Consider the following 52,501-nt stretch of genomic DNA (forward strand, 5'->3'; position numbering starts at 1 on the left):
ACAACCTACAAACACTGTATGGGTAAGCACGGAATAGGAGTACGAAACTAGAACGGAGAACTTCTATTAGAAACGTGTAGCAGACATGGTCTCATAGTAGGTGGTACTTGTTTCAAGCACAAACGTAGTCACAAAACGACATGGATATCTCCAGATAGGAGAACTGAAAACCAGATTGACCATTTTTGCATTAGCCGCAAATGGAAACATAATCTTTGTGATGTACGGGTAAAACGTAGTGCTGACATTGGCTCTGACCACCACCTACTTCTCGCGATAGTGCAAATGAAAGTAAGCGCCATCAAAAATATACATAAAAAATTTACGTCATCGAAGTTTGACATAGAAAAATTAAAATACCCTCGTTATCAGGAAGCCGTTGAAAACGATTTAAATATGATGTTAGAACAGGAGAATGTCCCAAACGAAGGCATAGAAGAACGCTGGGAAAACATTAAAAATAATCTTTTACAAACGTGCGAAAATGTACTTGGACACTATGCCCCCGGAAAAAAGGAATGGATGAGCCCATCAACTTGGAGCTTAATAGAAGAAAGAAGAAATCTGAAAATATCAAAGAACAATGAAAAATCGTCGCATAAAAAAAATTAATTGGAAAAGTTATAGACAACAAAAAACAAGGAAGTAAGAACTGCTTGTAGAAGAGACAAAAGAGCATACACTGATGAACTTGCGATGCAAGCAAACGAAGCCGCAAATAGGAACGACAATAAAGCGGTCTATGATATAACAAAACGGCTAGCAGGGAGACATAAACCACATTGATTGAAATTTGATGAACAAATTTCTCGCTGGCGCACGCACTTTATGGAAACATTAGATAATATTCCGAACTCTCCTTCAAACTTTAATACCATGTCCGACATACCCATACCTACGTCTAATCAACTCAGCACCGAACCACCATCCCTCATTGAAATAGAGAATGCTATTAAAAGGTTCAAAAACAACAAAGCTTCAGGATACGACCGTATTCCCCCAGAAATAATAAAATGCTGTCCTACAAAAATATCACGACTTTTTTACCCACTATTTCAAGATATTTGGAGAGAAGAAAAACTACCCAACGACTGGTTACAAGGCATTCTACTAAAACTGCCGAAAAAGGGAGACCTTTCCCAATGTAAAAACTATAGAGGGATTTATCTTCTTTCCATACCTTCCAAAATACTCACAAGAATTCTTCTTAATAGAATCAACTACACGGTAGAAACAAATCTTTGGAAAGAACAAGCTGGGTTCCGCGCAAATATGTCACGTGTAGACCATATAAATACGCTCCGAATAATCGCTGAGCAAACAATAGGAATGCAAACTTGCAAACAACTGCTTTTGACAGCGTAATCCGGTCCAAAATATGGGAGCTACTACAAACAACAGGTATCCCATCGAAGCTCATAAACCTTATTAAAGCTCAGTATGACGGATTCTATTGCCGGGTCCTACACAATGGCCGTTTATCGGAACCATTTCGTCCAAAATCCGGTGTGAGGCAGGGCTGCCTACTGTCGCCACTACTATTTCTTCTGGTAATTGATAATGCGATGAAGGAAACAATCGCAGGTAGCCGTCGTGGTATCCAATGGACTATAAACAGCCATCTTGAGGATCTAGACTACGCAGACGACATTTGCCTACTATCCACCAAGCACTCAGATATGCAGTCTAAACTCGACGACTTAGTTGCCCACTCAGCGAAAGTCGGATTAAGAATTAACACCGCAAAGACAAAGGCTTTAGCAATAAAAGCATCAAACAACAATCTTTTTGTCATTGGACAGGAACAAATAGAGTTCGTAAACAAATTCTGCTATCTGGGAAGCATGATCTCAACCGAAAGCAGTGCACAGGCTGACATTGAATTCAGAATTGGTAAAGCCAACAGCGCCTTCTTTCAATTAAGAAACATCTGGAACTCGAGGGTTATACTAACGAAGTAAAAATCAACTTATTCAAATCAAACGTTCTGTCAGTACTATTGTATAGTTGCGAATCATGGTTAACAACAACAACCCTTAACAACCCAGCAAAATTTGACGGAAGGGGTTCTTTGCGATGACGTGATTTCATGTCATCTTTTGCATTGGTTCAAAGGAAGTCGTGAAAGATCCGATCTTTTCATTAGGATTTGAACCAATGCAAAGGAAGTCGTGAAAGATCCGATCTTTTCATCAGCATTTGTACCCATTCCATCGATACAATAGAGATGATGTTTGTGTTTTTATTTACACACCTGTTTATTTTCATTTTGGTATGTTCCAGTACTGCAAAAATCTACTAATTTTTACTATTTTTTCCGATAACATAAAGGAAAAATTGTTATCGTAGTAAAAATAAGTAGATTCTTGCAGTTTCTGGAACAGACCAAAGTTGTTAGAACTGACGTCGTGATGTTGTCTTACATTTCCTGCATATCAAACAACTAAAACTTCTAAACAATTGGTATTATATGAAGTCCCAACCATCGAGCTAAAAATAGAATCGGACTGCACACATTGCTATTTTAAAAGTTCCCTTGTCTGTTCTAAATCTGACATAGAATGAAATCAATCAAATCTCCCTTCTTGGAATTTGAAAAAAAAAAGTCCGAAACGAAAAGGAACAAGAATCTGAAAATAAAGAAGAAACTACTTTTGGAAAGAAACAATTAAAAATAAATTAATTAAGCATAAATGTTATTTTCCATAAAAAGTCTCTCCTCCCCGTTCGTTACATTTTGTTCTTAGAGATCCCTAAAGCAAGCCGGGTTGTAGATCCCTACATATTTCCGTCACTAAACAAAAGAGTATAAATTACCAAAATGTTGTTATAAAATAACAAAATTATAAAATAAAACTAATTTACGAAATAAAAATACTTAAAGGAGTGCGTTTGGAGTCCATGTTGAAATCTAAACTGGTGATGGGAAGATAATTGAAAAAAAAACCTTTTGTAAGATGAAAGAATATCAGTTGGGTAGAACGGAGGAAGTAATCTTTTGCGTTGCAGCGGTGGTGATTACATTGCAATTTTGGATGTAAACTTTTGAAAAACTATACTGATAAATTAATTGTAGCTATTTCATGAATTCGTTTGAATTAATAAAGAGTTTTGTTTTTCATGAAAACCATAATTCAATACAGCATTTCCATTTTCCAAACAATACATGAAAATTTCATGCCAAGGGATTGGTGAAAATGACATGCCAAAGCATTGGTTAAAATGACATGTCAAAGCATGGGTGAAAATGACGTGTCAAAGCATTGGTGAAAATGACATGTCAAATCATTGGTGGAAATGACATGCCAAAACATTGGTTAAAATGACATGTCAACGCATTGGTTAAAATGACATGCTTAGGATCCAGAAAAGAACGTCATCTTTTGGGGTCCACGCTCATATAAAATTCATCGATGAAGATGCTAAAAAGATGACATGCTAGATCACTTGCACCCATGATTGAATGTCATCTTTGGCATCGAACATTTTGCTGGGAACAAATTGCAAAGCTTCACAAACAAATGCTTGCGGTCTATTTTAAAAATCTGGTGGCCAAATGTAATAAGCAATGAAAATCTGTACAAAAAATTTGACATAGAACCTATTCCCGTTATAATAAAAAGAAGAAAGTGGCAATGGATTGGTCACACATTGCGAAAAGAACAAGATGAGATATGTCGCCAAGCCCTAGACTGGAACACGCAAGGGCACAGAAGGAAGGGTCGGCCAAAGACCACTTGGAGAAGAAGCCTGATGAAGGAAGTGGAGAGCAGCGGCAGAAGCTGGAATGAAATTAAACGTATTGCGAATGATAGAATAGTTTGGAAAAACTTTGTAAAGGCCCTATGCTCCCCAAGGAGTTAAGTGGAAATAAAGAAGAAGATAAACAGGTTGAATTTTATTAAAACAAGTTGCAACCCAGCAAAAAAAGTCCTCCCAAAATCATGGGTTTCGTAAGGGATTTTTGGCAGCCGTAACTACTCGCAAACCCCCTTTCTTCCCCATTATTTTTACAAGGGCATGTCGCACTCAGTTTGTAGTTATTTTATGACCACTAGAATAACTAGTTATTCTGTGGCCACTAGAAGTTGAAAAGTAAGTTGACAAAAATTCTATTTTTAGAACAGTTGATGTAGAGATTTTTTTAATTTCATCACACTTCTTACTTTTATTTTATTTTATTTCGCTTGCTGTGCGAGTTGAACACACGAACCCTCTGATTTCTAGCCAAAGACACTACATACTATGCCACGCACACGAACATTAAGGGTTGCTTAAGAACTTAAATGTGCAGTGCACATGTGTACCACGAATTGTTATTTTTTAATTAAAAAAAACTCGCGTACCCACAGGGAACGTTGAACACACAACCCTAGGATTTATAGTCGGACACACACTCACTGTGCCACCGTCCTCATTACTTAGTGAGGAGCAAAGTAAGTAGGTTTGCCTTGTTATTTTTTTAAGAAGTATCCCATTACTTTTCAGATTACTTGTAATGGGAAAAGAAGCTTGTTTACATTACTTTGTAATGGGTTACGTAATGACTACCGGATCCAAATTTTTGCTGGGAAACTACCAATTGTTTGGAATTCTTTCCTAATTTCCGCGAAAATATACAACTTTTTCACTAAAGTTATGGGACCTCAGTAAACATATAGTATGTAGGAAGCCATAAATTAACAATGTTTCTCGATATAATGAATAGCGTTTTCTAAGTTTTTTTCTAATAATCAGAATTGAAACCGCCATAACTTTTGCGCGCAATATCCAAAATTAGTATCCCGAACAGATTTGAGAATGGGAAATTTTTTCAATACATGCACCAAAAATCGTTCATGTAGCGTCAAAAAAAAAAATTAATTTTTCATCAAATGGAATATTAAAAAATTCTGACTTTTCCTCATATACCAAAATTGTAAACATTATTTTGACCCGTAAATTTTGGGTTATTTTGGTAATCTTCATTTATTCCCTAATTAAATGTTGGAAGTGCCTAATATTTTCACCACTAAATACTTAAAAAGGTTACATTTATATGTTATACGTATAATATCTCTATGTCGGTGTAATAATGCAATCAAAAACAAGTGAGCAAAGGCTATAGTCGGGACGGGGCCTACCATGTGATACCCTACACCACTACCCCTGTGCATAAGCTTTTCACTGGTAAACATTTCTATTACGGAATATAATCCGACTACCACCAAATATAATATGCCTCTTTCTCTCTGGGATCCCCATACGCAACCAAAATTTCGTGACTATCCGATCAAAATTGCGACATTTAGCGTAATTGCAAAAAATGGAAGAATTGGATGCATTACCGACTATTGTGGTATCTCCCTTGTTTAAGTAATATTTTCTTCTTCCATTGACAGGCTTTGCCGTTGAAATACCCCTACTAGAAACCGATATATTCACAAAGAATAAAACTTTGAATTTGTCTCCACATGAGTTTTTTTCCCATTCCGACCCCTAAATATTATCCGACTATCAACAAAAAATCAATAGACTTCTGCATCTGTGGGGACCCCATCAACCCCCAAAATTTCGACTGTCCGATCAAAATTCTAACCTGTAGCGTGAAAAAATGGAAAATTGGATATATTACTTACTTTTGCGATATCTCGGTTGTTTGCTCACTTACGCCAACATACTTTTCATCAATATAAAGGAGATCTTTTCTTCTTCTTTTGGAATACTCCTACCAGAAGCGGAGATATTCCATAAGAAATAAACGTTGACTTTTCTCCATATAAGCTTTATGTTTATTCCGACTCCTGAATATTATACGACCAACACCAAACTTAATAGGTTTCTTCCTCTGTGTGACCCGCATCAACTCCCCAACGATCCGACCAAAATTGTTCCACAACAGCCTGCTTTACATCGTTGTAAAGGTGATATTTTCTACTTTCCTTGCCAGGTTTTGCTTTTGGTATACCTCTTAAAGAAGCTATTGGCTTTGAATTGATGATCAATAAGCTTCTTCCTCAGTGGGACTCCCAAATTTCGTGACTATCCGATCAAAATTGCGACCAGTAGCGCAATTTTGAAAAAAAAATATTGACAAATAGGATGTATCAACGACTATTGCCATATCTCCGTTATTTGGACACCTACGCCAACCTACTTTGCATCATTGTAAAGGTGGGATATTCTACTTTGATAGCTATAGTCAGGCTTTGCTTTTAGAAGCTCCCCAACCACCTACGACAACCTACTATACATCGTTGTGAAGGTGATATTTTCTATTTTCATTAGAAGGTTTTGCTATTGATATACCCCTTACAGATGCGGAGATATTCGCTTTGGAATAAGACGTTGACTTTTTCCCCAAAATAAGTTGTTTGCCCATTCCGACCCCTGAATATTATCCGGCCATCATCAAAATCAATAAGCTTCTTCCTCAGTGGGACTCCCAAATTTCGTGACTATCCGATCAAAATTGCGACCAGTAGCGCGATTTTGAAAAAAAAAAATTGAAAAATAGGATGTATCAACGACTATTGCTATATCTCCGTTATTTGGACACCTACGCCAACCTACTTTGCATCATTGTAAAGGTGGGATATTCTACTTTGATAGCTAAAGTCAGGCTTTGCTTTTGGAAGCTCCCCAACCATTATAATTAAAATCGCAAAAATGATAAGTTGGGTTGTATTAGCGACTATTGCGATATCATCGTTGTTTGACCACCTACGACAACCTACTATACATCGTTGTGAAGGTGATATTTTCTATTTTCATTAGCAGGTTTTGCTATTGATATACCCCTTACAGATGCGGAGATATTCGCTTTGAAATAAGACGTTGACTTTTTCCCCAAAATAAGTTTTTTGCCCATTCCCATTTTGCCCCTGAATATTATCCGACCATCACTAAATCAGTAGGCTTCTTCCCCTCCGGGACCCTCATCAAGACCCAAAATGTGGTGACGACCTTGCGACCTTTAGCATGATTACAAGGTTAAGATGGACAGACGGACGGACACACATTGCCAGATCGATTCAGCTCGTCGAGACATTCATTGGTATATATAAGTATGGGTTTACGACCATTATTTCGATGCGTTACAAACTTTTTGGCCTAAAACCAACTTATAATTCCCTACCCACACAGTGGTGTAGGTTATAAAAAAATGTTGAGACGAAGAAACTTTATTTTGACGCTCACTGTAGGTATTATATATCCTCCATAGAACGGCACTCGCGTTTTTTTGTAGCCGTTCTTACTTGTTTAGGTTAGATTAGATAAGGCATTTGGGGTATCCGTGGTCGAAAAATGTTTGCACCTAAAATTCTCGACAGGAAAGGAAAGCAATTATTCCATTTTAGTTAAGAATATTTTATGGTGGATGGTATTAAAAGTTCGGCCCGTCCTAAATTAAGGAAAGATATTTCACTTGTTTATTTTATATTTATTTAGTATTTTAACTATATATTATTTTATTCTCAACACCAACACATTGATCTTCACATAATCATAAATTTTACAATTTTCACTTCCAGTCCAGCAAACCACGATTATCTAGCCACGGCAAGAGTTCCATCATAGCTTGACAATATTTATGATTTCCATACATATCTGCCTTCAGTTTTGATTCATCAATGAAATAGTTTTCCGATTTGCCATCATTTGGTTTTTCCAACATGACAATTGGCAATACCTTAGATACGACCATATAAGCTGAAAGAAAATATGATAAAGAGATTAAAGACTTTTGTTGATATAAAAACAAAGTTGTTGTACGCTTGATTTCATAAATAAGTTCAAAGTGAACTTCCTACCCAATTTTTAGACATAATACCCACCAGCCAAACCGTTCCGTAAAAGAGCAGCATGAATCGTTGTAAGTTTTGGTAGGGGGCGATGGTATTGCATCAATTTCAAATTCTCCACCAAATTGTCATAATAGAATCGCACCATATAATCAAATTGTGAAGTCTTGATTTCCTTTTTCGCCGAAGACAGTATGACATAATAGAGATCATTGGCCGGTGAACCATATTTGCTAACTTGAAAATCTACACACAAAGTTTGTTTGATTTTACCAAAGGCATCGTATTGGAACATTATGTTATTGGTCCACAAATCACCATGATTGAGAACATTAAATTGGCGATTATCGACACGTTGATCTTCCAAAAGGCGATCAACCAAATATTCATCGGAATTCATCTGCAAATGCAAAAGTCTAAGGTTATTTCAAGTGATTTTATTTACAGCTTCTCGACTCTTACCAACTTCTCATAATACTGTTGACAATTTTTCCATTTTTTCAATTGCTTTAAAAATTCCCCCGAAGCATTAAATTCCTTGAGTAGATCCTTGTTTTTCGCATTGAAAATACCCACAGTAAAATCTTCACCAAACATACCATAATGTTCAACATAACAGGCGGAGGCAGCATGAAATTCGGCCATTTTCTTAAGGACCTCTTTCATGTGATCCATATCTAGACCTTCAAGGCGATTGGCATTTTTGAATTGTTTCGTTTGCAAATCTTCTAAAAGGACATATTCCATGCCATTATCACGATCAAATGTAAATGCCTTGGGAGCAAATTGTACCGTTTTACCAGCATCTGCATACAGCTGTTCAAATTTGGGAAATATTTTATGATATAATTCCTCTTCTTTGGGGAAAAGCCGTAGTCTTTCCAGAATACTGGACATCATTTCGTTGACATGATGAGCTTTCAGGAAGAATGACACAGGTTTTGTGCTGCCATCTGTATGGACAAAAGACAAGGTATTAAAAATATTTCACTTACAAAACGGTGTGAACTGACTTACCTTCCATTTCTGCTTCCGCTTTAATGCGTATAATCAGTGAGGAATAATTTTCACCCTCTTTTGTTTCATTTTCCGTCGTTATTTTTGTGATTTTCCTAAAATCTCCAATTTGTTGTTGAATCGCTTTGTTCAAAGTTACATTATCCAGCCATTGGGGTAGATCTTTATCGATTGTCTGACCATTCTCTGTTGTTGTCATTTTGAATCTGCCAAGTGAATCATATGTTTGATTAAATTTAATTTTACATTAAAGTGTTTTAAGTGAATTGTTAACAACAAAATAAATAAATAAAACAAATATCAATTTGATTATTTTACACTCTAGCAGCGGTCACAAATCAAAACCTTTTAGAATTGTGATAAAAAATACAAATTTCTGGGAATGTTTTCTATTCAAAGTTGTAAATTCCTTAATGGAATGTATCATAATAGTTATAGAGTCGAAATCTTGTAGATCAGATCATTTCCCTATTGTTGTTTCCTTTAGTAGATCACCGGATTTCGAACAAAGAAAATCCCCGGTGGAAATGTTGTATACTAAGTATCACATTTAAGACATGTTGATTCGATAATTAACTATATCGGGAATTCTAAAAAGAAATGTTCAGCTATGTCGTAAAGTTGTTCCAGCCATTGGACAAAAATAAAAAAAAACTGAGCCATGAGATGGAACTTTCCAAAAGTATATTTTTTGTTTTTGTTCCATTCCGATGGTACTTCTTGAGAATAGCTCCAAAAATCAGAACATGTGACTTGTAACGACCTCCTTCTTCTATGGAGCTGGATAGAGTACAGATGTTAGTCGATAAGCAGAACCTCAGTCTTCAGATGGGAAGAGAGAATTCTAAACTCTTTTGCAAAGAACGACGGCCTTGTCATTAAGTTTGCCCCCAATAACTCTGGAGAAGGCTATCTAAGAAGTCGAGGGTGCGCTGAACTTCGAATTGGGAAGGTTATGCTTCAGGATCTCTTCGAAGCACCAGTAGAGCGTAAGCAGCGATAAATCTGCATCACTGAAAATCTATGCTGAGCTCCTGTAAACCCTCAACTTTTGACATCGACATCGTCTTAGTCCAGGAACCTCCTTTTTTAAAAATAAGATGAGTAAACCAAGCGTTTGGGTGCCACCGTGGTGCAATGGTATGCACGCCCGCCTTGCACGCAGAAGGTCGTGGGTTCGATTCCCCGGCCAGGGAACATCAAACATTTTTCAACGGTGGAAAAATACCCCTCAGTAATGTTGGCGACATTTCCTGAGTATTCCAGCCTTGAAAAACTTCTCCACAAGTGGTGTCTTAGACACGCCGTTCGGACTCGGCGATAAACAGTAGGTCCCATATCATTGAGCTAAATATGAATCGGGGTGCACTCATTGATATGAGAGAAGTCTCCCTTGTCCCGTATGGGATGTTGTGGAACAATGTTTTAAACCAAGCGTCAAGATCTATACTGTGTTCTACGCCTCGGTTAAAATGTAAGGAATTGGGGAGATTTTTCACGAGTTTGATTGAATTGCATCCGGATACAGTTAAAATGTGAAAAATGGATGCCATTCCTTGGATCGCATCTGAATGCGCATAAAATGTGGGGAATGGAGCGCCTTTTTCACGACTCCGTTAGAACAACATCAAAACATGCCGTGAAAGAAATAGTGTACATTGCAGTACTTCCAATTAATTTTGCTGGGTAACTATGTATGTACACAAGTCAAAGTCGTCTCACTGATATAAATCTAAAAAAAACGCCAACCCTCCTAATTGAGAGACCGGACACCGTTTAAAGTGCGGTTTATTGCTATAATAAACAATACCAACAAACTAGTTATGTGTTTTTCGTTGAGACTCAACGAACGCATAGCAGTGGGAAAGATTTCGTTTTGTTTGCAAGTAAAGTAGTAGTGCCAAAGAAATTCTCGATCAGTGTGTTTCTTTGGACACGTATCTATTTGAGCGAGCAATTGAAACTTGGGTATAAAAAGTTTCTTGTCGAAAAACAAGAAACAAGGGAACTGATGAGGATCTGTGGCGAGATCCAAAACTATAGTCTTCCCTGCCTTGGCGAACAATGCCAAATTTTCCTACTAATAAATTAAAGTTGCTTTAATAAAATATTAAAACAATGACTATGGGATTAAGCCTGACTATTTTGAAAAGCAAAATAGAAGTCGTCATCCCAAATAAAAAACGCCAACACTCCTAGTGTCAACCCTCCTAATTTCTTCAAATGTTTTTTTTCCATGAAATATGTCATCTCTATTAAAAATATTAAAAACTAAAAATAAACAAAATTACGCCAACACAGTATAAACTTGTATTATTAAATAACACTGTGCAACATTTTTAAGGTAATCATGTGCAAACAATTTGAACTGAGGATTTTTTGAAAGTACAGACCCAAACGACAAAAACCCTAGTTGGGTTTAGTTGGTCAGATCCTGCTTAGACTTTTTAGCCTCATTTAAACATGGTTAAATATTGGCACTTTAAAGCAATTCTGGGCTATATCTCTGAAACCTATGTGAATCTTCATCTGACTTCTAAAGAAAATTTGTAGATAAGGGCAAGAATAAAATATTTGGAGAAATAATGAATTAATATGAATCGGCCCTTGGGCTTAAATTGCTTTTTATGAAAGAAATAAAAATAAAAAAATAAAATAAAAATAATTTATATATAATTTCGCAGCATATCTCCAAAACCATTAAAATTTTCTTAATGTTTTCTTTTCAAAAAATATTCGTTGGCATGTAATACACAACTCTTAAGAACATACCATTGATGTTTGCAACGACAATTTCATAAATATGTTAGTCCGGTCAAAATAGACATTGAAATAGCAAAAATTCCCACAAAGCTGAATTTTGATGGAGAGCTAGGGTTTGCCATTAGAAGCAACGTCCTAAAAGTCCCCATCGATCCCATGTGTGCAAAAAAAATTATTCGGGGTCAAAGGTCAAAATTTAAGGGTTTTTAGGTTTTCGGATTTATTTTTTGAAAACGGTTGATCTAATCAAAAAGTGACTAAAGTAAATATTGTAGACAGAAAAATTATCTACAAGTTTGACCCTTACAATTTTTTTCTTAGAAGGAACCATTCTTGAGATATAGATGTTCTAAAAAACACATGATTTTTATGCACTTATAAGGGAAATATGCACATATTCAGACGAACCGGCTAAAATAAGCGAAGTAATCAGGTCTGTCCCCCAAATTAATATATATTTTCTTGAAGAGCGAAATTATAGCTATCTTCTAAAAAAAATTCCAACAAAATCGGAGTGTGTTTAGTAGAGTTATTCAATGTTAGAGTCATTTTATGCAAAAATATCCCATTTAACCCACATGTATAATCGAAAGCCCAACGGGGAACGACCCCAACGAAAACTCTCCGATTTTTTTCAAGTTTTGTCCGAAGGTAGGGTTTGCTGCGCTGATTACGGAAATGTATAATTTTCAACGGTTGCGGATCCGGTTCGCCGGTTATTAGACCCGAAAGGCCAAATTTAAAAACCGGGTTAGACCCGGTTCTACCCACATGTATAATCGAAAGCCCAACGGGCAACGACCCCAACGAAAACTCTCCGATTTTTTTCAAGTTTTGTCCGAAGGTAGGGTTTGTTGCGCTGATTACGGAAATGTATAATTTTCAACGGTTGCGGATCCGGTTCGGCGGTTATTAGACCCGAAAGGCCAAATTTAAAAACCGGGTTAGACCCGGTTCTACTGAACCGATTACTGCAAAGTGGATATCGTTTGAAAGCTTACGGAAGTATCTAACACATAGTGTCGTTACTTTAACCGGTTCGCCTCATAATGTACTTACGCGGCTATTTTTTTATTTGACCTTTAGATCGAGATATCTCGAAAATGGTAAGCCTTTTTTAAGAATCATAAGGACCAATCTTGTAGACAATTATTGAATCTAAAACTTTAACTTTAGCGGGCTTTTGCTAAGTATTACCGTTTTTGAGAAAAATTAAAAAAACTGAATAATGCCTCCAAAAATGACCTTTGACCCCGAATAACTTGTTTTGCACACATGGGATCGATGGGGACTTTTAGGACGTTGCTTCTAATGGCCAACCCTAGCTCTCCACCAAAATGCAGCTTTGTGGGAATTTTTGCTATTTCCCCCTTATACGCATGTCTATTTTGATCGGACTATGTCGATAATGTTGGAGAAATCCCAAATTGAAGAATAAATTGTTGGTGTGAACTGTGTTTGAAATGCGTGTTGTAAAAGATATGATGCAAAATACCGCTGAAACAACATAAAGTAAGTATCTTAGAGTTTCAGAATGTTCTGAAGAATTGCTGAGAACTTTATTTGGAAGAAATTTGTAAAGGTTACTTGGTTCAACTCCAAATAGTTTAGCTGATACTGACCAGAATTTCAGCAATTATGTAAAATGTTCTATATTTTATCGATTTTGATGCCCTAGATGGTTTTCTTATGATAAGTTCTATCAGTTTAGGGCTACAATATTGCCAAAGACAGCAAGGCCAAATTCCAAATCATTTCTGAGATAAAAGCCCGCTAATTGCAGAAAACTGTAGTTTTAGTCCGGTTTAGATGAGGCCATAAAATCCGAACTGGATCTGACAGGACAAACAAAACCCTACTAGGGCCTTTGTAGTCTCAATATGTACTTTCAAAAAATGCATACAAGAAGTTGTTTGCATTTTCAGTTTTGCATAGTGCACTATAGGTCAAACAGCCCATTTTACTGGCCAAAAGTCAGATTTCGCACTTTGTATTTTCACTTATTTTGTTTTACTTTCTTGTAAGAAACACTTCAAAGATAATAAAAATAAATTTTGTTTTTGTATGAGAAATTATACCGTTACATGGCAGGCTGCCAAATATGTATTATCCAAATATCTTTAAAAACTTGTGAACGAAATATGTTTACTTGTATACGTTCAGGGTGAAACAAAATCACAATATTAGCATAAGTAACGATTTGATTAGAAAGTATTCGATATCTATTTATCAAAAATGCCCTCCTTTTATCATTTATGTGTATAAATAGTTATTAAATGGGTGTTAACTTTGAATTTTCGAAGAAAGTAGAACATTTTGAGGTTATGTACGCTTTTAAAGTCTCGGCAACGTTCGGCAATGAAAGTGAAAATTGAAATTGGTTCATTAACTCGTGCCGAATGCAGAAAATTTTATGTGATTTTGCGTAAGTTTGCTCGACAAGTATTATACAACTTCTTTTAGGTTACCATATTTTCCATAATATTGATTTTATTTGAAGTCAGGGTTAAACCTCTTACCAAATAATGTTAGCCAAATTGGAGTCTACAGCATTCTGCTGTGTTCTAAAGTCAAATTATTTACAAATCTTTTATAAATATATACAGTTATAGTCAAAATATGTCACATCATATTGTGGGATTTTCAAGGTAATAATTTTAAGGCATATTCACATTAAAACTAAAACGAACAACAACAAAAAAGCTTCTGAACTTATCGGACGTCGATGCCTTCAATTCTGTAGACAAACAACAGACCTTCCAGTTTTTGTCCCCAAAGGGTTAAGGTACCAGTTGTGTATTTGGTACATAAAGGGTTAATTTTTTGGCCCACGTTGTTCCATTTTTCTCCTTGAATCTAAAAACGCTATATTAACTTAAACCAAATACTTGTTTTAACTTTAAGACTTTTGGCCAATAAAATGGCCCGTTTGACCTATAGTGTAGTGTTATAATACATCTGTATTAAATATGACATTGACGTTTTTAATTGTTTTTGCAACTAGAAATGTATGATCGATGCAATTTAACTTTCTCGCTAACATTTAGACAACACTAATAACGACAACAACAACAATTCATTTATAGTAAATAGTTATTAAATAATAGTAGTAATTACTTTTGCACAGTTTGGAGAAAAAATTAAAACACTTTAATTGACTTTTGTGTTGAACTTCCACCCGTCACAATTAATTTGTCAAAACCACCACACACCTATTCCACCAGTTCTTTACAAAAGAACTTACCAAATCAAACTGAGAACCGAGGAAACAAGTCAACGCAATTGCTAAAAAAAGAAATCAAATTAATGAATAGAAGATTGATTGCATTTCTTTCTGTCCCACCTTGGATTTTACGTCAATTGACGGATAGGTTGGTTGCACGGCAGACGGCAAAATTGTAACATAAAGTTCGCATAACAGTCATGTTTATGTGATTAAACGATAATTATAAGATATCGAAAGCACAGTGTTCAAGAGAGAAATATTTTTAAGAAAAGTTCTATTATTTCAATTTCATTATTAGTATTATTATTAATATACTACTATACTGATCCAAACCATTGGGGATAATTGGATTTGTTCTTATACTATAAAATGGCGTTTGCATTAAAACTTTTTGCCGGGTTAATCTTCTTTATGAGGGTTTATTGACGTTTGCGCTATGTAATTGACATTTGAAACCCTGTGGGTTAATTAAATCCGGTTAAGTGCAAACAGGGTATAACAAGTAAAAAGTCGTTAAGTTAATGTTTTGTTAAAAAGTTTTATTTAATTTTTCGCTCAACGTTTCGTTGGCTTTTTTCTAACTTTTTCAAGAGCATTTATTTATTGGGAAATCTGGTAAAAAAAAATAGAATAAAATTTCTTTTTTAAAACATATCTTTATGTGAATATTGCACTTAATTCTAACTTACTTTAAATATTTTTCATTAATATATATTTCTTACAAATATTGCAAAAAACTGGTTACCACAATATTAATACAATAAATAACAAATAATGAAAAGAAATAAAAAAATCGCAGTTAAAATTAAAAGCTAAAATCACAAACCGTTTCTAAGTATTTGCAATGGAATGCAATGGAATACTCGTCGTTAAGTTCGACCGGACCGGGAATAAATAGTTTCCTTTCCGAATACTCCCAATGCCTAAATTATCTAATCTAAACAAGTAAAAAAGCGTTAAGTTCGGCCGGGCCGAACTTTTTATACCCTCCACCGTAGAATATTCTGAACTAAAACGAAATAATTATTTTCTTTCCTGTTCACAATTTTAGGCGGAGATATTTTGTGACCACTAATACCTACATAAGGTAAAAAAGCATAAAAAATGTATTCAATCGGTCGGGAAATTTATATGGGGCTATATCAAAGTGTGGACCTACATATGTTTTTGGTGGAGGAGTTTTGCGACCACTGGGACCCTATGATCTATTTAGGCGCGATAATGAGCCTAAAGCCTTAAAAATACCGAAAATCTGGAGGAACCGTTTTTTGTTGGGTAGACTATTTCACCGTCCGATAGCCAAAATTAGACATGAACAGGACTATATACGTCTGATACTATAGAAAAAATGGAATAAAATCGCACTTACGATTGTTCGTTTTCTCATTCTCTTAACCGTTTAAAGGACATTCAAATGTTAAAGGACAAAATTTCAAAAAAAAAAAAACAAGTAAGAAAAGGCTATAGTCGGACGGGGCCGACCATGTGATACCCTACACAACAACTTCTAGGAATTAGCTATGTGCAACGACTTTGCACGCTGAATGTCCGGGTATGATTCCCACGCCTGGCTACATCAAATTTTCAACGGTGGCATAATACCCATTTGTAATGCTGCCGACATTTCTGAGTATTTCAGCCATGAAAAACTTCTCTACAAGTGGCAACATAGGACATGCCTTTCGGATTCGGCGATAAAAATACGTCACATATCAATGACATAACATGAATCCATTGGTATAAGATAAGCCTCCCTTGTCCCTACTGGGATATTTGTGGAACAATTATATAAATTATACATTTCTAAACAATATGCCAAAATTCGAAAATTCACATTGATTATGGGTTTATTGAAGATCTATCGTCCTCACATGTGCTTGGTAATGCACGCAGTTTTGTGATTTTCAGGCCATTTCGAAAATAGTTCACTGTGTTTAAATACATACATATTTAATGCCGATAGAAATAACTAATAATGAATAAAAATTCAAATAATTTGCATGCAAACAAATTTATAAATCCCAAAATTATTCATATTCCATTACACACCAAGTTAGATAGTATAAGTCAGCTCCGCTAACGGTGATATACCCTCAGCATCTGTCCAAAAAAGAAACAAGAACAATAATTATGCCGTATAATTGTAGGTATCGGAATGTAAGGCTATACCAAATCAATTGTAGTAAGCTAACTTCTGATTTTTGAAAAAGTTTGAGAATTATTTTTTGGAAATTTTGGACCATTATCTCAGGAAGTATGGACTTACTCCTAAAAAATTTTACCGTTGCAATAGGTACCGCGAAAATAACCTTCTTCAAAAAATTCAAATGGGTCCAAGACTGGTCCTCAAACTGCACTTTGCCCAAATTTTGTGTAGGAGTTACTCGAAGGACGGGACCGATATAGTCCATATTCCAACCTGCTACATTACTGGATGAAATAATCGGATGTGCACAGTTTGGACCAACCAGAAAATACCCTTGAGCGTTTTCTTGGGGATTTGCCATTTTGGTTAGGTTTCTTGCTTGTTTTCAGGGTTTCTTTGACCTTTTCGGCCATAATCTCTGGAGGTATGGACTTGCCATTTCAATTGTACCGCCATTTCCAAGTTTTGTGTGGGAGGTACTCGAAAGTGTGGACCGAGTCTTACCCGATCTATATCTGGGAGGAATAATAATAATATATGGAAAGTTTGGACCAAATCCATTTCGCGCTTCGAGAGTTATCGTTCACACAATTTTTCAGACATATTCGAAATTAAACTAAGTTTGGGCAAAAAATTACGAAGTGCAAAATTTGGTTCGCATCGGTAGATCCGTTCGGGAGTTATCGTGCGCACCAGCCAGCTAGACAGTAACTCCAAATTGTTTGAAACGAATTTCGTCCAAACATACTTGGGGTCTAAAACCATTTTCTCGATGGGCACATCTTTGGTCGTATTTTGTATATTTTGTATTAACCTAAAGGCTGAGGGTATACAACAGGTGGCGAAGCGACCCCATGCTGCAATATTTGTATAAAAGTTCAATTGGACAACTGAACTAAAAATTCTCTGTCATGATTGAAACAATTTGTAGCATGATAGGAAATTGTGGTTCTCTACACAAAACACATTATATGTATATTAGGCAGTAGGCCAGTTATCTAGCAGACACATTATTGCAATTTGCATCAGGGGAAATATCAGTATTTATTTTTCCACATGTAGGCTATTTTGCCGGTATATGCCATCCAGGAATAAAAATATGGACCAAAAATAATATTTGTATATTTTTCATACAAAAGTAATGGTCCTTTTCACCCTCTAAATAATATCGGATCGTCATCCAAAATTGTAGGCATCTTCTTTGACCTAAACCCTTACCTCGTGCAAAATTTCGTGACTATTGGGCTATAATTGCAACCTCTAGTGTGCTTATGATTACACTTCAAGCAAAAAACTGGATATATTAGGCTGTAACTCTGTTATCTGACCGCGTAAATCAATATAATTGGCATCAATGGAAAGGGCAACAGTTGGTCTTCCAAATATTATTTACGTGGGCGGAATGTGTCTTCCAGGAATAAAGATATAACCGGTATATAAAAAATTTTCAAAATTTTCACACAAAAGTTATGGTCCATTTAACCCTCTAAACATCATCCGATCACCATCTCAAATTGCAAGCATCTTCTTTGTCATATACTGTTACCTTGTTCGAATTTCGATCGGGCTATTATTGCGACCAACAGAGCAGCTACAAAATCGGATAAAAATTATGTTTTTGGTCCATTTCACCCGCTAAATATTTCACGATCATCACCAATAAGAATAGGGATCTATTCTGGTCTGAACCCGACCTCCATGCAAAATTTCGTGACGATCGGTCCATAGTTGCGGCCTGGAGCGTGTTTACAATTTATAATGGACAGACGGACGGACGGACAGACACACATCTCAAAATCGCTTTATCTCGTCGAGATATGAAGATTGGTATACCACGAATATTTCGCGGTGTTACATGAATTTTTCCCAAAACAAACTTATAATACCCCTCCCCACATAGTGGTGTAGGGTATAAAAAATATTTAAATACTTTTATTTAAGACAAGAGCTACAACTTTGCCTCTGACAGCAAAATAAAATTAGAAAATATGAGCCTGGCAAAATGATCCCTTTTGATAACAAGGCCTCAAACCTTTGGGGCCCATAACCGCGAAAGTGGAAGTGATGGGGAATAACGCCAGGACACGTGTCTTCTTATTTTTCTTCTATCATGCTGCGGTGTCAGAATATGGTTTGTTCGTATTTTTTTAATTTTGGTCGTGTCGCACAATGATAAAGAAGTATTATGTTTTCTATGAAGAATTTCATATAAATATTTATTTAAAAAAACGGCGTTAAGTTCGGCCAGGCCGAACTTGTTATACCCTCCACCACGAGTTGTATTGGTGTAAAATGGAACAATTAGTTTCCTTTCGTTTATGAAGAAGACTAAATACCAAATGTCAGCAAGTTCGGTAGTTAGGAACCCGGGACCTATACTGATAATTCTCTTGTGGAATATTTTATAACCACATTGGAGACTAAATAACAAATTTCAGTCTTTTGGTAAGATACTGACGTCAAAACCTTTAGAATTGTGACGTCATATGGAACGTTTAATACCCCAAATAAAGACCAAATACCAAATTTCACCCATTTCGGTGGAATATTACGTCAAAACCTTCAAAATAACGGAAATAGGGAGGTACCGTTCTATAGGGGCTATATTAAGGCGTGGACCTATACCGACAAATTTCGTATGGAACAAAAAAACAAAAAAAAAAAAATCGCCAGAGCGCTTTTTAAATAAATCACGATTCAAGTTGAAAATTTTAGAGGTTGTTTAAGTTTTTGCGGTTTTGCTTGGAAACTGCACGTCCTATCAAAATGGGAATAAAGAAAATTCTCTACAAGATTGACCTTAATGATATTTTCGTACGTTTTACAACTTTTGAGATATAGCAGTTGAAATTGGGACAATTCAAATTCAATTCAATTCTGTATCGTCTCCTTATAAAACAATGTCATGACTGCAATTTCCAAACTTAAACTTGTATATGTAAAAAAATTGTACAACCTAGGAAAAATTACATAAGTCGGTCTTGTAGAGAATTTTCACAGATATAAGATTTTCTCAGGTCCCATGCCGATAAGACTTGCCGTATTCAAGCAAAATCACGAAACCCTAACAAAAAAACCTAAAAATGTAAACTGAGCTTCTTTATCTCAAAAATGGTATAGCCTAAGAACAAATCATAAACGACAATCCTGTAGAGAATTTTCACAGCTACAACATTTTCTTTAGCTCCATTTCGATTGGACTTGCGGTTTCCAAGCAAAATCGTGAAAATCTAAAAAACACCTCTAAAATGTGAGTTATGACAGCGATTTTTTTTTGTATTTGGATTTTTCTCACCTATGTACATTGCTGTTTCAGAATTCACAAAAACTTCCCCTGTGTAAGCGGTTTTCATTAAAAGTTAGTTAAGGCGCACCCTTCATGACATTGTTTTATAAGGGGGCGATACAGTCAGTGCATTGTCCCAACTTGAACTTCAATATCTCAAAAATGGTAAAACCTACTAAAATACCGCAAAGAGCAATCTTGTAGAGAATTTTCATAGCTACAACATTTTCTTCATTTTGATAGAACTTGCGGTTTCTAAGAAAAATCGTGGAAACCTAAACAACCGCTAAAAATGTCAACTTGAATCGCGATTTATTTAAAAAGCGCTCCGGCGATTTTTTTTGTTTTTTTAATTTTCTCATCTATGAACATTGAAGTTTCAGAATTCGCAAAAACTTCCCACGTGTAAGCACTTTCCATTTAAATTTGATTCAAGAGCACCGTGTGTTTTCAATACCAAACATCGTAGAAGTAATAGAAACTTCTGTACCAAATTACAACACTCTATCTTAAAAATTGAGAGCGTTCAACAGACGGATGGACGAAAAGACAGTGCGTATCGACTTAAAATTGTATGCTAATCAAGGAGATATACACTTTATATGGTCTCCGATGAATATTACGATATGTTTCAAACGGAATGATACATATAATTATACCCTCCATATTATGATGGTGGGTATAAAAATGTAACAAAAAATTTTCCCCATTGTTCAACTGAATTGGACAATAAATGGAACCTTTACGGTGCGATCAGACGGACGGAACTAAAGGGTTACCTGTTTCCTACGTTAGCACAAATTCCGTAAAACATTTTATATATTTGTACATTAGGGATATATATTTTTTGGGGAAAATATATATCATTCCGAAAAAAACAATTTCTCTTAAAGATTTATTCATATCAAGGACATGTACCATCATCCAAGGCCGAACGACGTGCTGCAAACTAAAACACTATATAAAGAGGCGGTATAACATTTGTTAATATGTGTGGTACTTTGTTAAATTTGAAAAATAAAGCCCTGAGAAACGTGTTCAAAAATAAAAGATTGAAACAGCTTCTCCTTTTTCAATAAATTTCCAGCGATCCCGAACATTTTTGCAAGATTTCTACTTTCAGCGAGAAATTATCCATTTAGTGGAATGATATGGAAACATTCAAATTGAAAATGTAACGAATTTTCAATTAATTAATTGGATTAATCGAGCTAACATGGCCTAACGAATTTTCATTGATGTCTTTCAAAATATTTAATGAAACGTGAAAAAATATTAGTTTTTTTTTAAATTCCAATAATTCATAGACATTTCGTTCTTTTGTTTACATATACCGGTGACACTAATAATACAAACAAACACAATTTTCTTTGTGGTTGTTGTTGAGTTGAATTTTTGTAGTATTTACTTTACCTTGTTTGGGAACATGGTTGATTTTTTGGGAACATGGTTGATAAACACGTTTGTAAATGTAACAAATCGTTTATCGGCAAAAAACATTAAAAATTTTATTGGATATTTGAAATTGTTTATCAAATGATGATACATTTTTTTCTGTGTATCTTCAGTTCTCTCAATTTTGTTGATTGGATGTATGACATCTTCGCTGTCGGTGCTGGCATCCTTGTCCACTCTGAGCCTTGAAGAAGACAGCATTTAAAATCTAGAAATTCATTATCGAAGTTTTAGCTAGTCTGGCCCTTGAAAAATCGCCAGTATCAAATACACGCCCAAAGTCTTCTTATGTTCGAACTGGTTGCCAAATCCTCTAACAAGTCCAATATAAATACCCAATGGGTGTGATAATGTTAACAAACCTCTTAAGAATACAATGTTTGCGTGAGGAGACAAATGGCTAAAAGATGGTCTTGTTGCTAAAAATGTTCTTGTCATCCAACAATGCACAAAAATAATTTATTTGCCAGATGTTTTATGGAATTGACAACTTAAATGACGCATGTTTTATAAAACATCCCAGCAAACCAAATGTCTGATATCCGACACTTTGGAACAATTTCGGAATCAAAATCGTTCAGATCTCGTTCCGATTTCTAAACGATTTTTTGTAGGGGAATTTGTTCAGATTTCGTTCCGATTTCGGAGAGAATGTCGGAAGTTAATTTCCCTTCGAATATGCTACTGTTTTTCTTCCGATTTCGGTACAAATTCGGATCGATATGTCGGAAACAAATTTCACTTCGCACAACAACCACCTTTTGTATATATCTAACAAGCAACATTTAGTTTGTTATCAAAAAACAACATGCTTGGTCTTAAAATTTGCATACACAATTTTTAAATATTTTAAATAAAAATGCAATATAAAAATTCAACCTAATGCTGATAGACTCAACATATTCGTACACAAAGTTTACATTGTTCTACTATAACTACAAAATAATAGCAATAGTGAAAATCATTAGATGCGTTTGAAATTACAATCTTCCAATAAAAAACTTAACAAAGAAGAATTGATCAATAAAAAAGAGGCGTCAGAATTTTTTTTCCTTCAATATTCATACAACGTTATTCCAAAATCGTTTAGAAATCTTTACCGAATCTTCGGAAGGTACCTCAGATTTTCATACGACATTATTCCGAAATCGTTCAGAAATCTGTACGAAAACTCGGAGGAAAAAATTCGCATTCCGAATTTCCCAAGGATTTTCTTCCGATTTCGTTCCGAATTCTGACCGAAATACATCCGATTTTGCTCCGACATTTCTTTCCGATATTATGTCAACCACTTCAAACAACTTTCGTAAAGATATCGTTACGATTTCGGATCAGAAATCGGGCGTATTGTACGAATTTTGTTCCGATTTCGTTATGATTTCAGTACGATTGGTTTGCTGGGATGTTAGATATAAAAGTCGCTAAAGGTAACTAGATGAAATCTAAATAATATTTTTAAAGGAAATAATAACTAAGTATGTAGTTGTAAGCAGCTACACCAGCCTCCACAGTCATTTTTTGTTGGGTCACCCTTTTTAGTATTCTCGAAGCAGTCTCATTTGGGTGATTCTTGACTAATTTTCTTATTTTTCCGGCAGTTTCGTAGTGTTCTACTACTTCCTTTTCCTAAGAAAGATTGTTGATTATGTTTTTAGAAGTACCTGCTGTTGATGAGTTACATTAAAGCTTAAACCCTGTAGGTATAATTAAGAATTAATTAATTTTCTTCTAAAACAAAATTTTACAATTGCTATAAAACACTGTGTATAGTGAATCACTATTATTAAACGGGATTTTAATTATACGTATAAACGATATAAAATTCATTTTTAATTCTTTATGCAGAAAAAAGAAAAATAAATTGTTATCAATATTGTTTGTTGCCAATATTTGTTTTTATTTTTGACAAATATGTATATGAAAGATAATTTGGTTCACTACCCTTTTTATTTTGTTAAATTAAAATATTGCAATATTTTCTATCCTTTACAGCCATGCCGAACATTTGTGGACTGTAGGGAATTATGAAAACAAAAGTAAATAAGACTAAAGCCTTTAGTAATGGTAAGGCTATGTATGTATGTTTACATTAATCCACTCGATTTCATCTGTCAATTTCTTTGTGTATGCGTCAAATAAAAACTCATGTGAAATCGATTGGATTTCATTTGACGTTTGAGCAATGGAATTGACAGTTGAAATCGAGTGGATTTCGTAAATGTAAACATAGTATAAGATCACATTAGGTAAAGCGGGGTACACACGATCAGTTTTGACTGTCGATTTTTCGGAAATATCGATAAATGTCAAACTGTCCAGCAACCACAAAATATTTAGAGTTTGCCTGAGGACTGACGACAATGAACACTGGCAAGCAACCGATTATTTGAGTAAAACTGACATTCAAAACTGATCGTATGTACCCCGCTTAAATATTTGGTCCAGTGGCAGTCAGCGTGCGCTTGCTGAGTGCAAGTGAGCATAAATTTCAATCAGGGATGCCAAGTTGGTGGTTTTCCCGCTACTTGTGGTGATTTTTGACGTACAAAAATAACTGTTTACTTCAAATCGCTACAGTAGCGATGTTGGCTGTTAAGGCGAACGAAAAGTAGTGTCTTGTGAAGCGAGTAAAATGTTCATACATTAAGACGGCAGATCGTGTTCAATAATATAGAAAAGCATGGGAATCGGATATTCTATTGAAGAAATTGATAAGACATGTACGAGGGCTGTACGAAAACCATCTGCCCTAGGCAACATCGCGTGTTGCCAGGCGCCATTTGAAAATTTCTTTGGAAAGTTGACAGTTTTTAGCCTAGACGTACTCAGGACAGTCTGTCGTACGACCATGTGATGTGTTGTTTACAGTGACCTCAAAAAATCACTTTGCAAAAAAAAAATGGAATTTACTCGTAAACATTATCGTCCAAGAATGTTTCACAACTTTCGACGTGAATAATTACGAAAAGAATGCATCGATCAAATTAAATCGTTGTATGTCGATAAAGGACCATCCTATAGGACTATGAAAAACTGGTTTAAGAAATTCAATCGTGGCCTGCCCTCGCTAAAAAACGAATGTCGTCAGGGTCGCCCAAAATCTACCGTTGTGCCAGAAAAGAAATATGCCGTGCGTGAACGGATAATGCAATATCACCGAATTATATACCGTGAGATAGAGGCATCTTTGGGCATTTTCTCCACCAACTAATATTTGATAAACAAGAAAAAAGGCGGGGTCAACGATTTTTGTCGTCTGAAGATGCTGTAAAAGCGTTCAAAAACCATATTTTGGAGGTGTCTCAATCCGAGTGGAAAAAGTGCTTCGCCAATAGGTTTGAGCGCACGAAAATGTGTATAAATCATGCTGAAGACTACTAAAGAAAACAATAAAACCGTAAATATTTTCGTTTTCATTGTTAGGCGAGATAGTTATCGTTCAGCCCTCGTATGTGCGATATTTTTAAATTTCTCTCTTTCTGTGTAACAATTTATAATTTCTGCCATTTTTACACATTTTCGTAGTGTTTTTTGGTCTTTGTCAGTAGAGATTTGTGGTGGTTTTTAACACAACTTGTCTGTAGCGATGTACCGTGGTGGCCAATACATTTGCAACAAAATTGCACGTTTTAGGAAAATTTCTTTAAAATATTCGTTTTTGGAAGTGAAATTAGGTATTTTTACAATAATTTATAGTTTCGTGTTTCAAAAATAAGAAAATAAAAACTTTTGACTCGATAATAACAACAATTATGAAAAAATATAAAAATACATTACACGCCTTAAAATTTAATGGTCAACACATATGCAACTGAACCAAATCGCATACAAAAATCGTCAATATTTTGTAAAATATCATTTTTTATATGATTCAAATCATTTGCGTTTGTTTTGGGAAGTTAGAAAGTGGGTAGAATTTCGGAACTTCGGAAATAATGGAAATTTCTTCACATTTCGGTTTTCGATTTAATAAAATTCAGAGTCCAGAGTGCAGTTATATCGTGTATTAGCAAAAGTCAGAAGTCTGGGTCTCGAAAAAATATGAGCGTCGGGGTTGGACCATTATCGGGGTGAGAAATACTGATCTATTGACGTTATGACGGGCAGTATCATTGCAAAGTCGGGGGTTTATAAACTTAAAATTTTTTAGAAAACTTATCAGATTATGATTTTCCACGCTCATTTAATATATAGACACTTCCGGCACAGGCTTCCCAATAAAAGAAAAATCAAACGCAAATGATTTGAATCATATAAAAAATGATATTTTACAAAGTATTGACGAATTTTGCATGCGATTTGATTCAGTTGCATATGTTTTGACCATTAAATTTTAAGGCATGTTATGTATTTTCATATTTTTTTTATATATTGAATCAAAACTTTTTATTTTCTGATTTTTGAAGCATGAAACTATAAATAATTGCAAAAAATACCTAATTTCACTTAAAAAACAAAAATATTTTAAAGATATTTTTTTAACATGCAATTTTGTTGCAAAAATATATTCCACCACTGTGTACCTCGCTTGCTCTCAGAAGGTGCACACCAGCGATTGAAAATTCAGTACAATAGTACTTTTTTCAGTACCATTTCACTATAAAAAGTACTGAAGTACCCCCGCGGGCAATTCAGTACCATTTCACAGACTCTAGTCCCACACGTTGAACAATTTTATGTGAAACTAAAAATGCATAATTCACACTTTGCTTCCAAGATTAACATTTTATATGCCTACCAATTTACGTATACATATGTACATTGTACATATAAAAATTTTAAAAATCTGGATGTATGTATCTTCATATTGGGATTACATCAACATTTAAACCTATATTGATAATTTTCTTCGTAGAGCTCTTTCACTCATTGAGAATCCGAAATACCAAGTTACCGTAGACTAATCATTTAAAAGTCTTCGCATCGAGCGGTATCATAGGACCTTCCAATCTGAAACCTGTTTTTATACCCTCCACCATAGTATGGAGGGTATATTAAGTTTGTCATTCCGTTTGTAACACATCGAACTAATCATTTGCGACCCTATAAAGTATATATATTCTTGATCAGGATAAAATTCTAAGACGATCTAGCCATGTCCGTCTGTCCGTCCGTCTGTCCGTCTGTTGTAATCACTCTAGCGTCCGCAATAATTGAGATAGAGTGCTGAAATTTTGCACCCGAGGGTCTTTTTTCCATAGGCAGGTCAAGTTCGAAGATGGGCTATATCGGTCCACGTTTTGGTATAGCCCCCATATAACGGTACCTCCGGATTTGAGGTATTTTGACGTTCTTCGCCACATTTGCAGACCAAATTAGCTATAATTTGGCACTTAGGGTTCCTAGTGATCAACAAACTTATATTCCAAAGGATATGGGCATAGGTCCATGTTTTGGTATAGTCCCCATATAACGCTTTTCGGTATTTTGAGAATTTTAGCCACAATTTTTAACCGAACTACCTGCAATTTGACATTTGAGGTTCTCAGTGGTCATGAAACATCTCAACGAAACATCGTCAACATAGGTCCATGTTTTGGTATAGCCCCCATATATCGGTACCTCCCGATTTTCGGTATTTTGAGAATTTTAGCTACAATTTTTAACCGAACTAGCTGTAATTTGCCATTTGAAGTTCTCAGTGGTCATGAAATATCTCCACCAAACATCGTCAACATAGGTCCAAGTTTTGGTATAGCCCCCATATAACGGTACCTCCCGATTTTCGGTATTTTGAGAATTTTAGCCACAATTTGTAACCGAACTATCTGCAATTTGACATTTGAGGTTCTCTGTGGTCATGAAACATCTCCACCAAACATCGTCAACATAGGTCCATGGTTTGGTATGGTCCCCTTATAACCGTACCTCCCGATTTTCGGTATTTTGAGCATTATAGTTACAATTTTTAACCGAACTAGCTGTAATTTGACATTTGAGGTTCTTAGTGGTCATGAAACATCTCCACGAAACATCGTCAATATAGGTCCATGTTTTGGTATAGCCCCCATATATCGGTACCTCCCGATTTTCGGTATTTTGAGAATTTTAGCTAAAATTTTTAACCGAACTAGCTGTAATTTGCCATTTGAGGTTCTCAGTGGTCATAAAACATCTCCAACGATACATCGTCAACATAGGTCCATGTTTTGGTGTAGCCCCCATATGACGGTATCTCCCGATTTTCGGTATTTTGAGAATTTTAGCTGCAATTTTTAACCGAACTATCTGTAATGATCGGTATTTTGAGAATTTTAGCTACAATTTTGTCTATTCAAAAATAATCGTCAATATAGGTCCATGTTTTGGTATATTCCCCCATATAACTTTACCTCCCGATTTTCGGGAATTTTCAGTGGTCACGAAATTTCTTCATTAAATTCGTCAACATGGGTCCATTTTTGAGGGTCTACATTGTTTTGATGAAACTACCCTCAATTTGACTCTTGCAGTTCCCTGCAGCTATAAAACTTTTCCGCCAAAAAATGTAAAGATAGGTTGACTCTTTGATATAGCCCCGTAGGTGGTACCTTTCACCTAGCTGAAATTTTTTAGATTAGAAAACACTGTGCAACAAAATGGAGGTGAAAGTCTGGGGTACGAAAATTCCTCTTGGGGAAGAAAGGCCTTGGTGAGTATATTATGAACCCCGAAGGACAGATCCGCCGTGAGTCGAACTTCCTCGTTATGGCGTGATGAAATTTTTGTTAGAGACCCTGTGGGCCATCAGGAATTAGCGTTATATATTTGTTCACTGTTGCTTAAGTGCTCTACAAAAACAACAAACAAAGATATAAAGCTAATTAATGATGGCTTACAGGGTCTCTTGCAAAAACTTCATCAAGCCATAACGCGGAAGTTCGGCGCATCTGTCCTTCGGGGTTTTTATGGTGGAGGGTATAAAAAGTTCGGCCCGGCCAAACTTAACGACTTTTTACTTGTTGATTATTGACGTAAAACAAATTTACATCGTCCACCAAAACATGGTTTTGGGCTATCTGTCTCGAATGGTTTAAAAATAACTTGTTTAGAGTTCACTATAAATAAAGCTTTACGATAGAGATCAAAACGATAGTCGGATTATTAATAGTTTGCCAGCTATAGGCTATATTAAAACGTGTATATAAGTCCACAATTTTCTATAGGAATGTTTTATACCCATATCAAATACAAAATACCTAATTTCAGTAATTTTGATGGGACAGTGAGGCTAGAACTTTTAAAATACCGAAAATCGGGTGGTATGGGTGCTTTATCATAACGTGGACCTGCACTGACAACTTTTTTATGATAATGTGGTTCAAACCTTCAAAGTTTCGAAAAGCAGGAGGTATTGTTGCATGGGGTCTATATCAAAACGTGGACCAATCGAACCCATTTGCAATACTAAACATCCTAGGAGTAATTGAAACTTCTGTACCAAATTAAAAAGCTCTATATTAAATATTGCGAGTATCTTGATTTCAACAGACAAACGGACATGGTTATATAAAGGGTGTTTTTTTAAGCTAGATAGAACTTTAAATTGTAAAAAGTAACACAAAAAATTAAATTTTGATGAAACTTTTTTTATTTGTTTCAGAATACTCTGACAAATCATCATGAATAGACTCACGCTTGAACAACGCAACGAAATTATACAAATTTACTTTGAAAATCAGTCGTCGATTCGCGCAACTTATAGACGACTTCGTCATTTCTATGGCGTTCAGCGATGAGGCGCATTTTTGGCTTAACGGGTTTGTTAATAAGCAAAATTGCCGCATATGGAGTGAGACCAATCCACAAGAGACCCTACAGACTCCATTACATCCAGAAAAATGCACCGTATGGTGCGGTTTTCACGCATTAATTTTCACAATTTAATTTTTTGTGTTATTTTTTACAATTTCAAGTTATATCGCGCTTAAAAAAACACCCTTTACTTTATAGGATCTCCGATGTGTTTATAGGATCTCCGATATGTTTCGATGTGTTACAAACGGAATGACAAAAGCTTTGTTCCTTTACTTTTTTAATGGTAAGAGTGGTAAAAGAGAAAAGTGTCGAAATTGCTCAAAATTGCTCTCTCACGAACATTTTTACCAGAAAAGTAAAGGAACGGAAAAATGGTAGATCTGGCAGCAATGTCAAAAAGACACATAAAAAATCAATTTTCGTCTTTTATTTCACAGTTTTTAATTTAGTTTTGTCAGCGTTCGACTTTTTCTTCTGTTTTTCGTCCATTTTCTTCTTCATTGTGAAATAATCGTCAAACAAAAGTCGAAAAATCAGTTCTGCCATTTTTTACCTGCAGAAATTTGTCTGGTAGCCTGTGGTAGAAGAGAAAGCCATTTTCGCTCTCTCTCCTCTCTCACTCTCTTAAAAATTGCTTCCAGTTTTGCCACTTTTCGGGGTTAAGGAACGCTTTGCAGGTTAAAAATGGTAACGAATGGTAAAAATGGTAACCTCAGGTAAGTAAAGGAACACAGCTAAAGCTAATTATACTTTCCAGAAAGGTATAAAAACTTCATTTCATAGATATAAGCCTTTGTTGTTGTTTTTACTGAATAAAAAAAATTATTTTTCCTCAAAAAAAAGTATCTTTTCAATAAAAAAGTATAATTTTAGTACTTTTTGAAATTTGTAATTTTCCATCCCTGGCGCACACTGTCGCCGGAGCAAATATGTGCTTAATGTGACCTTACCTTAAGTTTGTTGTCATTTAAATCAGAGTAGATGGCGAACAGAGCAAATACAATAAAACGCGGTATGATTCCAATAGAATATTTGTAGAATCTACAATGTAGATAATTAATGCTGAGACACTTTAAGCGATTGGCGTTCTCGCATAAGTCATCAGCTATAAAGTATAAAGGCAAAAACGATCTAATTTAAGGGGTCGATTATGGATAGCAACTCAACAGTATGAATTTCGATGCGGAAATGGAAATTTCTATTGTTGAATTTGTTGTCGGCAACGCAACTAGAGTTGGGTTGCTATCCATAATCGACCCCTAAATGTGAATCTGACAGTGCTCTATTCTTTGCGATAAGTGATATAGGCAAGATATGTACTTCTTCTCCCGTTTGGCTCAGTCCTAAAGTCTCCTGTTGATTTATATTTGATACGTCGTACATATTTTCGATTACACAGAGGTTGCAGTTCGGCGCTATTTACAAAATCAATCAATGAAGAAAGTCTCTTTTATCGAACCATGACCTTCAGTTTGCCCACCATCGCACCACAGTGGGTACCACATATGGTTATCTGTCAAATAAAAAAAATCTACATTGGATAACATTCTTATCGGATTTCTATAAACAAGACATAATATATGTTTAAATGTTTAATGAACTCTTAACTCAACTATTATGAAATATTGCAGTCAAAAACATTTTTTTTATCAAAAATATTGATTATTTTTGATATCTTTATGGACAAACATGTGATTTCGATACGACCGGCCGGTCAAATAATCAATTATTGTATGCAAAATCTTTGATAACAAATATAATTTTTGTTGTTGTCTCAGAAGTAATGTTCATGGTAGAACAAACCAGGTAAAGTAAATACTACAACAAATACAACTCAACAACAACCACATAGAAATTTGTTTTTGTTTGTAAACGTTAGTGTCAACGTACATGTAAACAAAATAAGGAAATGTCTATAAATTATTGGAATTTAAAAAAACTCATATTTTGTCACATAATGTGACTCACATTTGTTTGAATATTTTGGAAAACATGAATGAAAATTCGTTACATTTTCACTTTTGATGTTTCCACATCATTCCACTAAATGCATAATTTCTCGCAGAAAGTAGAATTCTTGCAAAAATGTTTGGATTGCTGGTAATTCATTGCAAAAAAGAGAAGCTGTTTCAATCGTTTGTTTTTGAAAACAAAAAAGCACATGTTTATTAGGGCTTTATTCTTTTCAAGTTTAACAAAATATCACACATATTAACAAATATTGTACCACCTCTATAAGCGGTGTTTTAGTGTGCGGCATGTCGTTCGGACCTGGAGGAGGTTACATGTCAATGATATGAAGGAGTCTTTATGGGAAATAGTTTTTTTTTTCGGATGAATAAATTTGTCCTTCAAAAAAATATATATCCCTAATATACATCGAACATAGAAATAAATATACATATAAAATGTCGTATGGAATTTGACACTAACATTACATCCCAGTTCAGTCAGCTGGGCATTGCTGCTACCTTTTCTTGTTCTACCATGAGTAATGTTTTTATTTAACAAAAACATAATTTGTTGAGTGAAAATGACGGAAAATTGTAGTATTAGGGCACGCGAATGGGTATAAACCATATTCATATTCACCAATCCCACAAACATCCCATAATTGTTGCCGACAGAGATATACCCTCAGCCTGTGTGAATTGAAACTTACATCGGTGGGTAGATCAACTACGAGGGTCACTCGAAAACCTTCTTGCCTAGGCAACTCGCACTGTCGCCAAGTGTAATTTGACATTTTTTTGAAAGTTTGACAGTTTTTAGCCTAAGCGTACTAAGGACAGTTTGACATACGACCATGTGTTGGGTTGTTTACATTGGCTTGATTGTGACATCTCCACAACATGGTTTTTGAACGCTTTTGATTCGTCACCAGGATCCATCTTATAAACGTCTTTCGAAGCACCGCGATCGTATTTTTTCGAAATATCTTACACCGATCAACACGGGATCTAACGAGAAAAACCCCATTTTTGCCTCCAAGTGTCATGCAATATCAAATGTTAGTTGGTGGAATAAACGCCCAAGGATGTCTCTATCTCACGATATTTAACATGGCGATATTGGATTATCCGTTCACGCATGGCTTAATTTTTTTCTGGCACAACGGCCGTTTTTGGACGACCCTCACGACCTTCGTTTTTAGCGAGTGTTTCAAGGTCCTATAGGATGGTCCTTTATCGACATACAAAGATTTTGTTTGATCGATGAAGTCTTACCGTGATTATCCACGTCGAAAATTATGAAAAAATATCGGACGAAAATGTTTACAAGTTAATTCCATTTTTTTGCAAAGTGATTTTTTCAAGTCACTGTAAACAACCCAACACATGGTCATATGTCAAACTGACCTGAGTACGGTTAGGCTAAAAACTTTGGGGCGAATCGATTTTTTTACACCTTCCGGGCCATTTTCTAAGGAAGTATGGACTTGCCCATGAAAAAAGTTGTACCGGCGTAATGAGGATAGTGAATACAAATTGTTCCAAAAAATCAAAGCTATTCGAGAGCAGCCGTTAAACTTCACTTTACCAAATTTTGGACCCTGTCGGTTAATCAGTAGATTATTATCGTGCGCTCCAGCCAGACAGAGGGAGTTCGAACTTCGTCAACACATACTTGGCGTCTAAAACCATTATTTCGATGAGGCACATTTTGGCAGTATGAAAATGTATACACTCTTGCTAGTCTAAAGATTGAGGGTATTATTAACGCAGGCACTAAAGTCATTTTAAGAATGTCGACCCCTTCGAGAACGGAAATCTGCTGACACCCTGAGTTACTGGGGAAACACGTAACAAAGGAATATGGTCAGGAGGTGTTAAAACACAAGAAAGAAGCAGTATTCCTGGAAACTACAAAATCAAATTAAGAGAATACAACCAATCCCACGCCGGCCGCCTCTATGCACCGGATTGACTCGAATTATTCATCAACCATGGGCAGCGTGCCTCCAACTTCGTCACCGGAATACAAAACACACCCGCAGTCTCCCCAACAACAACGAACGCAGCATCTAACACATCATGTTGTTGTTTAGCGCCGGGGAAATGTATAATTCCTGCAATACAATTGCTGCGGTCTCCGCAATAAAGTCAGAAAAATAGTAGACTAATGAGTCGAAAGAACGTCATGGTCGCAGCGATCCAGGAAACATACCTCACCATCACCAGTAGCCTGCATCGTTGCGATGGTTGCAACGTTTTGTGCAAGGATCGTGTATGAAGCGGAGAAGGTGGACTTGCCTTCCTTATACACCAGTCGGTCCAGTACAGACCTATCTCGCTTGAGCTTGACTCTAGTGACCCATAGACCCATAGGTAGCAGTAAAGTGTGGACCTGTCGAGGAAGAGTTGCTGAATATATACATACTGTGTCTTGCGTTATATGCCTGACATAAGTTGGTTATTGCAGGGCAATGACCGTGTGGCGCCAGTGGATTTCAGTGCTCATAACGAGCTTTGGCATTCCGTCCTAGACAATAACAGATGGGTACAGCGCCGACCGAGCAAATTAAAAAATCCTCATTTTGCAAGGTGAATGAAGACGAGGATTAGAGGAGATTGCCACAGCTCGCCAGATATAACCATTATGGCTCCAGGTATGATAAATGACGTATTCTGGCAACCCGTCAGTTCCTTTGGCTCAGACCATCTTCCAGTTATCGTCTCCGTAAACAAACCACTCGACTTCATAATTTTCTGAACCATGGAAAAGCTGATTGGCAAGGGTTCAGATTATTTACTAATCATCGCTTCAGAGAACTGTCCATTCGCTCAGATCCTCGAGTAGCTGAGAGAACTTTCCGGGATATCATCACTGTAGCAGCCGCCGAGCTTACTCTTGAAGTCTGAACCAGAGCAAGCCTTGCGACCGAATAGTTATGCTATGATTGACCAATCGAATGCTTTCGATACGTCAATCATGCCATGCTGTTCGAGGATATAGTCGTGTTTGGAACGGGTGGACGCCGGTCGTTTGTAGAATTCAGAAATAAGAAGTCGAAACCCTGTAGAGCGAAATAGGGAGTTCCCAAGGCGGGGTGGTATTTTCGGAACTGTTTAACCTCTAGCTTTCTGAAGTTCCACACTCTCCAGGCGACATAGAGATCGTAATAGATGCGGATGATTGTACGATCTTGGTGTCGTCTATTACAAACGAGTATGTTATAGGTTAAATGACTACATAGCTTAACTACCTGAGGAATATGAAAATATCCTCCGCTATCTTAACTGCCACACTGTTCACCACTTGGACGGCTGAAATGAGGCTCCCACCTTGTCGACCTCTTATCAAGCAATAGACTAGTCTGTGGTAAGCTATGCGGAGTCAGTGTGGTATGCAAGTGTTAGCCCTATGCAATGTGTGAATATTCAAACCTGCCAGAATGCAGCCTTGGGAATTATAACAGGGTGCCTCTTCATGACACCAATGGACCATCTTTATGAGAAGACGACGATTTTACGGGTACCACAAGACGTTGTTGATGCAGTACTTGCTTGGTAGTTACCGTCGTGAGCATCCCCGCCACGATCTACTGGACAGGCTTTCCCCACCCAGGCACGCTAGGAGAGATCTTCATGATCTGGAGAGAGAGGTCCAAAGGTATAAACGAGAACCTCTAGATTAACGATCCTATCAGGCATGTTTGAATAGCATTTATGCTGATGCAGTTGCGCTGGCAGTACAATGGTATAGTGTGAATGCCATATTCGGAAACCATCTTCCATCCATCGCAGGAGAAGAACACCAGCAGCATATACCAGTGGTTTTATCCCAGTTAAGATCCGGACGATGCAGCCACCTCAATTCACAATACCCAACACATGCCCTGCATGTGGATTGGGACCACACGACACCCTGCATTTGTTCAGCTGCCCAGCTAACCCCACTCACTGGTTCTTTATGGACGCAGCCGGTTCAACTTGCAGACTTTTTGTATTTGGGTGCAGAGGAATCGAATATATACTCTTGTTTTCCTCGTCGAAGTTTTCGAATACCGCCGACAAAGGACGAGTAAGCTAAACGTGTGGCTCGTCGATAATTGGTACTAATCAGCAGAGCTTTGCGGGCTCACTATTACCTGCCAACTCTTATCAATCTCCTGGCGCTTAGCACGCTCCACCCTCTTAGAATGCTCGATCCGCATAACCCGCTCAACGCTCATAGCCAGCTCTTATTAACCGAACTCTACCCCGACAGCACTTGAATACATCAGAGCTCATCAACAACGCGATTGTCACCAAGACGACATCATCCGAATACTTCAGAGCACTGCCGACCAAGAAGAGGGCACACAAAATTCTACATATTGGAATCGCTTGAAAGTGTGTTAGTAAGGTTGTATGTACGCATGCTGCAAAACAAATACAAATCAAAACCTTTGCTCTCTTTTGTGTGCTCTTTCTTTGCGTTCGGGTCGTGTGTGTGCGAATTGCCGGAAAACTTCGTAACTTCAACAATACCAAAGAACGGCATTGCTTCAGAGTCGACAAGCACACCCGATTACCTTCGAGCCAACCTCAACCACCCACTTATCGAGCCGACCATCAACAACCCATCACCATAGAGCCCAACATATCAACCCGATCACTATCGAGTTGACTACAAAAACCTGATTGTCGTTGAGCCGACAACAACTATCCGATTACCAAATGAAATCGCAAGCACTCGTGTTTCACTTATGGTTTGTGGGTTCTTACGTCGAAGCTGGCAGTGACTGAGCCTACCGCAGGTCTAGGACAAACAATTCTTTAAGTTTTTGCCGAAAAAAAATTTGACTTCAATGATTATTTTAAAAATAATTTCTTTATTTATTTATTTTTTAATAAAATATTTACAATCAGTATTGATGTCTTCAACTAGAACCTAAAAGCTCCGCGATTATTCAACCAGGGAAGTATGGCTTCAATGTGTTTTCGATATCGATCGCTGCTGAACATAAGCTTTTTAAAATCACCAGCATCACTGTCTTCACCCAAAAAGTTTTCCAAGTTCGCTTTCTCAGTTGGATCCAATAAAACTATGGCCATTACACCCACTGCCGTTTGAAAACCAAAGAATCCGTACTTATATAGCAATATATGAATATCCCTTAATGTTGGAATGGGCTTGGCATAGTTAAGTATTTTCAAATGATGACTTAAATTGTCGTGATAGAATTTAATGAAATAATCAAATTTTGCCAATTTCAATTCATATTTAGTGGAGGATAACAGGAAATAGTAAAGATCTTGGGCAGGTGTACCATATTTCGGTAATTGATAGTCAATTAAATAGGTTTCCTTGATGGTGCCAAAGGCATCATACTGGAACATGACATTGTTACTCCAACAATCGCCATGATTGAGGACATTAAATTCATTGGGATTGGGTTTGGCTAGACGATAGACCAAATCGATGGGGTCTTCTGGAGGGATCTGCAAATGAATAAAAATTACATAGAGGTACATATGATTTATATATGTATGTGTATGCTTACTTACCAAATATTTAGCATACTCTTCATAATTTGTATAGGTTTTTGCACACTCTTGAAATACTTTGGTTATTTGTTCATTTACAACTTTCATCATTGGTTTCATCTCTTCCTTATAGAAACCATTCCTGTATTGTTCTTCAAAGGGACCATTTTTCTCATAATACACCGCCGAGGCTGCATGCCATTGAGCCAATTTCTTGAGAACGCATTCGACATGTTTTTGATCCAAACCCTCTAAACGATTGGCATTTTTAAAACCTCGAGGACTTAGATTTTCCAGTAGTATATAAGGTTCCTTAGTGGACAGAACATAACTGCAGGGTCCAAATTTAACTTGCACACCAGCATCAGCGTAAAGTTTTTCAAACGCCGGCACAATATTGTCGTACATACCTTTTTCAATGGAAAACATATCGTGGGAACCCATCATTTGCTTTAACATTTCACTTTCGTGACCAGTTTTCAACATATACGATAAAGATTTCGAGGATCCATCTGAAAGGAAAGTAGGGTGAAGATATTTATTGCAAGCTTATCTAAATATCAAAGAACAATAATGATCAATTTTTATAACACCACGCCTAGAAGTCTCATGTGCACATACGACAGGTACAACGTTAATGCATACTGCACGAGCACAGCTCTCAGTGAGTCGTCGTCATCTGAATATGCGACTCCCCCGCAGTTCCCCAACAGCAACCGCACACGCAACACTTTACACCAGCCGTTGCTGTTCCAATCCCTGAATATGCCTCCTTTTGGCAATTTAATTTCAATGGACTCAAGGAAATAGTGGATTTTATGAGTCGGAAGAATATCAGGGTCGCGGCCGTGCAGGAAACCAACAACAACTGCAGCATACAGCGTTGTGATGGTTACAACGTACTTAGGAAGGATTGCATCAGAAGTGTAGGTGAGGCATTAGCTTTGCTATTGAACAAGTCTATACAATACAGTTCTATCTTACTTGAGTCTGGCTCTAATAACCCGTACAAGAAATGTATGGGTGTGGAACTGCCGAAGTAGAGTTGCTGAACGCATACATCCAGCCGATAAATAGCTATGCTCCAGGTATAGGCCCAACATTAGTCCAGTTTTGGAAGGTCATAACCGTCTGGTCTTTGGGGGCTTTAATGCACATCATGAGTTGTTGCATTCGGTCCTCAGAAACGACTGTATAGTACTGGCGGATTAGATTGATGGCTCCACGTTTTCCACGTTCAATGAGGACTCCCCTACCAAAATTAGCGGATAGTGTCACAGTTCGCCAGAAATAACCATCGTGTCACCTGGTCTGACAAATGATATTACCTGGCAACACGTCGTTTCTCTTGGATCAGATCATCTCCTCATAATTGTCTCCATCAGCAGATCGCCCGATTTCATCACCTCTGAACGCCGCACAGTGTTGCCGCGTGGACAAAAATCAAAAATTGTGATGTTAACTTTTACATATGTTTATGATTTTTTTTACAGTAAACACATCCCATACAACTGAAAGAATCTGAAAGAATTTTGTCGATATGTGCATCCATAATGAAGTTATAGCCCTTGAAATATGAAAAATATTTCCCAGGTAATCTAAAGCGGTAATCATATGAAAATTAGACAATTTTTAAAATAAAATTTTCTGAAAAGTTTGTTGATAAAATTAGATGTTTTGGATGGGGATTTGATGGGTGGGCTATAAATATAAAATGTTAGTACAAAAAGTTGACATCAACTGCACATGGGCAATGTACCGTTATCAAGAAATTAAAATTTAAATTTGATAAAAAAAATTCAAATTCTTATTATTTAGTAGAACAGATCTTTTGATTGCCACCTATTGCCACCTCGGCTCTTGTTTTCCGTTAATTGGACATCTCTTCCAAATAAAAATGTGCAAAAATTTTCTGCCCATCCCTGCAACCTTCTGAGATATATCTGTTCAGATTTTATATAACCCCCATATATATCTTTTTCCGATTTAGCTACAACTTGTTCAATTTTGATCGAATTTAGTACGTGTTATTTTCTTAGGCCCCTGAATAGCTACACCGATTTTCACAAAAATCGGTTCAGATTTGGATATAGCCCCCATATATATCTATCACCGATTTTGCTATAACTCGGTCAATTTTAGTCGAATAGCCTTCAAATTTTATGTGCGATATTTTCTTAGGCCCCTGAATAGTTTCACCGATTTTCGTAATAATCGGTTCAGATTTGGATATAGCCCCCATATATATCTTCCCACGATTTTGCTATAATTCGCTCAATTTTTGACGAATAGCCTTCAAATTTAACATGGGATGTTCCTCAGGCCCCTGTTTAGTTTTACCTTTGACCTTGGTTGATGAATGTTTGCACAAGTACTTATGAGGAAACATGAATGAAAAAAATCAACTCTGGTCCATATCGGGTCAGGTTTTAATATGGCTTCGATATATAATTTCGCCCGATGTCACTCAATTACGGATAATTACGTCATATTTTCTTATTTAATCAATATCTCACATACATTGCGTGTTTAGTGAAAATATATATGAGAGCGATATCCAAATCTAAACCGATTTTTGTCAAAATCGGTGAAACTGGAAAAGACCTTAAGAAAACGTCCCATGTTAAATTTGAAGGCTATGTTTCAAAAATTTATCGATTTATATCAAAATCGGTGAAAGATATATATAGAGCCTAATTCCTAATCTGTACCGATTTTTGCGAAATCAAATCAAAATCGGTGAGACTGAACAGTGGCCTGAGGAAACATACCATGTTAAATTTGAAGGCTATTCATCAAAAATTGAGAGATTTATAGCAAAATCGGGGAAAGATATATATGGGAGCTATATCCAAATGGTGGAACTACTCGGGGGCATAAGAAAATATCACATATAAAATTTGAAGGCTATTCGATTAAAATTGACCGACTTATAGCAAAATCGGGGAAAGATATATATGGGGGCTATATCCAAATCTGATGCGATTTTTGTGAGAATCGGTAGAGCTACTCATGGGCCTAAGAAAATACTACATATTAAATTTGAAGGCTATTCGATCAAAATTGACCGAGTTATAGCAAAATCGGGGAAAGATATATATGGGGGCTATATCCAAATCTGAACCGATATGGACCAAAGTTGAAATTTTTCATTCCTATGCCCTTATAAGTACTTGTGCAAAAATTCATTAACCTAGGTCAACTCCTTCTATTTTTGTCCACTTTTGTATGGAAGCGGCAACACTGTGCGCCGTACTTTCATCAATAATTGGCCCAGTTTCAGAGAGTTCTCAAGTCTCCGCTTCAGAGATCTTACCAACCCTTCTGATGTTCGGAAATTACTTTCCGAGACATCATCATTCTCATATCGACACAGTTAAAGTCTATAAGTTCTGATATATAAATGGTTATAATTTTGTTTTTAAAATATTATTTTTGAGAATTTACAAAATGTCTAAAAAGTGGCCAAGCCTCCCCACCCATGGGACAGCTTCGCCAACGATATGGATCAATACGGACTGTAAAACTTTAATTTACCATACTTGTTCCTTAAATATCAACATTATGCGAAAAACGACTCAAAAATTCACAATCAGAACCAGATTCTAGTACTTAATTGAAGTAGGTACATTGAATGTAGGTACAAAAATGATAATACTTCTAAAATAAGATATGTTTAGGATAATATATGTATGATTTTAACTTCACGTTATAAGGTGGCATAAAGAATTTAAGTTAAACATGACCAATTTCTAACATTTACCCGCTACACCCCTGTGATGGGAAGGCGCCCCACCTCTTACATATTTCATAATATTAATATATTGACATTTGTTATAGCTTTTTTATGGTATAAAATGGCAACAAAGGGTGTTAAAATTTTTGTTTTTATAAAAGCAAACATGGTCAAGACATTGTAAACAATATTTCTGAAAACTATTTACAAAGAAAAGTGCAACAAATTTTGCCCTATGCCCTGATTTTTACCGCTATCAGGGCAACGCCATAAAAGGCCGTCATTAGATAGTTTGAACGTACTCTGGACATAAATCTTAATGTTTTTTCAGAGTCAATTTTTGGAAAACAACTTCAAAAACTAAAAATTTCTAGCCAAATTGACTACAAAGGGACACTAATTACAATTATGCCAAAATTACGTCAGGATCATCATTTTTCTGTCGGAATCAATGACAACGCTACTGAATACGATTGTGGAACCAATTATTCCACCATTTTGATTACTAAAATGGCATAAAAAGCGAAACATTTGGAAATTATTAATCGATTATTGTGGTGCATCATTTTTAATGCTCAATTAAAATATGGTCACTTTTTATGTTTTGGGAAAATTTTAGTATAACAGTACCGTAAATGGAATATTTTTGTATGCCATCTTAAAGACAACTTTTCAGCCTACAAAATTGTTTTTTGATTTGTTACAAAAACTCAACTCGTTTCCAAGTTATTAACGTTTAAACTTTTTATTTCAGGTTGCATCATTTTCAGTGACAGTCACTGTACCTGTTGGTCGAATACACGAAGAGAGACCAAATTTCGCGGCAGAGACGACGGAATTAGCAAATGAGCGTGATGAGTTTCGTCGTACCAACCCCAGAGTCAGGGTGCTGACAGTGAAAATTAATAGGTTGGTCGGTAAACATAAGTGGAACAATTGGTTAAATCAACTGAAGAGTTGCAACATTGGAGTCGGAATAAGTGAATTGTGGACAACGGTAATGTCAGTCTCGAACCCTGGAAAGAAGGAAGATAAAACCTCAGTCACGTTTGACGACGTTACGCTGCCTGATTCGAAGAGGTACACAAGTTATATCAATAGTCAGCTTGTCGAGTATTCCGGTAGTGGCAGTGCGAAGAGAAGAGCTCTAGGCCGCACCACATATCTTCTAGTCGCTGATGAACCGCCGCAATTCACAATGGATGGATGGAAACAGTTGGATGAGCTGGGAGTCGAGTATTCACCAAAGTTTTTAACTTGTCGCTAGCCACCCACATCGTTCCCGAAGTCTGAAAAATGGGTCGGGTGGTCCCGCTACTGAAGCCAGACAAGGATGTCTGTCAAAGACTCTTGAGGTTTTTCTCCTCCCCAGCGTCAGAAATAGCCAGACGGCATTGTGATCGTAATTTATACGCATGATTGTACCCAGCAAAAATCCTCATTTCAAACCTCCTTTCCCACCTATTATTTTAACAAGGGCATGTCGCGCGAAATTTCTGCTTATTTTGTAATTCCCGACATTTTTTGGACGGGATTTCCCGGGAATTTTTTTTGAAACTCCCGGAAATACACGTATTTGCATTTTCATGTATAAGACATATATTATTTGCCTTATAGTTATTTAATGTTGGAAATATAGTGGAATAGCGATAATTCGTAACCCGATTATTCGTAATTCTCGATAATTTTTATCAAACTGCATGTCCATTCTAAATTCACCTAAAATACATTTTAGTCCTCTCGATAATTAATGTTTTTTTTTTTTTTTTGGAATTCGAAGTCGGTGTAACTTCACATAATTTTAATTTTTAGTGGGCCACGTCAAAGAATAAACTTTTTCAAGCCATTTCCTTGTTGTTTTAGTTTAAATTTTTATTGGATGCATTCTTGAAGGATATTCATTTGATAAGATCTAAATGCTGTAATCGATTCGAATTGTGGTCTTCTCCAAAATTATTGTATGCAATCACGCAGAGAAAAAATATGATTGATCCAACAATATTCGAAGGGCAAAATATGTATTGATAAGATATTGTTAGATTCCGTATGTAGTATTTTGACTCCAACAATCGTTTTTGTTAATTGCAACAATTGTTTTTGTAATATCCAACAATAATTTTCTTCGACAATTTTATTCTCTTCTCTCTGTATTCGATGCCGTTTTGAAAAAAAAAAACAATTTTGGTGAGTTGTTTTGTTTGTCAGAGTTCCTCTTTTCATTGTTTTCTTATTTTAGTTTTGTTCTTTTTTCTTGTGTATGTACATTGTACAACCATGAGATTCTTGTATTTATTTGTTTCTTCTTTCTCATTCTTTGTGTTTTGATAGTTGAGTTAACACCACACAATCTGAGAAGTGTTTTTGGTCGTAATTTGTGTTTTCTTTTGATAATTGTTATTGTTTTATGGTATTCGGGTATTCCTTATGTTGGGGTAGGTGCTTGGAGGATGGGCGCAATAGAGTAGTTATGTTTCTTCATTCAATTTGTTGCCTTTTTAGTTAAACCTGGCCATGTGTTTTGTTTGTCAATACTCATGATATTATACGTGACGTTTATACCAAAGTTATGTGGAAAGTGTATATGAGAATTATATACGATCAAATCGAAAAATTCAGTAAAAGCTTTTCTGGACTGACAATAGTTTTTGTAAAAATTCTAGGTTATGATAGTTCCTACCATAGGTATAGGTCAATGATTTTTACAGTATTGAGGAATTTCGTAAATTGTTTTTGTTTTGTACGTTTGGAACAAAATATGGAATTTTTGGATTTGAAATTGCAAGGCTTGAACAAAACAAATTAATTGTTGGAACAAAAGTAGATATTTTTTTAATTAATTTCTCGTTGGAATCGAAATTAATGATCAATAATGCAAGTGAAAAAGGAAAGCTGACTATTCGAACCCACACACCCAACACTATGTGACATGCATGTTTCGCCTTCGGTAAAGGCTCTTCAGACATATCGGATGTGGACAGGGGTAGACCGATAATAATAATGCGATGTACAAAGTTCGTATCAAATCAGTTATTCCCTTTAAGAGTTAAGTTTAGTTTATGTATGTACGATGTATGAGATTTTTTACTTGCATTAGAATAAATTTCAGTATTTCACTGTAGCGATGCGACGCTAATACTATGATGATTTTAAAATCATTTTTTTATTTTTTCTTATCACACACAAATGTCTTATCACACACAAATGTTTACCTTGTAATTCAATATCCACATCAATACGGAGAATAACAGTAGCATAATTTTCTCCCGCTGTTGATCCTGGTTTAACATCGAATTTTGTAATACAACGAAAATTGTCAACTTTTTCCTTCAAAACATTTTCAAATAAAGATTTTTCAATCCATGAGGGTATTGAAATTGTGTGATTTACTTTATTTTGATCCGTCATTTTAGAAGCATCGACCGCGCTTTACCTATCGTGTCCAAATACTAGCTGTGGCTATTGATTACGGCTAAGTAACTAAATCGATTTTTGTTTCTTCTAATCAATTTCGTTATAACATAAAATTATGAAGTAACCAAAATTTATCAGATGTTTTTTTGTTTGCTGTCAACAAATTTTAGATAATAAATATTTTCAAATCAAAACATACATACATATGTATATGGTTTATCAGCGATATCACAATATAGTGGGAATGTGAGATAGCATATTTTCATGATAAACATAAATAAGTACATACACATTGAGATGACTCGTAGTTTCTAACATTATAACTAAGAATTCAATTGGATATCGGCCCCTTCAAATATGAAGGGAGTGTTAAAAAAAATTCTCATTTCAAATCTGTTCGCGTTCACAAAATTGGCTGATACGCGCAAAAGTTAGAGCGGTTTTTATTCACTTATAAAAAATACACATATTTTAAAATTTCTTATTTGTTGTATTGAGAAAATATATGTATATCAGTAAGAACATTTGACATCCATCCGTAGATACAACAAAAATTTCTAAAATTTGTTTTTATTTTCGCGGAAATTAAAAAAAATTAAAAAATTTGGGAGCAATTCTAATATATCCTATTTCGGTGTCCGTATAAACCTCTAAAATATAAATTAACAAGATCGGTGTTAAGTTCGGTCGGGCCGAACTTTTTATACCCTCCACCACCACTGTATTGAAGAAAGCATGAACAATTAGTAAATACTAAGCTCCCTGTAGGAAGCATGGGGTCATGTGTCGACATGTCACCACTTTGTCTACTCCCAGCAAAATGTTCGATGCCAAAGATGACATTCAATCATGGGTGCAAGTGATCTGGCATGTCACCTTTTTAGCATCTTCATCGATGAATTTTATATGAGCGTGGACCCCAAAAGATGCTATTCATTTTTGGATCCAAAGCATGTCATTTACACCAATGCTTTGACTTGTCATTTTGACCAATTCTTTGGCATGTCATTTGCACCAATGCTTTTGCATGTCATTTTCACCAACACTTTGCAATGACATTATCATTACGACGAGACTTTTAACAACGTTGGTTGTGATTTCGAGTTCCCGACGACATCAAGCCTATTGCAAACAATTAGGGTCATTATTATATGTGTTCTTTTACTATCTGATGGATTTGAAAACGCAAAATAAACCAATTTGGAGGCATTAAAAATATAATTTTTACATTGAAAGTTACTGCAAAGAAGCTTTTTCGTTTTTCGTTTTATTTTAATTGATTTATATTTAATTGATTTTTTACAAAAACAGCTTTTCGTAAACGCCAAAAATATTATTCACCAAACAATTAAGGTGAATAATATTTTTGGCGTTTACGAAAAGCTGTTTTTGTAAAAAATCAATTAAATATCGTGAATTTAACGAGTGAGTAAACTTAAGTTATAAAATTTTTATAACAACAAGTATGAGCAAAATAAAGTATAAAAGACAAATGAAAAAATAGATAAATCGTCATCAAAATACAAATTCGGAGGCGGCTGACAACATTTGTGGTGAAACTTCGACAATTAAATATTTTGTGGAACCTTCAGAGAAGATTGTGGAGAAAATGTCTATAGGAAATTACATGAGTTGTCTATAGTTTGTCAGTAGTACTATTGACAATGTCAGTAGTAAGTCAGTATAGATTAACTATTGACATTTCCCACAGGGGCTCTCTCTACGTTAAGTATAATTCCTTGGAGGTGAATAATATCTTAACTGATGATAATCACTCTATACTAAGAATTTTGTGTATGGAAGTTTTCTACCCATTGAGATTCCGAAATACTAAGTTACATCCACTTCAGAAATAACAAAAAATTACGCAATAACGGTCTATGGGGGATAGACTAAAACCTACATTTTTATATGCATTCCAAATCTTCAAAAAATCTTGAATTGGGTGGTACCATTACATGGGATCTGGTGGAAAGTGTTATACCTCCAACGAAGACTATATACCAAATTTCAGCCAATGCGGGGGGATATTGAGGCCACAACCTTCAAAATAAAAAATAAAAATTGGCAGCACGAGACGGACAGCTGGGTCCTCCTCAAAAAAAAAAAAAAAAAAAAAAAAATCAAAAGATGGACTTGAAAGAAAGTGTGAAACGTTAGTACAGTAGTGAATTAGAGTGTTGACTGTACTTAACGGCATATATAACAATTAGAAAATGAAAAATCCGTTCTTCTGTTCCCACGATATGGGAGGAAGTAGGGAAATTAATGCAGTGATGCGTCTCCAAATGAACTGTTAATACAAGTTCTAATTATATCCTCCACAATAAATTTTATATATTAAAATCAGATTTTAGCCATTTCGTTTGGATTATATGGCTAAAATATTAAAAATCGGGCGGCACCGTCCTATGGGGCTATGGGACTAAATATTTTATAAATGTTTCTATATTATAAGTTTTTATCTAAAATTAGCGAAATTCGGGTGGTACTTTTCTATGGGGGCCATATCAAAACGTCAACCTGTGCAGACAATTCTCCGTCGGAACATTTTATACTCCCAACGTAGACTAAATGCCAAGTTTCAACTAATTCGGTTGGATAACGTGGCTATAATCTTCAAAATAACCGAAATCGGCGGAACCGTTCTATGGGGGCTATATAAAAACGTGGACCTATACCGAAAATTCTCATAGGAATAACCCCAACGGAGACTAAGTACCAAATCTAAGACATTTCGGTGGGACAATGTAGTAGAAATCTTTAAAATACCGAAAATCGGCAGGTACCGTTATTTGGGTAAAAACACAAATTTGCTAAATATAATAATAAATGAAGTACAATTATCAATCTAGAGCTGTTCTTATCCAAATTATGGACAAACATACAATAAAACATCGACTTTTAGTTTTGGCGCGCTAAATCGGTATTTTTTTCCACTGTGCGCCCTATGGGGGCTATATCAAAAAGTAGACCTGTACCAACAATTCTCTGTTGGAATATTTTGTACCACCCACGAAGACTAAATTACAAATTTCAGCCATTTCGGTTGGATAATGCTGATCATTAAAATTATCAAAATCGGGATGTAACGTTCCATGGGAGTTATGCCAAAAGAATGTACATATAACAAGTAAAAAGTTGTTAAGTTCGGCCTGGACGAACTTTTTATACCCTCCACCATAAAATAGTCTTAATTAAAATGGAATAATTAGAGTCATTTCACAATTTTAGGTGGAACAACTTTTCGACAATGGATAAATTCCTACTGCCTCCCACTATTGCTTAAATTACACTGTGAACACAAATGTTGGGGCAGGAATAATTCCTTTTGGAAATGAAAGCCCTTGGTGTGTGTACATTAAAAACCTGGAAGGACAGATGCGCCGTGAGTCGAACTTCCGCGTTATGGCGTGACGAAGTTTTTGCAAGAGACCCTGTAAGCCATCATGAATTAGCATTATATCTTTGTTTGTTGTTTTTGTAGAGCAACAGTGAACAAAGATATAACGCCAATTCCTGATGGCCCACAGGGTCTTTATCAAAAATTTTATCACGCCATAACGCGGAAGTTCGACTCACGGCGGATCTGTCCTTCGGGGTTCATAATATATTCACCAAGGCCTTTCTTCCCCAAGAGGAATTTTCCGTGCCCCAGACTTTCACCTCCATTTTGTTGCACAGTGTTATCTAATCTAAAAAATGTGTTCAGCTAGGTGAAAGGTACCACCAACGGGGCTATATCAAAGAGTCAACCTATCTTTAAATTTTTTTGGCGGAAAAGTTTTATAGCTGCAGGGAACTTCAAGAGTCAAATTGAGGGTAGTTTCATCAAAACAATGTAGACCCTCAAAAATGGACCCATATTGACGAATTTTAGTGAAGAAATTTCGTGACCACTGAAAATTCCCGAAAATCGGGAGGTACAGTTATATGGGGGATATACCAAAACATGGACCTATATTGACCATTATTTTTGAATAGAGAAAATTGTAGCTAAAATTCTCAGAATACCGATCATTACAGCTCGGTTAAAAATTACAGTTCGGTTAAAAATTGCAGCTAAAATTCTCAAAATACCGAAAATCGGAAGATACCGTTATATGGGGGCTATACCAAAACATGGACCTTTGTTGACGATGTTTCGTTGGATATTTTTCATGACCACTGAGAACCTCAAATGTCAAATTACAGCTAGTTCGGTTAAAAATTGTAACTAAAATGCTCACAATACGGAAAATCGGGAGGTACGGTTATAAGAGGGGCCATACCAAAACATTGACCTATGTTGATTATGTTTGGTGGAGATGTTTCATGACCACTGAGAACTTCAAATGTCAAATTGCAGATAGTTCGGTTACAAATTGTGGCTAAAATTCTCAAAATACCGAAAATCGGGAGGTACCGTTATATGGGGGCTATACCAAAACATGGACCTATGTTGACGATGTTTGGTGGAGATATTTCAATACCACTGAGAACCTCAAATGACAAATTACAGTTAGTTCGGTTACAAATTGTGGCTAAAATTCTCAAAATACCGAAAATCGGGAGGTACCGTTATATAGGGGCTATACCAAAACATGGACCTATGTTGACGATGTTTGGTGGAGATATTTCAATACTACTGAGAACCTCAAATGACAAATTACAGTTAGTTCGGTTAAAAATTGTAGCTAAAATTCTCAAAATACGGAAAATCGGGAGGTACCGATATATGGGGGCTATACCAAAACATGAACCTATGTTGACGATGTTTCGTGGAGATGTTTCATGACCACTGAGAACCTCCAATGTCAAATTGCAGATAGTTCGGTTAAAAATTGTGGCTAAAATTCTCAAAATACCGAAAATCTGGAGGTACCGTTATATGGGGACTATACCAAAACATGGACCTATGCCCATATAAGTTTGTTGATCACTAGGAACCCTAAGTGCAAAATTATAGCTAATTCGGTCTGCAAATGTGGCGAAGAACGTCAAAATACCTCAAATCCGGAGGTACCGTTATATGGGGGCTATACCAAATAGTGGACCGATATAGGCAATCTTCGAACTTGACCTGCCTATGGGAAAAAGACCCTCGGGTGCAAAATTTCAGCACTCTATCTTAATTATTGCGTTCGCTAGAGTGATTACAACAGACGGACAGACGGACATGGCTAGATCGTCTTAGAATTTTATCCTGATCAAGAATATATATACTTTATAGGGTCGCAAATGATTAGTTCGATGTGTTACAAACGGAATGACAAACTTAATATACCCTCCATACTATGGTGGAGGGTATAAAAATACAAATTGACAAAATATGTCAACAAATTAAGTAAAAATTTCAATCTAAAACTATTTATACCCTATACCACAATGTGGAAAAGGGTATAATAAGTTTGTTTTCCCAAAAATTCATGTAACGCCGCGAAATATTCGTCGTAGACCCCTCATGTGGTATACCAAACTTCATATCTCGACGAGACAAAGCGATTTAGCGATGTGTGTCCGTCCGTCCGTCCGTCCGTCTGTCCGTCCATTAAAAATTGTAATCAAGCTAGAGGCCGCAATTATGGACCGATTGTCACGAAATTTAGTATGGAGGTCGGGTTTGGACCAGAATAGAACTGATTAGTTTTTGGCGATGATCGTGAAATGTTAAAGGGATGAAATGGACCAAAAACAAAATTTTTGCTCGATTTTGTAGCCGCTCTGTAGGTCGCAATAATAGTCCGATCGGCGCGAAATTTTAAACATAGTTTTGGTTTGAGATGAAGAAGTAGCGTGCAAGTCAACGGTATGATCGGATAATATTTAGCGGGTTAAATTGATCAAAACTTTTGTGTGAAAATTGGTAAAATTTCTAATGCACATCTTATAACTTTATCCCAAGAAGACGCGTTTAGTGGTATAGGGTATCACATGGTCGGCCCCGTCCGACTATAGTCTGTTCTTACTTGTTTTATAATAATTATGGATATATATTAGGCCCGGGCGATTTGTATGGAAGGAAAAAAAACCTTAATGGGCCCTTCGCATTTCTGATTCCTGGGATTGAACTGAGCAAAAAAGTCCACTAGACCATAGGTCTACGGTGAAAATCGAGCCTCCCGATTATGAGTTTAAGTTTTTTATACACGTTTTTTGGACATTTTGGCATATAAGAGCCAAACCATTGAGATTTTCGATCCAACTCAAGGGCAAAAATTGTAGCCAAGACAGTTAAGAACTCTCTAATACATCGCAAAAGCATTGGAACGCTCCTTCAGGCAGTTTTGGCCTTGAGAAAGTGCGAACTTTTCGGAAAATGTCGATAAATGGCACTGTGCTACAAAAGTTGACCAGAAAAATATTCAAGCGTTCTGATGCAAAATTCTATCGTGTTTTGATCCATGGACAACGAAAATGCCTTTAGTTCGTTTGTGTCACTTCGTTTTATTTTTTTATAACGGTAAAAGTAGTGAAAATCTGGGTTTCTTACATTTTCAAATTTAAACGGGCATATCTTCTTTTTTTAAATCGGTTAACAAATGGTTAAGTTATAGTGGTTTAATGCCCGTAATTTCTAGCCCTAGGTAACCGGGTAGGTAGCTACCTATTAGTTATCATTACCTACGCGTTTGGTAATTTCTACGTGCCATTTACCGAGGCGTGTACTTTTTGAAAACATGCGGTAACATTCGTGATTTTCATTCATGATTTCGTAAAAACATTGCCACATATAAGTGTTTTAAAATTTTTAACAGATTGGCAACGATCAAACAAGCAAAATCCTTGGTGTAAATAACACGACCGTTTTCGACCCGGTAACGTTACTTATGGATTGAAATTATGAAATTTTGCTTACATGGGGGATATCTATGAACTCATAGACAACTACGCGTAGAAATTACGGGCATAAGTCTGAAAAACCCCACAAAAAAACTATAACTGAATTTCTCATAATTTTCAAAAATATAATGTTTTTTTTTTTGAAATTTTGCCTTTTTAGGGCGAAGATCATTTTTAATGATTTTTGTTAATTTTCTCGTTTAGAGTTAAGCTTGATGATCTGAAATTATTTGCAAGTGAAAAAGGAAAGCCAAGGACTCGAACCCACATAGTCACCAAATTACATTACCTGGTTTCATTGGTGGTAAAGAAAATCTTCGGACGTATCGACTATGTAATGGCTTCTCTATCCTAGAACTTATCGTTTTTCAAATGCAAATGTGTTTTTGTACATTAAAGCGGATACTTGGCCACAGAAATGTATTTTCTTCATATCAAACGCTTTTTGCGCTGACTTTGAAGTTATGAGTTTTGGCTTTGAACGCTAACACGCCATGACAACATTTTTTGATATGTTTTTCAAGGACGTGGGTTCAAATCCCAGCCGGGCTCAGCCTGTTTTTTTATTTTTTGAAATTTTGCCTTTTTAGGGCGAAGATCATTTTTAATGATTTTTGTTAATTTTCTCGTTTAGAGTTAAGCTTGATGATCTGAAATTATTTGCAAGTGAAAAAGGAAAGCCAAGGACTCGAACCCTATGTTCTAGTGGACTTTTTTGCTCAGTTCAATCCCAGGAAGCAGAAACTCGAAGGGCCCATTAAGGTTTTCAAATCGCCCCGGCCTAATATACATACTATAAAACATCGACTTTTATTTTTTGCACGCTAGACCTGCATTTTTCCCACTGTGCGTTACAAGCCACTGCCAATCTATCAATCTTCCAAACTGGTAGGCATTACAATTCATGAAGGAAACAAGCCTTCGATTGTATACGTGTATGTATTGAAGAATGATTCTAGGAAGGCCACCGACACAAGGTTTGCTTCAAAAATACTTAACAACTGCAAGTTTGTAATATGTTTAGTATAAATACAAAGTTTTCAAAAGCCGCCTTTGTCCAAAACAGCTGATATTCCTGATGAGCTGAATAACCATTAGCAAAACGATCGTAGCATATTGGTTGGATGTATGTACTATGTGGATCATGCTTACCATTTTAGCGATTTTTTTTTTAATTTTTGGGGGAAGGTATCTGAAGTAACGGACAGATAGTGTCCATCTTGGAGGCCAAACTTTGGACTGAATCGATTGATCAGGTCGACAGTTATCGTGCGCTGCAGCCACTATACATGGTACTATAGGCTTTTTTTATAACTTTCGGGTTATTTTCTAAGGAATTATGGACTTGCCCTGAAAAACACTTGTACTTGTGACAGCAAAAATCAATGCTATTCGAGAGCAGGTCCTAAAACTTTTCCGAAATTTTTTGTGGAAGGTACCCGAAGAATTGGAGCGATAGAGTCCATATTGAAAACTCATGTATGTCTGGTAGAAATTTCACGATGTGCAAAGTATGAACCAAATTGGTTACACCCTTTTATACCGAACAATTTTGAATTTTTGTTAGGGAGATACCTGAAAGAGTGGACCGGTATGACTCATCTTTGAACTTAAACAAAGTTTGGACAAAATATAACAGATAATAT

At 36.1% G+C, this 52,501-nt stretch overlaps 2 protein-coding genes across 3 annotated transcripts; both read right to left on the reverse strand.

The window, feature by feature from the left end:
* Positions 1-7,402: 7,402 nt before the first annotated feature.
* On the reverse strand, positions 7,403-14,828 carry LOC141390700 (uncharacterized). 2 transcript variants are annotated; one of them, XM_073963638.1, is made up of 5 exons: positions 14,809-14,828; positions 8,802-9,007; positions 8,247-8,737; positions 7,818-8,184; positions 7,403-7,692 (listed from the first exon to the last, which is right to left on the reverse strand). In XM_073963638.1, the coding sequence occupies exons 2-5, from the start codon at positions 8,998-9,000 to the stop codon at positions 7,505-7,507; spliced, it is 1,245 nt and encodes a 414-aa protein (XP_073819739.1). In that variant the 5' UTR covers positions 9,001-9,007; positions 14,809-14,828; the 3' UTR covers positions 7,403-7,504. The 2 variants fall into 2 exon arrangements, with proteins under 2 accessions (XP_073819739.1, XP_073819738.1); XM_073963637.1 differs by having other exon boundaries at positions 14,682-14,819.
* A 21,386-nt stretch (positions 14,829-36,214) lies between these two features.
* LOC141403753 (uncharacterized) lies at positions 36,215-44,063 on the reverse strand. Its single transcript, XM_073986665.1, has 3 exons — positions 43,832-44,063; positions 36,908-37,398; positions 36,215-36,841 (listed from the first exon to the last, which is right to left on the reverse strand). The coding sequence occupies exons 1-3, from the start codon at positions 44,025-44,027 to the stop codon at positions 36,284-36,286; spliced, it is 1,245 nt and encodes a 414-aa protein (XP_073842766.1). The 5' UTR covers positions 44,028-44,063; the 3' UTR covers positions 36,215-36,283.
* Between the last annotated feature and the right edge of the window lie 8,438 nt (positions 44,064-52,501).

The sequence above is a fragment of the Musca autumnalis genome, unplaced genomic scaffold, assembly GCF_047663935.1.
Source record: "Musca autumnalis isolate F117 unplaced genomic scaffold, ASM4766393v1 scaffold_1, whole genome shotgun sequence".
Lineage (NCBI taxonomy): Eukaryota > Metazoa > Arthropoda > Insecta > Diptera > Muscidae > Musca > Musca autumnalis.

Coding starts and splice junctions, on each gene's coding strand:
- LOC141390700 (XM_073963638.1), bottom strand. CDS start 9,000: ATGACAACAACAGAGAATGGTCAGACAATCGATAAAGATCTACCCCAA. Junction 8,185..8,246: donor AACAGTATTATGAGAAGTTG/GTAAGAGTCGAG, acceptor TTGCATTTGCAG/ATGAATTCCGATGAATATTT. Junction 7,693..7,817: donor TTTACGGAACGGTTTGGCTG/GTGGGTATTATG, acceptor ATTTTCTTTCAG/CTTATATGGTCGTATCTAAG.
- LOC141403753 (XM_073986665.1), bottom strand. CDS start 44,027: ATGACGGATCAAAATAAAGTAAATCACACAATTTCAATACCCTCATGG. Junction 37,399..43,831: donor TGTGGATATTGAATTACAAG/GTAAACATTTGT, acceptor CTTTCCTTTCAG/ATGGATCCTCGAAATCTTTA. Junction 36,842..36,907: donor AAGAGTATGCTAAATATTTG/GTAAGTAAGCAT, acceptor ATTCATTTGCAG/ATCCCTCCAGAAGACCCCAT.